Source organism: Onychomys torridus, chromosome 2 (genome assembly GCF_903995425.1).
Source record: "Onychomys torridus chromosome 2, mOncTor1.1, whole genome shotgun sequence".
NCBI classification, from domain to species: Eukaryota; Metazoa; Chordata; class Mammalia; order Rodentia; family Cricetidae; genus Onychomys; species Onychomys torridus.
The window spans coordinates 133,303,303-133,374,850 of record NC_050444.1 but is presented as its reverse complement, the minus strand read 5'-3'; the positions used below and the strand labels follow the sequence as shown (position 1 = coordinate 133,374,850).

The 71,548-nt window shown below is 43.7% G+C and overlaps 5 protein-coding genes and 1 pseudogene across 6 annotated transcripts in view; 2 read left to right on the top strand and 4 right to left on the bottom strand.

The window, feature by feature from the left end:
* Positions 1-328, top strand: part of LOC118578628 — a 999-nt pseudogene extending 671 nt beyond the window's left edge.
* An 18,762-nt stretch (positions 329-19,090) lies between these two features.
* LOC118578685 (putative olfactory receptor 2B3) lies at positions 19,091-20,038 on the bottom strand. The gene has a single exon (XM_036179836.1). It carries the CDS (start codon positions 20,036-20,038, stop codon positions 19,091-19,093), a length of 948 nt encoding a protein of 315 aa, XP_036035729.1.
* Positions 20,039-30,184: 10,146 nt separating this feature from the next.
* LOC118578662 (olfactory receptor 2A5-like) lies at positions 30,185-34,620 on the bottom strand. Of its 2 annotated transcripts, XM_036179801.1 has the most exons (2): positions 34,610-34,620; positions 30,185-31,112 (listed from the first exon to the last, which is right to left on the bottom strand). In XM_036179801.1, exons 1-2 carry the CDS (start codon positions 34,618-34,620, stop codon positions 30,185-30,187), a joined length of 939 nt encoding a protein of 312 aa, XP_036035694.1. The 2 variants fall into 2 exon arrangements, with proteins under 2 accessions (XP_036035694.1, XP_036035692.1); XM_036179799.1 differs by lacking the exon at positions 34,610-34,620 and having other exon boundaries at positions 30,185-31,132.
* Positions 34,621-44,642: 10,022 nt separating this feature from the next.
* On the bottom strand, positions 44,643-45,077 carry LOC118578768 (ADP-sugar pyrophosphatase-like). The gene has a single exon (XM_036179959.1). It carries the CDS (start codon positions 45,042-45,044, stop codon positions 44,643-44,645), a length of 402 nt encoding a protein of 133 aa, XP_036035852.1. The 5' UTR covers positions 45,045-45,077.
* A 3,797-nt stretch (positions 45,078-48,874) lies between these two features.
* LOC118578800 (olfactory receptor 13-like) lies at positions 48,875-49,813 on the bottom strand. The gene has a single exon (XM_036180016.1). The coding sequence runs from the start codon at positions 49,811-49,813 to the stop codon at positions 48,875-48,877; it is 939 nt and encodes a 312-aa protein (XP_036035909.1).
* Positions 49,814-71,493: 21,680 nt separating this feature from the next.
* LOC118577071 (olfactory receptor 2A12-like) overlaps positions 71,494-71,548 on the top strand; it is a 948-nt gene continuing 893 nt past the window's right edge. Inside the window, exon 1 of the mRNA XM_036177073.1 lies at positions 71,494-71,548. This exon is cut by the window's right edge and continues 893 nt beyond it. Within this exon, the coding sequence (XP_036032966.1) occupies positions 71,494-71,548 (55 nt within the window).

The window sequence follows — 71,548 nt, the reverse complement described above, 5'->3', positions numbered from 1 at the left end:
TTTGTGGTTGTTACTCCCATTTCCCTCATTGTGGTCTCCTACATTCGTATTGCCAAGGCTATTCTCAAGATCAAGTCCACCCCAGGGCCGCTGCAAGGCTTTCTCTACCTGTGCCTCTCACCTGACTGTGGTCACATTCTTCTATGGTCCAGCCTCTTACATCTACATGAGGCCCAACTCCAGCTACTCATCTGAGCGAGACAAGCAGATCTCACTCTTTTACAATGCCTTCACAGCCTTGCTCAATCCTGTGGTCTACAGTCTTCGGAATAAAGACATCAAGAGGGCCTTTCTCAAGGTGATGGGGCATGGTAGGGTGGACTTCTGAACCAGGTTTCAGGAGAAGCTGGAGTAGATTATTCATTATTTAAGAGAGGAACAATGTCTTCATTATATGTAACTCATCTGTGCATTTGAACCAACATAGTACTTGGTAGATAGACAAACCACTGTGAAACTAAGTTGTCTGTTTTGATTAACAGGCTATACTAAGATACAGCACCAAAAACCTCAATAATCTTTGTGGATTATAATTGCAAACATTCATTTTTTTTGCTCATATTGTTTGTTAGCTGTAGGTTAGGATTGACCTTCTGTTCTCTCACATCCACCCTAAAGCATTAGCTGTTATTAGGACTTCACCTTCTATAACAGAAGAAAGGAACATGCACAAAACTCATGATGACTCACTGCTTCTCAAAAGTGACAAATTGTTTACATCCATTCCATTGATTACCACAAGTTGTGTGGTCAACCCCAATGGCAACCACTCAGTAATATTTTCTTCCCACCTAGAAGCAATTGGGATCACATGGAATGGTCTGGTGCATGTAGTCTCTCTACCATGGGCAGCAAAGAACAGAGATAATGGAATTTATGATTTTACCACAGAAACCAGTATCATCCATGACAACAATGAGAAGCATTGACCATGCTCTGTGTAAGTGACATGGTAATGGAAGCTGTTGAGTGTCAAGCAATGTAAACAAAGTAGTATATATAAACAATACACGTTGCAAACACTAAAATTAAGCCCACAGTGTGCCTAACCTATGCCATTTAGAGATGTGACTTTATGCATGAATTCAATATGGTTTGTCAGTAAATTTGGGGAGCTATACATTGTATTATCAAAGACACAAGCCTTGCCATTAGTGGACCTGGGTTCTCCTCTCAACCTTGCTGACTTGGTTAGTACATGAATGACTTTGGTCTTCAATCTCACTTTATTAATCAATAAAATTAACACCTTAACTTTGTTTCCAAAGCATATTTTGTCTCTGGCATTCTCTGTCTCTGTCTCTCTATCCTCTCCCCCATGGGAACACAGTAAGAAGGTAACTATCAATGAGCTAGGAAGAAGAAGAGAATGCTCAGTAGATCCTGCTCATATGGCCACCTGACCTCTGAGGTCATTGGGTTGAGAGACACCTAGAAAATTAGTAAGCACATTTCTCAGTGTGCCTTTGTAGTATTGCTACAGATGTTGGGTATGTGGATCAGTCAACCAAGGAAGAAGATCTTCTTTGCCTATAGGTGTTACTGTCTCATAGGCTGGGAACCCAGATGGAACAAAAAGATGAAAGTCAAGCAGTAGGCAAGCTTGGTTTTTCTTGAGTGGATATGATCTTTGCTTCTGCCATGCCCTGCAGACTCCAGACCTCAGCTGCTTTAGTCTTCAAAGTGGACTTACATGGGCACTTCTCCTTAACCTATTTTACTATAGATCTCTGAGATGACAGATTTATAAAGTAAACCCACAGTTAACATTGTTTCCACCAGCAACAAGAGATAAGCTGGAAACAGACATCAAATTAGTTGTTTAGAAATGAGGATGCAGTTTCTTAAGTGAACAGACAGGGTTCTTTGATGGAGAAAAATGGAGGACAGAAATGTCATTGTGAAGAGTGAACAAGTATGGTCTTGACATTAAAGAAGTGATATTTAGCTGATACTTGTGGATAGAATGAGCCAGCTATGGAAAGAGCAGGAGAAGTGAGGATAAGCTTCAATTTAGAAAATGACTTCCCCTTATTCAAAGAGCTGAGGGCTACTGGGAGTTGTGGTGTGCATCCCAGCATTATGGAGATAAAGACAGGCTGATCTCTAAGACTTTGAGGCCAACCTAGTCTGCATACAGCATTCCAGGCCAGTCAGCCAGGGCTACACACTAAAACACACACCCCATCTCTCTCTCTTTCTCTCTCTCTCTCTCTCTCTCTCTCTCTCTCTCTCTCTCTCTCTCACACACACACACACACACACACACACACACACACACACACACACACACACACACACACATTGGAGGAAAGTCCCTGTAGTCATGTAGAATATGCAGGAGAGGCAGAGATGAATTATAGGATAGGTCAGAGGCCAGGTCCATACAGATACTGAGATGCTGCTTGGAGGAGTGCTGTACACTGAAGGATGATAACCTCCAATATAGGGGTGGCCTTAAGAAGCCGTGATTGGGAAGAGGTGGGGTCAAATGCTGGGACTCCCAGGGCACTCAGGTTGTGAATGTGAATAAAGGCTCTCCCCCCACTTAAAAAGCTGCAATGCATGTGGAGTACCTAAAAAGGACTCAGGTTGAGGATCCTGGGAGGTGTGATCTTTATTGATTATGCTGTTGGAGAGGAAACTAGGGAAGAGGGGAAGTGGGAGTCGAGCAGAGAAGTGTAGAGTGATTGGTGGAAAATATGGTTCTGGGAAACACATGGGTGGAGAGTTTCTGACTAGACTACTTAGAATACACTTCAGTTTACAACTTCCATGTTGTCATGGACACCTGCACTCTGCCCACCCAGCTACCTGCTTGACCCCCTCAAATCCTCTAGTGAAGCTAGCTGCTGGGTGGACTCATTCACAAAGGTCCCCGCATGGTTCCTGAGGTCTGCAAGGTCATACAGAGGCCCACTGTGAATGCCTCTGCTCCTGGTGGCAGCTAGCTTGATGTCATTGCTAACTGTGTGTTCATTTATCCATATTTTGGGAGTGGGTGTAAGTTTGCCTACCACATCCAGAGTGGCCTTGCTTGGCTAATTACCAAATGTCTTTGTCAACCAGAGCCTGAGCCACACAGCTATGAGAACTTTTAATTAATTGGATCATTGCGATAAGAAGAACCTATCTTAAGACTTACCTTAAGTCTAGGCACACCTTCTCTTGGCAGTCTGTAAAAAGGACAAAAATAAAGAAGTTTTTCTTCTTTGTCTGCTTGCCCTCGCTCTTCCCTGGTATTACAGCCTACTTCTTCAGGATTCTGACATACAATGAAGACTAGCTGAGACATCCAGTCTTGTGATTGGAAACAACTACTAGATTCTGAGACTTTCCACTGCGAGTCAGGCATTGGTAGAATAGCTGGACCACAGCTTATACTGCATGCTGGAGAATCCTGCCCCAGTCCTCCAGGCTACTGCCATCCTGGCTATATGGTAACTGTGTCTTCAAAAGGCCATTCCATCATTCTGTCAGACCAGCTGCTTCAGGGTGGTGGGGAATGCTGTTTTTATTATTGTAGACCCATAGATCCAGTACCAAGCTGTTTTTATTATTGTATTATTGTAGCTCTATAGTAGCACTTGAAGTCAGGGATCATGATGCCTCCAGGGGTTGTTTTATTGTACAGGATTCTTTTGGCTATCCTGAGTTTTTTGTTTTTCCATATAAAGTTGAGTATTATTCTTTCCAGGTCTGTGAAGAATTGTGTTGGGATTTTGATGGGGATTGCATTGAATCTGTAGATTGCTTTTGGTAAAGTTACCATTTTTACTATGTTAATCCTACCTATCCATAAGCATGGGAGATCTTTCCATTTTCTGACATCTTCTTCAATTTCTTTTTTCAGGGTCTTAAAGTTCTTGTCATACAGGTCCTTTGCTTGCTTAGTTAGAGACACCCCAAGGTATTTTATATCATTTGTGGCTATTAAAAGGGTGATGTATCTCTGATTTCTTTCTCAGCCAGTTTGTCATTTGTATATAGGCGGGGTACGGTCCCAGCTGGATCAGGAGCAAAGTGGGAGAACAAGGAAAGAGACACCATGATAAGTGAAGACCCCATGAGAATAGGAAGAAGCAGAGTGCTAGAGAGGTCCCCAGAAATTCACAAAGATACCTCCATGATAGACTACTGGCAATGGCCTAGAGAAAGCCTGAACTGACCTACTCTGGTGATCGGTTGGCCAAACATCCTAACTGTCATGATAGAACTCTCATTCAGTGACTGATGGAAGTAGATGCAGAGATCCACAGCCAGGCCCCAGGTGGAGCTCCAAGAGTCCAATTGGCAAGAGAGAGAAGGAATTATATGAGCAAGAGATATTGAGAGCATGATTGGAAAAAGCACAGGAACAAATAGCCAAACTAGTGGAAACACATGAACTATGAACCAACAGCTGAAGAACCCCCATGAAACTTGATCAGGCCCTCTGGATAAGTGACATACGTGATTAGCTTGAACTATTTAGGAGGCCCCCAGGCAGCAGGACCAGGACCTGTCCTTGGTGCATGAACTGGCTTTTTGGAACCTAGGGCCTATGCTGAGACATTTTGCTCAGCTTTGGTGTAGGGAGGAGGGGACTGAACCTGCCTCAACTGAATCTACCAGGCTGAGCTGAATCCCCAGGGAAGACCTTGCCTTGGAGGAGATGGGAATGGGGAGTGGATTGGGGGGAAAGGCTGAGGGTTGAGGAGGACAAGGGGATCCATGGATGATATGTAAAATTATATATATATATATATATATATATATATATATATATATATATATATATATATATAGAGAGAGAGAGAGAGAGAGAGAGAGAGAGAGAGAGAGAGAGAGAGAGAGAGAGAGAGCGCCATAGATCCCATGAGTATGGGTCCACTGTTGTACTTATCTGGCTGTTAAGTGGTTTTTTTTTTATTTGAATCAATGCTGTGTGGAATACCATGATGGCGGACAAGGCATTCTGTAAGTTCACAGATGGTGGTTTTGGCAGAAGCATTATGTGTTGGAAAGGCAAATCCATAATCAGAATAAGTATTTCAGTAAGGACAAAGCGTTTTCCTATCCATGAAAGAAGTGAACCAATGTAGACAACCTGCCACCAGGTAACTGGATTGTCATCCTAGAGAATAGTACCATATTGTAACAAGCCCCCACTTGTTAGCACAACTAACTCCATGATGGAAGTGCCATTCAGTCTGTAAAACTCAGCACTTAGCCCCACCAGCCAAAAATGAAAGCAAAGACCTAATCTATCAAATTCCATAGTTCTGAGAAAGTCTCTATATGTACTAATCTTGTCTTTTGGCTTCTATACTTCCACTTCTGGATAACCATAATCATTCTTGATAACTGGAGTATGTCAAATCAAAATATGTTTTTTGTACTTAAAAGCTTACCCTGAGAAAGGCTTGGTGCTACACGGGGATCCTGGCTACTAAAAACTTTCTATTGGCTTAAACCCATGTCCAAGGTGTTCTCTGGTGGATGCTCCACAATAATATCTGGGGCTCAGGTTGATCTGTGCTGTTGACACTCATCAGCAACTGTATCCAGGTCAGCTTTGGTGAGCAGAAGTCCACATTGTTGTACCCTCCCCTTTGTCTTTCCTTCTACTTCCAGGTCCTCAGATATCATTTATAATAAATAATTAATTTGTTCAAGGCTGGCCTTGAATCCTTGAGACCTCCTGCCTCTATCTCCCATGTTTTGGGATTATAAGCATGCACCATTGACCCGTCCAGCAGATCAGGTTATTCGAGGGTCTCAAGGAGGGAACCACCTGAAAGCCAATGGGGGTGAGAGGAGAAGGAGACCAGGCGCATAAAGAAAGACAGAGTCAGTCTGCGTCACATCAAGGTCTCCTTTATTGGCAGGATGTTGCAGCTTATAAGCAGGATTTCAGGCAGGGAGGGGGAGCAGGGAGAGGAGAGTGGAAAATTTTGAGAAAAAGTCAGGGTGGTCAGGGTGGGGTGTTTTTGGTCCCAGGCTCTTGCAGCTGGCTGATTACAGTTTATTCCAGGTGGCCTATCTAAACGTACATTTTGTGGTTAGGCCAAGGATGCCCTGTTTTTGCAAGACTCCATGAAGCAGAAAAACTCAAGACATAACAGTCCTGGGTCAAACAGTCCTGGGTCAGTCTCCAACAAATTCCCCCTCTTTTCTTTAAAATGGACCACGTTTGTGGTCGAGCTTTAAGAGGTCTGGGGGTCTGAAGGAATGGCTTCTGGAGGATTACAGGGGCCCTGTCCCTCTATGCTATGAGAAAAGAGGTCCAGGAGACAATGTCTCCCCAGATTCAAACACTACAGGAGTCCCCGTGGTGCGGGAATCAGCGGACTGTGCGGTTTTTGGAGGGAATGGAAATTGCTAAGCGCTGAGCGTTAGGCTGCTACCACACAACCATTATGCAATGGGGAATGTAATCCAGGCTCTCGGGATAATAGGGCACCCATGTCCCCAGCCTGTGCAGTCACAGCTGCACTCCAATCATGCCTGGAGCGTTCTCTCACACAGGGGCGGCCTCGCCCGAGTCGAGGGGTCTGTGTGGGGCATCTTCATCATGGTCCTAATGAAACCAAGGGATGTTAGGACTCGAGGACACTGAACCTGAGTCTTTGAGGGGGCTCCTGGCCGCTCTCCTCTGTGTCTAGTCTATGATAGTGAATCGAAATATGCTGTGGTAAGGCCGAATCAATCTGACTTTTGATAAATCGAGTCAACCGCTGAAAAGCCCAGGGGCCAAAGTGATGAGGAGAAGAAAAATAATCAAAGGAGCTAAAATGGTGGGTAACAGGGTGGGGAGCCAGGGGATCCTTGCAGCCAATCTTCAAATCATCCATGCTGATTTTCAAATTCCCTCTTTCTCTGAGCTAGCCTTTCCCTCAATTTTTCCATGGATTCTCTGACAATACCAGTATGGTCTGCATAAAAGCAACATTCTTCCTTTAGGGCGGCACATAAACCTCCCTCCTTCAGGAACAACAGATCTAGACCCCTTCTGTTTTGTAGTACTACTTCTGAAACTGAAGTGAGTGACTTTTCAAGGGCTGAGATGGACCTTTCTATAGCCTCTAGATCGGTGGTCATGGCCATTTGTAACTGCATCAGGTGGTTGTTTTGTACGAGAGCGGTGGTTCCTGTACCAACTCCAGCAGCAATGCCTCTGATGCCTAACAAGAGGGCAATAGTCATAGATACAGGCTCTCGGGTGTATCTGCCCCTCTGTTCAAAGAATTCTGTCATTGAGCTTTCCTCATGATACGTGACACGAGGCCACAGCTGAACAAGTACACAGAATTCATGGGAGTTATTAAATATCTGAGCAGACACACAGGGGGTTAATCTGGTGTTGCAGGCCCAGTAGGACCCATTGGGTGCCTCAAGATAGTAGCTTCCCTTGGTGAGTGTTATTGTCTGGTTGCAGAGATGTTGGTGAGTCGATGGTACCGTACCCAAACAGAATCCCTGCCCCGAGATTTCAGAGAGCGTCAATCTATGAGGGTTAGCTTGGCACCTCCTGCTAGGGGAGGAGAGGTTGCTGGCAGCAGACTGAAAGGCGATTCCCTCATAATAAGGGGGGCTGGAGGTAAGGCAAAGCCAGCAATTCAAGGTCTTATCTGGGCCTGTAGTATTTAAGGCCATATATGCTCCTTGTATTAAGCTAAACAGTCTATTATCTGTGGTCTGTGGGGTAAAGGAGGAGGCATTTGGTAGAGAGGAGGAGAGGGTGCCTACCGGAGTAGGTGCTGGGGTAGCCGCTGCTTTGGCTGGGGCTGGGAGCTTGCCCAGAGTTTTGGGGAGGACTGGATTTGGTCCAATGGGGACAGAGTTAAGATTTTCTATTTGTAATTTTATTTTGAACGTAACTCCTGGGTCTGAGCCCGACTGATACCATCGCAGGCCCCAGGTGCGGCCTGTAGCCCAACCTGAAAATGATCTTCCTTTCTCAGTAAAAGAGATGTTGAGGGGAAGGGACAGTCCCCACATAAAGGATTTTGGTATATTGTTCCAGTAGCATCCACTGGCCCCTGCATAGATCTTGTTATAATTTCGCTTAACAGTTATCGGGGCCCAGGAGGATGAAGGGCGCCAATAGACACTTCCAGTTGTTCCGCATCCCCATGAGGCACAGAAATATTTTTCGAATCCTCCACATTTATATGCCTGGGCAGGATTTCTACCATCTCTGGGACAGACATAAAAGTCAGACTGGGCAAGTCGACAGCATGCGGTGGGACTGCTGCATCCAGTTTAGGCGCGCTGACTATGAGGGGAGCTACCACGACTTGTATTTAACTCGTTGATACCTTTATCTGGGATGTCCCAAGTGTCTAATCCCACAGCCAATTGACAAAAATCAGGGGTCAGTTCCATCCACCATGACAAAGGGGCGTGATTGGCAGACTCTGCCAGACCGTTTCCCCAGTTTGAGAGGTGACCTGCCAAGTGAGTCTTTTAAAAGCATAGGGACTGGCCTGGGCCATAGAGATGGCGGTCAAAATCAAAAGAAAAGGAGAAGCATAGAGGCGGGTTTTCCTGGTCTTGAGGCATGCTGGGAGAGCGATGAGAGCACTCATGGTCCTTCTCCTTCCTTGAGTCACAGGTGTACCTGCAAAAGAAAGATTCATGTCTCAGGGCTAATTCCTGGACCCAAGATTATTATTTATTTTTAGGGGACCCTTTTTACAGAGTAGGGTTTAATTAATCTTGCGAGCAACCAGCAGGCCCCATTTTCCTTGGTGTCATAGATGCATGCGGACCCTTTTCCCCAGATTAATACTGGGTCCGGGCCGCCCCATTTCCCAGTGATGGGATCTTTCCAGAGTACCTGGGTGTATCCTGGGCTGGTCTCTGGGTGCCAGTGCCGTTCGGCTGCAGATTTTCCCAAGCCATCCAAAGTCAAGAAATTTCACACAAAGAGGGCATGTGCAAGCAACATCCTTTGGTTCCCCTTGATAGGGAACAGGGTTTCCTGTGAGCTGAGTTTACTAATAGTATTCTTTAGGGTTTGGTGAGCCCATTCCACAATGCCTTGTCCCTGCGGGTTATAGCGTATTCCAGTGACATGCTTTATCCCCAATTGCAAGCAGAATTGCTTAAATCTATTGCTAGTGTACCCCCGGCCATTGTCAGTTTTATGCATTTTGGCTGTCCCAGCACAGTGAAAACATGTAGCATATGATTGATGACATCCTTAGTGGCCTCCCCACTGTGAGCGGAGGCACTAACAAACCCGCTGAAGGTATCGATGGTAACGTGTACATATTTTAGTTTTCTAAAGGAAGCGACATGAGTGACATCCATCTGCCAAATCTGTCCTGGAACAAGCCCCCTGGGATTTACCCCATAATGGGGCTCGGGCAAAAACACTAGGCATTTTTCACAGCTTTGACAATTTCTCTAGCCTGCTCTCTAGTGAGTGAGTACCTTTGTCTCAAGGTCTGGGCATTAAGGTGGTGTAATTGGTGGGCTTTGCGGGCAGCTGCGATCTGGTCTTGTTCTATAAGCAGAACTAGGGGCGAGCATGTAGCAGCGTCTGCAAGTTCGTTCCCTAGTGCTAGAGGCCCAGGCAGTCCAGTGTGAGCACGAATGTGCCCAATAAAAAAGGGCTTTGACCTTTGGCGGATCAATCTCTGAATCTTTGAAAACATCTCAAAAGTTTGGGTGTTTGGCTGAATTACTGGCACCATGTCCAGGACCTGCAGGGCTCCCCCCACATATCTACTGTCTGAATACAGGTTAAGGGGACGTGCCTCAAATGCTTCGAACACCGCTAGAGCGGCGTAAAGCTCCACCAATTGGGCGGACTTAAAAGGTGTTTTTATAACTCTTTGTTGCTGGTTGTAAACATATGCAGCTTGACCATTCTTTGATCCATCTATAAATACTGTGCAAGCATTGGGAACTGGCTTTAGCTTTGTATTTTTAAGAATGAGAAAGGGGGTGAAAGAAAAATACTGTAACAACTTATCACTAGGCATCTGGGTATCGACTTTTCCCACATAGGAACAAACAAGTGTAGCCCATTCCGGGTGATGTGCAGCTAGCCATTCTAGGTTTTCTTTATCATACGGGATAGTAGTAATGTCAGGTTCCTTCCCGAAATATCTAGTGGAGGTTCTTATTCCCAATATTACTAATTGGCACACTAACAGGGGATACAAAGGAAGAACTTTTCTTTTAGCAACCGGGATGTGTACCCAAAGTAAGGACACAGACTCTTGCCATAACAAGCCAGTGGGGGCAAACTCAGTAGAAAAGACTATTAAATGCACGGGGAAGGCAGGAGAGAAAAACCCGACATGTTGCTGGGTGATGGCCAACTCAACTTTACTGAGTACCTTTTCCGCCTCCACAATGAGGTGTCGGGGAGAGAGGGGATCAGAATCTCCTTTGAGGATATCTTCAAGAGGACGTATGTCCCCCTTTGTCATTTTTAGGTAAGGCCACAGCCATTGGATATCTCCCAGTAGTTTTTGAAAATCATTGAGGCAGAGTAAAGTATCCCTCCTGATCTGAATCTTTTGAGTATAGAGAAGCTCAGGGTGTAATTCGTACCCCAGGAACAGAAAAGGAAATTGTGTCTGAATTTTTTCCGGGGCGATGTGGAACCCTCTGTCTTGTAAGGCCCGTACCAAGCTCTGTGATACTAGATGTGTCCTTTCCGTTGTCTCAGGGTGATCAACAAGTCATCCATATAGTGGATAATATAAGCCTCAGGAAACTGTATTCTAATTGGATCAATGGACTGGGCCACATATTTCTGACAAAGAGTGGGTGAACTGGCCATTACTTGGGGCAGGACCTTCCATTGAAAGCATGGATTTGGTCCAATCTGATTAGTAATGGGAATAGAAAAGGCAAATCTTTTATAATCAGCAGTATGAAGGGGAATAGAGAAAAAGCAAGCTTTAATATCAATAACTATTTTGGCATGTCCTCTGGGGATGGCTACAGGCGAGGGTAGCCCTGGTTGCAACCCCCCCATTGGCATCATAGTTTTGTTAACTTCTCTAAGATCCTGTAATAACCTCCATTTTCCAGTCCTTTTTTTGATGACAAAAAATAGGAGTATTCCATGGGGAGGTAGAAGGTTCGAGGTGCCCTTGGTCTAACTGTTCCTGCACTAACTGAAGGGCAGCCTGGACCTTCTCTTGAGGCAAGGACCACTGGTCTATCCACACCGGGTCATCTGACTTCCATGTTATTTTGTCGGCGTGGCGTGCAGGGAGAGCAGTGTCCTTTAGGAAAAAAGGTCCATAGAACCCGTACCCAATCCTTTTCTGTCTAATTTTGGCTTGGCCATAATAGGTTGTGTGGGCCCTTGTTCATGCCTCCCCAGACCTTTTCCTGATAAGAAGCCCGTTTTTAACATCATTTGGGTCACTTTGTCATTAGGGCTCATCATGATGACTCCCATCTGAGTCATAATGTCACGGCCCCACAGACTGACTGGCAATCCCTCAACTATAAAAGGTTTTACGGTCCCTGTGTTCCCCTCAGGATCCTTCCATTGTAATATTTTTGAACTCTGAAGGGTATTTTGTGTCTGCCCTATCCCTTTTAAATGGGTGGCTGTGGGCTCCAAAGGCCATGCGGCGGGCCAGTGTCTTCTCGAGATAACGGTAGCATCAGCACCAGTATCCAGAAGGCCAAGGAAGGGTTTCCCGTCTAACAGAAGTTTTATAGTGGGTCGGCTTTCAGTCAGTTGCTGTACCCAGAATATGTCAGATGAACCGGGATGAGAGGAACCACGGGAGGGATTTTTATGTTGAAATTTCCCAGTTAATGGGAGTGGTAGGGCCTGAGCTATTCGTTGACCCATGGGGATAGTGACTGGGCCTCGAGAGGCTGAAGCCAGAAATTTTATTTCTCCATGGTAGTTGCCATCAACTATGGATGGGGTGATTGTTAGCCCCTGTATCGAACTGGAAGCTCGGCCGATGACAAGGAAGAACATGCCGGGTGGGGGAGGACCGAAACCCCCCGTTTCTATCACTACGATTCCTTCTTCTGGAGTTACAATTCGGGTGGCGGAGGAACAGAGGTCCAATCCTGCGCTGCTTGGGGTGGCTCTAGATAAGCTTGAGCAAGGTGGGTTAGATTGCCCTGAGGACATGTTGCTGAGGGTGGGCAAAAGGGTTGTTGGTTCCTGACTGGAGAGGGGATGGTTGCTGCGGAGGGGGGCCCCCGGAGCGGGGCCCTCAGCCCGTTTCCCTGAACCGCAGTCAGGGGTTGGCCTGCACTGTCATACGTGGAGCGGCAATCACTAGCCCAATGCCGTCCCCACCTACATTGGGGGCATACCTCGGGGGCTGGACCGCGAGGGTCAGAGTTGGGGGAAGAAGTCCCGGGATTGGGGTTGGTGGGCCTGGGGTTGGTGGGACAGTGGCGAGCGAAGTGGCCTGGGGCTCCGCATCTAAAACAATTTTTTGCTCCTCCTGACTTCCCAGCCATGGGCTGAAGGACAGCACCTATGGCTAGACTGATGGATTTTGAAATTTTGTGTTCAAAAGAGTCTACTTCACTGCACAGCTTAATCATGCCATTAAGGTCCATTGTTTGAGTTTTGCCCCTCAAGGTGGCTCTACAGGCTGCATTGGCATTCTCTAAAGCCAGTTGTTTAACCATGGTGTTTTCAGCACCATCCTCTCCCAAGATCCGCTCAGCGGCTTCCAATAGTCTAGCTACAAATTGAGCATAAGGCTCATTAGCTCCCTGTATTATCTTGGACAGTGAAGTGCTGGCCAACCCCATGGAGGGGACAGCCCGCCATGCCGCTAGAGCTGCTTGGGAGGTTTGTGCCAAGAGTCCTACCGGCAAGTCTCTCTGTTTATTTTCCGTGGTGAAATTGCCTCGCCCTGTCAGCTTGTCTATGGACCAGAAGTGTTTCAGCCCTATCTATAAATTCGGCCTTCCAAGTCAAATATTGGCTATGAGTCAAGACTGATTGGACAATCTTATTCCACTCATGGGGAAGGAGACTACCTCCCTGTCCAAGTCCTTCCAGGACTGAGATGGTAAACGGGGCATTAATGGCATAATTTTTAACAGCTGAATGTAAATCCTTCAGATGTTTAAGTTTTAGTTTCTTAAAAATATGGGAGCCCTGAGAGCCGCGACCATTAGGTTCTCCTGGCTCTCCCCTGTCATCTGCCGGTTCAGCTTCAGCTTCCTCCTTGGAGCCCGAAGCCGCATTATCAGTCTCCCCATCATTTCTCTCTATGTCCCCTCCTTCCTGGTCATTGGACGAGTCTGGGTGTTCTGTTGGTTCCTCTGTTTCCCCTGACTGTCCCGCCTCCCCAGTACTTTGAGGCTGACCAGTCGAGCGAGTTATTACTGGGAAGGAGAGGGATACTGCAGGCGCCCGCCTCTGAGTACTATGTCCTTTTGTGCTTACTTTAGGAGGTGAGGCCATTTTGGTGAGGTCAGTCTGTAGAGTTTGAATCTGGTAGGTGAGGTCCTTAAGCTCCCTTTTTAATGAAAGGACCTCCTTTAGACTACAGACTTGACCTAAAAGAGATTCCTTGGTGGCAAGCAGGCTCTGGACCCCAGGTAACGATGAGGGGGGATCTAAGGGGGCAGAAGGGACAAATTCAGGCAGAGGAGGGGGAGGCCATTGTAAGACATTTGACCCTCCGGTAACCGGAAGGCACCTCTTGAGGGCCGTTAGAGTCTGAGACCTAAGTGGATCGTATCTCTCCCTCCCATAGCAGGCTGCCTCCTCCTCTAAGCTGGTCTCCGAGGTGGGATCTAGCCAATGATCACCCTTGTCTTTGTGGATAACAGGATACAGAGACTTAACGGGAGGGGGAGGTCTGATTAAAGGGGGGTCCAAGTCCTTTTCCAGTACGGGCTCATCTATTAGAGAAGGAGCACGAGAGCCAGTCTCCCCTGTTGCCTTGTTGATGAGGCTGCTTTTGTTTTCGCTTTTACCATCAGTTCTGTCCCGTCTGTCTGTGTTGGCTGTGGCGTTAACCCTCTCATTTTTCTGACCTGCCTTATCTGAAGCTATTTCACCCTTTTTTTCTTTTGGATAGGATACATCATTTAATAGGTCCTCTGCGAGTGCCAGTAAACGTGACACTCTACCATCCTTTTCTGAGTCTTTTAGGATATCTCTTATTACTCCATAGAAGCTGAAAAATGCATCGGGGATATTTTCCCTTTCTTTGAGCATATTATTGATATCTTTTCCTACTTTATTCCAAATCAGAGGGTGAATGCCCGGGCCGTTGATAACCAGCCAGGGACATTTTTCCTCCACAAAACAGAAAAATTCTATCAAGTCTTTCTTTTTTACTCTTATTCCCCTCTCCCTGAGATTATCCTTCATCTCCTTTATGAAGAGAGCTTCTTTAGACAGAACTTTGCCCATGGCTTATGGGACGACAAGTCTTACCTCAAGGTAGCCCACCTCGCACGAGTGATGCTGTCCGGGCGCCTCTACCAAAATGTGTGTGTGTGTGTCCGGCCGGACCTTCTTTTCGTCTGTCGTCTGGTAAGTCACCGTGCCTCGAGCCCCACGTTGGGCGCCACTTGACCCATCCAGCAGATCAGGTTATTTGAGGGTCTCAAGGAGGGAACCACCTGAAAGCCAATGGGGGTGAGAGGAGAAGGAGACCAGGCGCATAAAGAAAGACAGAGTCAGTCTGAGTCACATCAAGGTCTCCTTTATTGGCAGGATGTTGCAGCTTATAAGCAGGATTTCAGGCAGGGAGGGGGAGCAGGGAGGGGAGAGTGGAAAATTTTGAGAAAAAGTCAGGGTGGTCAGGGTGGGGTGTTTTTGGTCCCAGGCTCTTGCAGCTGGGTGATTACAGTTTATTCCAGGTGGCCTATCTAAACATACATTTTGTGGGTTAGGCCAAGGACACCCTGTTTTTGCAAGACTCCATGAAGCAGAAAAACTCAAGACATAACAGTCCTGGGTCAAACAGTCCTGGGTCAGTCTCCAACACACCACCAACGATCTATCCATCTATCTATCTATGTATCTATGTATCCATGTATCTATCTATCTATCTATCTATCTGTCTGTCTGTCTGTCTGTCTGCCTGCCTGTCTGTATCTATCTATCTATCTATCTATCTATCTATCCATCCATCCATCCATCCATCATCTATCTATCTATCTATTTATCTATTTATCTATCTCAATGGACTGGACAGTCTCTTCCTCCTGATTGGCACAGAAATATAATTTCTCTAACATTTGGAAACAAAACCTTCATTTCACTGAAGGGGAACTTGAAGCTTATTAAACTAGTTTTCAGAGAGGCTAGGGGCCTCTAGACAAAGCCCTACAACTGGTACGCAAAGGAGATGGGATTTGAACTCTGTATACACCATTTCTTACATTACCATCCAAAATGTTCACCACCATAGCATCCATCACCCCATGTATTCACTCTCAGGCTGACCTTAGTCTTGGTCTAAACTCTACTTCTCAAAGCTTCTATTTGAAATCTGTTTCCCTAAAATTAAGGTCAACTCCAAATGTCTTCATTTCACTTTGCTGGAGGAAAAACCTATACAAACTTTAACCTCACCAACTAGGCTGACCAAAATTATTAATTTTGGAGACCACACAGCTGAGCATTACATTGTTAGCTTCACACTAATTTTGCAGTAAGTGACATCTCTGCTGTGTGGGTTAAGATAACAGCTGCCTTGGCTGATTTGCAAGGTCATGGAAGCTACTGCTGTTGGCCTGCTGATGTGCAATGGGTAGCTGAAATGAGATAAAAATGTTGGGCATATTTGTCTTTACATTGTGCCTATCTCCTTCTTGTGAGACCCTACTCAGCTCTGTGTGTGCACATGTTGAATATTTGGGAACTATTCTGTCCTGAACCAAACTAGAGGATTGCCTTTGTCTAGATGTATCTTGTTCACCCACCCACCCACCTCTCCACCCCCATTTAAAGGCTAAGAACTCTTACAAGTTGCCATTTACTCAAAGCCCAGACCAGGAAAGCAGTTTTAAAAGTGAAACTCAAGCTCCTGGAAGATGTCTAGCTAGTCCTTGACAAAGGCCATTCCTGCTTCCTTCACTCAGCTTTCCTGTGTATCTGTAACTCCGAGTGGACAAGCTCATTTGTGAGCAAATAGCCCATTTGTCTCTTTTTAGTACTATGGACCAGACTGAGCGCCTTATGCATGCTGGGCAAGCGCTTTGCCACTGAGCTGCATCTCAGGACTCCTTCTCCATCCTTCATCCAGCAAATAAAGTCTTTGTTTTTGAATTCTTAGCGCTCATCTCTTGGGCATTGGTGTTTTTCTTTGCTTTGTTTTGAAACAGGGTCCAGTAAAAAAAAGAAATGCTCCGTGATCTCTTTACCAAAGCACTTTTTGGTGGGTACTTTTGTAAGTAGGACATTTCCCTCCCTGAGATCTGAATTTCCTCTCTCCCACTCTCTTCCAGCAATCCCCTGGTTCTGCCCCATCCTTACTCTGAATACCTCTGTCCTCTGAATGAATTAAACACCTTGGCTCTCTCAGTGTGTCATCCTTATCTGGGCAACACAATCAACTCCTCTAATATTTCTCCATCCTTTCAATTTGTGTGCACTGGGCAGGGTGGAGGGGTGTCTTTCTATGTGGTTCCTGTTTTCCAAAACATACCCAGCAAGTGCTGTCCTGTCACTGTCCTTCCTGAATTCAAACCGTCTTCACCAAAGTCTGGTTGGATGGAATCAGTATTACCTTTACTGAAGTCTTCACTATTTTATGTAATAATGTTGGTTGATGGAGACTCAATGATTCTTACTTGATAGTGTCTCACTGAGGCATTTCTTGGAATAACCTGCTGTGCTTTGATACTTTGGTATCTCAAAAGCCACAGCAGAATTTGGGGCAGGAAAAGTCTGGGTGCTTGTATGGACTATTAGATGCCAAGGATTATCAAATGCTGAGAATGCCTTCCTCCTGCCCCCTGCTGGTGGAAAGACTTGAAGGGAAAATGTAGATCTTGTAAAGATGGGTAAAGTCTGCTTGTGGTGGTGGTGCACACCTTTAATCCCAACACTCGGGAGGCAGAGGCAGGTGGATCTCACAGTTAGAGGTCAGCCTGGTCTATAGAGTGAGTTCTAGGACAGCCAGGACTACACAGAAAAACCCTGTCTCAAAAAAAAAATGAAACAAAACAAAACAAAAAGATAGGTAAAGTCACCTGAAAACCTTCTTCAAATCCAGACTGTCTCCCTGAGTGTGACAGACTCTGGGAAGTCAACAGAGTTTCCCAAGACTCTATAGAACAAACTTGTCTATGCCTCTTTTAAGGTGCCAGGGATTTTACGGGGCCATAAGCTGGGCTTTTGTACTGTTAGAAAATATATCCAGCAATCTTCCTGCCCCAGTTTCCTCAGTGCTGGGATTACAGGCATGCACCACCATTCCTGCTGCCTTGGCAACTTCTAAAATCAAATACTTTAATAACACCACTGCAATTCAGTCCAGACTTGAGCAAAGGTTTATTAAAAGTTCTATCACGTGGGATATTAATGACAAAACCTTGGAACAGTGCTAGTTGGCTGTCACTAGGGTGTCTTCAGGCAACATCTTGAGGGACTGTCATGTTTTCTTCAGTGTTTTATTGACTTGAGTTGGTGAGTTTCTAACTAAATCCACAGCAGACTGGAACACAAACAAACACTAAGCTTTGTTATTGGCTAGTCCTTTCTTAAGAGCAGAATGGCTGCTCTCCCTGGGCTGAGATAGTCTCAGATGTTGCTTGACAACTGGGATGTTAGGAACAGATATGGAATAGAATAAAACAGTGATGTTTTTATGGGGATTCAACGTGCCAACCGTCATGCAGAGAACTTTACCTATTTTGACCTCTCATAACAGTCCCATAAGGTGGTTGTTTGCTATAATCATTACCATCATCCCAATCTTATAGACAAGGCATCAGTCTACAAGGTGCAAGCTTGTAATCCTGATTATTTAAGTCAGATAATGTGTCAACTGTGAACTGAGAGGGTGCCTGCTGAAGGATCTGGTGTATCATATATCCTGAGGCCCAGGAGAGTGATGCATTGATGATGAACAATCCCTATATCCTATTCCTTTTTTAAAAAAATTATTTATTTTTATTTTATGTGCATCAGTGTTTTGCCATGGTTGTTGGGTCCCCTGGAATTGGAATTACAGACAATTGTGAGCTGCTATGTGCTTGCTGGGACTTGAACCCAGGTCCTCTGGAAGAGTAGCCAGTGCTCTTGACCACTGAGCCATATCCCCAGTCCCCCTATATCTTATTCCTAATGTGATGTTGAATATTGTCAACTTGATGGGATCTGGAATCACCTAGGAGACAACCTTTGAGGGTGCTGTGAGGGTTTATCTGGATTAGGTTAGCCTCTGGTTATGCCTGTGAGGGCTTATCTAGGTTAGGTTAGCTGAGGTGGGAAGACCCACCTTAACTGTAGTTAGCACCACTCTGTAGACCAAGGTCTTGCACTGAATAAAAAGAAGGTATCAGGCTGAGCATGAGCACTCACTTTCCTCTGCTTCCTGACGATGCCTGCAACACGAGCAGCTGCCTCGGGCTCCTCAGTTGCCATCATTTCCCCACCACGACATATTCTAGAACTGCATGCCAATATGAACTTTTCCTTCCTTTAGCTGTTCCTGTTAGGGCGTTCTACCACCATGAATGGAGACATGAGGTCACTTTCCCTCTTCTGAAGACTATTCTGGCTCCTGGTTGAGGTGACATGAAGTTATTGATTTGGGGTCCTTTGGATTGCCTTGTATTGGCGTCCTGCATTGATTTAATAGGCCCCATTATCAGGCACTGTCACTCAACAGCCCATGTTAACGATTCTTCCCTTGTGTCACAGCCTCTGCTGGCCCTGGAAACAGAAGTGAAGCAGACACTTGGCCCTCTGTCTCCAGGCAGATCCCTTGATGCTTGAGAATAGCCCACCTTCTAGAATATGAGCAGGTCATACAGGAATCCACATTTGCACATCATCTCCCTTACCCATCAGTGATTCTTGCCCATCCCCTGTGTGATAAGGAGCAATAGGGATTGAGGGCTGCAGACTGTTTTGGGGGGTCCAGTTGTAGCCTTTTGTGTTCTGGTGGCCTTACTCAGTGGCTCCTCCCCAGCCTGTTACTTTGAGGAAAGCCCTCTTCACATCTTTGTTTCTAAGGCTGTAGATAATAGGGTTGAGAAAGGCAGAGATGACATTGTAGAACAGGGCCAGTTTCTTGTCCCTCTCTGGGGAGGCGTTGGCCCCAGGGTTCATGTACATAAACATAGCAGGACCACAGAACATGGTGACCACAGTGATGTGGGAGGCACAGGTGGAAAAGGCCTTCAGCCGACCTTGGGCTGAGCGGATCCTCAGAATGGTAGCAAAGATGCAGACATACGAGGCCAGGATGAAAGAAAGAGGTACCAGGAGAAGGATGAAACCCAGGATAAAATCAACTTGGTCGTTGAGGGATGTGTCTGCACAGGCAAGCTTCAGAACAGCAGGGACCTCACAGAAGAAGTGATTGATCTCATTGGGGCCACAGTAGGGCAGCCTCATAGTGAAGACAGTGTAGACTAGTGAACAGCTGACACCCCATAGTCCACAGAAGACCACCATTGCTCCACACAGCCAAGGCCTCATGATAACCTTGTATCTGAGTGGGTGGCAAATGGCTACATATCTGTCATAGGCCATGACAGAGAACAACCAACCTTCAGTGATGCCTAACACCAGAAAGATGTACATCTGGGCCACACACCCAGAATAGGAGATAGTTTTCTTCTGGCAGACAAGGTGCACCAGCATCTGGGGCACTGTGGTGGTGACATAGCTCATATCCAGCATGGACAGGACACTGAGGAAGAAATACATGGGTGTGTGGAGGCGGGAGTCCAGGTGGATCAAGGTGACAATGAGTCCATTGCCCACGAGTGTAGAGAGGTAGAGGAAAAAGAAGACATTGAAGAGGATTACATTAACTTGGAAATCCCTGGAGAAGCCCAGAAGGATGAACTCTGACACAGAGCTGTGATTCTCCCAGGAGAAGCCTTGCATTCTTCTTCCACTGCAGAAAGAAATGGGCCAAGCACTACAGCTTAGAATGCGCATCCAGGTGCTTTGCCCATTCTAAGACCTTAATCATCCATGGGATTGATGCCAGTTCAGAGACTGAAGTCTAAATTTGGAATACTTAGCTTCTCAGGCCAGAGCCCCCAGCACATCGTTTCCTTTCCTTTCCTACCATCGTCTCCCCAAATGCCACCTGCTTTCCTCTCTCTTGGGACCCCACCCTTACACACTACACTGCTTCTCATCTCCCTGGTGCAGGCTACAGAGTAGGGATGAGGATGAAACACTCCCCCTCCTGTCAAAAGGCCTGTCTCCTGTCCAGAGGCCTGTCTTTTGGTGATTCAAACATCTGAGAGAGTCAGAGATGTGGGAAGGATACACAACTTCATAAACAAGGGAAGAGTTTAGTAAATTTTACCGTAACAGTGTTTATCGATCCTCTAGAAGCTTTTGACACTTTCTTTAAGACGAGTTACTCAACAGTTCTGCATCTTCCTCTCCTTACTCACCCCCAAAGCAAGAGTCTTCCTGCTGGACTCTATAAAGTTGACTTTGACTTAAGACAGAGCAGTAGCTACCTCCCATGCTTTGAGGAGGAAGTCAGAGCTCACTGGGTTCTGACGGGGGGAGGACTAGGCTGCAAATGAGTGAGATGAGATGTCAGGATCAAGACCTGAGGTTGGGGGAGCTTAGCAAAGGTGGAAAAAGAGGTCAGAGCATGTGTACACCAAAAGATGAGATAACAAAATGAAAGAGAAGTGAAATAGCAAGAACTATGAGGAAAAACAAGCTTCATAAGTGGCAGGTCCAGCAGGACAGGAATGAAGGGACAGAGGTAAGGTTGATGTGGACACAGATGCATGAGACTGTGGTTGTCAGAGAGCTCAAGTCTACATTCCCATAGACCAGACTCAGCGACTCTTTCTTCGTGGCAGCTTGTGTACAAAGTGAAGAAGATCTGACCCAGGGGTTGAAAATCAGATGCCTTGCCTCATCTAGATAAAACCACTGGTTGATGCCAACAAAAAAGATGTTACAGAACAAGTGTAAAACCTTCCTGCCTCATTTGACTAAAACTTCCAACCATAATGGCACACACCTCTGAACACCCAGAAGCCTGAGACAAGAAGATATTGAGTTCCAGGCTAACCTGGGTCACACAGAGAATTCAAGGGCTACATAGTGAGCCCCTGTGTAAAAGAAAAGAACAATCCAAGTATAGAAAGCCCAGGTGAGATGGCAGGTTATTGGGAAATACCAGATCAGCATGAGGCTACATCATTGAGAAAGGATCCTGGTAAATCAGAACTGGTGACACAGTCTGTGTCTGCCATAGCCTGTATGCTGAACAGCATTCTCGTGCCTGGACCATACCTTAAGGGGGCTGTGGACAAATAAAAACAGGCCAGAAGGAAGGATCTGGAGGTAATATTGTGTGGGAAGGGTTGAAACAAAGAGGGACATTTCTCCTATAGAACTGAAAAGTTAAGAGCATTCCAGAACCAGAGAACAGAGTTCTCACTCTGTAAGTCTACAACTTACAAGTCATGTGGAGACACAGACAAACTTTTTTATGTGGGCTCAGATAAGTCTTACCCTTAGAGGTTCCAAGAGATGAAGTTGGGAGTCATCAAGAAGGAAGGTTTTAGTGTAATGACATGTTACTGGGAGCAGCTCTAAGATGTGCTCAGCTGTCCTGGGATTCTGGACTCCATTAAAGAATCAACAAAAACTGAACAGCCACCTGCATGAATGCACTGTGGCCAGTCCTGATCATTCATGATGGGGTTGTAGAGTCTCCAGCATGCTCCAGAGGGAAGGAAAGAGGACTTTGCCACATTTGTCTCTTCTCTTGTTCTCCAGCTTCCCCTAAACCCGGCGCCCAAGCTACTGCAGAAACTCCTAATAGGCATCTCATTGTCAGTCCCTGATTAAAAAAAAAAACTGACCAGACTCTGATGCAGAATGGAGAAAATGGGAAGGATGGTACAGAATGGAGATCAGTAACAGAACCAGGGATAGGTGAAGGAGTCAGCCCAATTACGATCACCCTGGAGGGAATGGTTAGTATGCCAGGCTCCACTCTGCTACTTCTCTGTCCTCCAACAAGACTGCGAGCATCTTCCTAGTTCCAGGGTCTGCCTCCAGCTTCCTGACTCTCATAAAGCCCCAAATAAGCTATTTTAAAGCCGTTACTGTAAGTTCTAATCTCCACCTTTACCTTCACTACCTGTCAGTCCCCTTGCCCTGTTTCTCAACCTAAGGACCCAAATCCTGGAATGCTGAGGGGAAACCACTGCTTCGTTTCCACAGACACAGCCTCCTCCTCCTCCTCCTGCTTTTCTCTGTTGCAACTGAATAACATAACAACAAATAAAGAGATGCAAAGAAACAGAGAGAGCCACACAGAGACATCAGTGACCAGAGCAGCAGAGAGATCAGTGAGAACAGAAGCCAGGGCTGAAATTCTTGGTGTGAGCAGAAGGGAGTTGGAAGCAGGCAGCTGTGGTGCAAACAGATGGTTTTGGGGTTGGGGATGGGAGATGGGGTGGGGCTGATGGGGACAGATGGAACACATCGGGTAGGACTGTGTGACTGTGTATCTCAGGCAACTACCTCTGCCTCTCCCTTCCTTACCTGTCCCGGACTCTGTGTAAAGGTTGAGCCAGGAGCAGGCTAGGTTTTCCTTTAACATTCTGCTCCCAGTTCTCAGAGAAGACAAGCTTCTTAATGAGCCTTCAGGGCCTTCGGGTCCTCTGGGTCTCACTGAAGCCCTCCCAGACCCAGAGCACACATTTCACCATTTCCCTTGGCACAGAAGGCCCCATAGCGAAGTCCTTGATCCTCCCAAGTCCTCTGTTCCTGAGTCCTTTCCTTTTTTGCTGTCCAGTGGAGATGGATGTGTGAAAATGAAGCGGAGTAAATACAAGGCCAGGGTCTATGGAGGGGGCTTAGCTGGTAAATAACTTATTGCCCACACATGAGGAGCTGAGTTTAAAGCCTAGAACCCATCCATGTAAAAGTCAGACATGGTGATGTGTACTTGCATTCACACAGATGAGGAAGCAGAGACTGTGGGATCTTTAGGGTTTGCTCTCCAGCTACCTTAGCCTCATAGGTGAGCTCCAGGCCAACAAGAGACTCTGTCTCTAAATAAGGTGGATAGCACCTGGGTAGCAAACTAAGGTTGATATTCAGACCTATGTGCACATGCACCTGCATATACATGTGAACATGCACACATACACAGGGAAGACTTGGAAGGATGAAGGCTGGACATACATGTTGGGGAAGCTTTCCATGGGTCATAAAAATGAATGTGTTTCTCGGGGCCTGTGGGGGTCAAGCACCGGAGCTCTTGCCCTTGGCCTCCAAAGTGTCTCATTCTCTATCATGCTCCGCTGGGCACTGGGCTACGTTGTGTCCTGAAATTTTGTAGTCCTGAAATACTTTGTCTTTCTGGGGGAAAAGGAACATGACTTAAGCAACAGAGGGATTCTTCATGAAGCCTGGGCCAAGATGAGGCAATGGATAAATACTCTACTTGAGAGCAAAAATCCAAGAATTCCGGCAATCAAATCCTGGTTATACCACTTAATAATACAGTAATAGTTGACAAGACACCAACCCTCTGTACCTCGGTTTCCACAACACCAAACTGAAACAATAATAGTATAGGGTAGTTATAGGGTTAACTATGAGCACATGTGAAGTAAATGTGATAAAATATGCATATAATTTAGGCTGGATGTGATGTTCCAATTGACTTATTCCAACCAATGCTCATAAATCTGTCCCCACTGGATTTCAAGATAGAATATGAAGAGGTCATGGGTTCCAAAGGACCTTGGATTGGGAAAGTCAAGGGTCTTGAGTGTGAGGACCTTGGGTGCCAGGGTAAGGTGATGAAAGATGTGCTCAGGGCTTAGAAAGGCTGTGATAGAACCTGGAATAGCCCATGGCACAGAAGGTATATAAAACCTGAGAATAGGGGCTGGGGAGATGGCTTAGTTGTTGAAGTGTCTGCTGAGCAAGCATAAGGATCTGAGTTTGGATTCCAGGAATCCAGGTAAAATCTGGGTACTATATCTGTAACCCTAATTCTTAGTGGTTAGGGGCAAAGACAAACAGATCCTTGGCCACTCAGCCTAGCTAACTGGTGAGTTTCAAGTTCAGTGAGAGATCCTATTAAAAAAATAAGATAGGAAGCCCTATCATTGAGTTATTGGGAGTGAAGCTTCCCTACCAATTGTGAGACACAATCACATAGCAATTTTCTAGTCCTCTGGTTCTTACAGTCTTTCTACCCCCTCTCCCAAGATGTTCCGTTGAGCCTTAGGTGTGGAGTTTGTGTTGTAGATGTATTAACTTGGGCTGGACAACCCAAAATCAGTTGCTCTATGCATTTTGACTAGTTGTGATTTTCTGTAATGGTCTCTGTCTGCTGCAAAGAGGAGCTTCTTAGATGAGGAGGTGAAACCACAGTTATCTGTGGATAAATCATAAGTGCTGTGATTTAAGTCTGACTAATGACCTTGGAGCAGTTTTCTTGACAATATTTATTACATTATTAGATAAAATTATTTTACATGTTCTTGAGAGCTTTTAGTCAATATTTACGAGAGATGTCAATTTATAGTTGTCTTTTCTCCTGATGTCTTGGCTTTGGTGAAGGATGTGTTGGAATTTCTACTTTCTCTTTTGTCTGTTTTAAAGTTTGGAAGGATTGGTGTTGAGCTTCATGGGCAGAGTTGTCAGTGAACCACCTGGTCCTTGAGCTCTTCTTTGAGAAGTGGATAAATTACTAATTAAATCAGCTAATGTGCTGTATTTTAACTTTCTACTCCGTTTTTAAACAGTTCTACTACTTTCTATCTTCCTAAATTTGACAAGCCTTAAGGCTACTTGACTTGCTGGAGTACATTATTAGTAGTACTTCCCTATAATCTTTGTGGGAGCCCCTTAGTAAGGTTCCCTCTTTCACTGCAGGTTTTAATAACTGATCTCCTCTCTGCTTTTCCTTTGGCCAATCTCACTTTTGTCAATTCATTGATCTTTTGAAGAAACCATTCTTTATTCCATTCATTTCTCTGATGTTTTTCTACCTCCCGTTTTACTTATGCTTGAATCTTTGCTTTCCCGATAGTTTGCTTCCTGCTTGTTCTCTTTTGCATTTGATTGATGAAATAAGATCTCCTACTCTATCCTGGATCAGCCTCAGACTGTCAGCAATCCTGCGTCAGGATCCTAAGTGCTGAAGTCTCAGGCATGAACCATCACACCATGGTGGTTTTCTTTTATATAGTCACTTTCTTAAGTTAGTGAGTTGAGATCCTCCTCCTCCTCCTCCTCCTCCTCCTCAATACAGAATTTTATAACTTAGAATTTCCCCATAAGCATCATTTTTGCTGAAATGGCTATTATTTGTGCCTGCAACATTTTGCCAAACTTGTTAGTTCTAGAAGATCTTTTTCTTTAATCTAAAAAAAAATGTGTATTTTATGTAAATGGGTGTTTTGTCTACATGTACATCTGAAACCAAAAGAGGACATTGGATTCCCTGGGACTATAACAATAGACAGGGGTAATATGCCACAGGGTGCTGGGAACTGAAGAACAGTCAGTGCTCCTAACCACTGAGCTATTTCTCCAGCTCCTTTCTTTTTTCTTTTCATTTCTTTGTTTTTCTAGATGGGGTCTCTCTACATAGGCTCTGACTATCCTGGAACTCACTATGTAGACCACACTGGGACTAAAGGCATGCTCCACAATGTTGGGTGAGGTTTTTTTATATGTTTGTTTGTGTGTGTGTGTATTTGGACGGTTGATTTGGATTAAAAATGTGTGTGTGTGGTGTGTGTGTGTGTATGTGTGTGTGTGTAAATGTCTGCATATATATGTGAACTGCTTGTGTGACTGATGCCCATGGAGGGTAGAAGGTGTCAGATGCCCTAGAGCTGAAGTTATAGGTTTCTGTGAGCCACATGGCATGGGTGCTAGGAACCAAACTCCCATCCTCTGCAAGAGCAGCAAGCTCTCATCTCTCCAGCCCCCTGTTTTAGACACAAAGTCTTATGTACCTCAGCATCTTTGTGTGTGAAGTTACATGGGGGTTTTTGTAGATGTCTTTTATTGGAGCAAGGAAGTCCCTTTCTAGTCTCAATTTTGAGTGGGTTATGACTTTTTAAGAAATAATTTTGCTTTGTTGATATTACTTTGTTTTATTTTGTTTTACCATGAACTAGAGAAAAGACATCCAAGCTATTTGCATTTGAGATAACTTTATGGAAATGTATTTGATACATCTTAACAGATCTTTCTGTTCAAAGTATTCAAGGCCAAGATGCAGGCTGTACTCTGTAAGATTTCTTCCATTCTTCCTTTTAAAATAATTTATTGGAAATAGATTCTTCTCTCATACAATACATCCCAACCACAGTTTCCCTTCTCTCCACTCCTCCCAGCCTCCAAATCCCAGCTTCCTCTCCCCCAGATTCACTCCCCCTCCATTTCCTCTTCAGAAAAGAGCAGGCCTCCAGGAGACAGCAGCCAAACAGGACCAAACAAGATACAATAAGACAAGGCAAAGCCCTCATATCGAGGCTGGACAAGCCAACCCAATAGGAGGAAGAGTCCCAAGAGCAGGCAAAAAGAGGCAGAGGTACACCAGCTCCCACTGTTAGGAGATCCCACAAAAACGCCATGCTAACAATCATAACATTTACACAGAGTATCTGCTGCAGATCCACACAGGTCCCATGCTTGGTGAGTCCATGTGAACCCTGCTCAGTTGATTCTGTGGGACATATTCTCCTGTCCTCCATCTCCTCTGACTCCTACAATTCTTCCTCCCCCATTCTGCAGGGTTCTCTGAGCTCTGTGGGAAGGGACCCAATGGAGAACTCCAATTTAGACTCTTTCTCCCTATGTCTGTCTGTGGGTCTCTGCACCTGCTGCCATCTGCTGCTAGAGAAAGCCTCTCTGATGATGACTGGACAAGGCGCTGATGTATGAGTATAGAAGAACATCATTAGGAATCACTTCATTGACTTTTTTTTTGCCAGTCATGTTTGGTTCTACCCCAAACAAGACTCCATTGTACAGGTTGATGTCCTCTTTGCCTCTAAGGCCAGAGTTGAATGCTTAGTCCATGGTATTAAGAATTCTTAAACTTTTAAGATCTGAAAATAAATAGGAAATTTCCTGAAGAAACACACAAGGCATTTTTATAAACAGGTGAAAAGACATTAGGAAAGTGTGGGGTATGGGTATCTATTGGACCTGCCTATGCAGACGCCTGAGAGGTCGGTGGTAGCCCAAGCACAGCAGTCGTGTTGGGAGGTAGAGAAACTGGGTGGGCCTGCTGTGGGTTTCAGTTCTCTGAGAACTCCAAGAAGAAAGCCCCTTTTGACTCCACAGATGCCCCTCACATGCCCCCTCTAATGACCCCAGAGCATTTTTCTTAATAAGTCCCCAAGAAACACAATGAGCATGCATTGCTGACAACTCTGTTTCTATCTGTAGAAAACCCAGGGCTGTCCCCCTTGGAGGCTGAGTCCTTCAGGCACTAAGCCCACCCTGGAGACTCCCTCTGCAGTCCCACATCACCCCAGAGCTGTGTTCTTTCGTGCTTGGGGGCTATTAGCAGAAGTGTAAGCCACAATTGCTTTCTATTCTGGAGGAAACAGCTAACGAGCAAAGCACACTGTTAGCATTTATTGGTCTTTTGTAACATTTCAGCCATTCTTGGCCTACAGACAATTTTTTTAATTTTTTCTTATTTTTTTAATTATTTTAAAAAACTATACAATCTATTCTGATCCTATTCTTTCACCGCATCCAACTCCTACCCATTCCATTTCATGTTACTTCTCTCTCAAAAAAGTCAAAACAAACAAATAAAATCAAATAAGACAGAACAAAAACCAAAAACAATAAAAAGCACACCAAAAAAAAAAAAAAAAACCAAAACTTATTTCAAAGCAGTTAAAAGCAGCAGGGATGTTTTTAATTTGATCTTGTGTTTATGTGAAGAATGCTTAATTTAAAAGATTTGCTTGTATTACTTTTTGCTAAGCATTTTAATAATTTGCCTTAAACTAGAATGATAAAAAATCCAATACAGAAAAGGTTTATTAATTTTATTTTGTCTGTGTGAATGTTTTGCTCTCATGCATGTTTGTTCTCTTGGTGCCTACTTGGTGTCCTCAGTGGCCAAGAGAGGGCATCAGATCCCCTGAAACTGGAGTTACAGATAGTCGTGAGCCACCATGTGGGTACTGGAAATTGAACCTGGATCCTCTGCAAAAGCAGCAAGTGTTCTAAACCACTGAGCCATTTCTCCAGCTATTGATAGAAATTTTAATTGATTTGAAACATCAGTAGTGGTTTGGTTCCTAAATAATGTGGCAGCTGATGTTACGAGTGTGCCCCATTAAAATCATCCCCCCCCCCTCTCTCTAGCATGACTGTATGTGCAATTGCTACCATGACTGTCCCCATAACACCTGGCTGGACAATGAATCTGTTCTTCACATCCGAGGTTGAGAAACCCAAGCTTTTGTTGATAGTTGAATGCTCTGGAGTGGTCACGCACATCATTACTTAAATGCAAAGCCCTCTTCCTATCCAAGGTCTAAAACAATTTTCTAGTACAGCCAATGGAACATGTCACCATCCCCATTTGAGTCAGAAGAGGACTGGATTCTAGAGAGTGTGGTTCATTTTTCTTTAGATCTCAATAAATTGAGCCAAGGTCAAAGCCCAGGGTCCTTCCACTGTCTCTGGCAGCAGAGAAAATTGAAGGGAAAATCAGTTGTTGAATCCAAATACTTCCTTTGTAAGCAAAAGTCTGTGTGCCTGGAAGCCACAACTGGAGCAGACACAATGAAATGGGAAAGAGGCCCATAAAAGGGAAGGTCTGAGAGCAGAGCTGATCAACTCAAAACAGAAGGATGGACCAAGGAGGAACACCTCCTACCAAGAAACATGGACTGAGACATCGCTGTTTCACTGCATAACCTATTAGCTTGGGCTGCAGAACTCTGGCGAGGAAGGGCTGGTTTCTCAGTGTAGCACTAGACTCCAGGGATCTGGCCCTGGTGTTATTACCTGAGGATAAGAATCTTTTTCTTTTTTTGAGACAAGGTCTCATCATATAATTCTGGCTGTACTTGAACTCTCTGTGTAGACCAGGCTGGCCTCAAATGCACAGAGATCCACCTACCTCTGCCTCCAGAGTGCTGGGATTAAAGGTGTGCACCGCCATGCCCAGCTAGAGTAATACTCTTAAGTCTTTTTATCTTGCCTCAGTCATAGCCATTCATTGTCTCAGCTAAGCCTCAGATTTTCTCTTGGATGTTTCAGAGTTACATCGTGTAATACATAAGAACCTGGGCCTTGGAACTAGTCCCTGAGTTCAAACTCCAGCTATGTCACTTTCTAGCTTGATTATTTATTAGTCAATTATTACTGATTAATATTTCCAGAAAATTATTTAGTGTTTTAGTGTCTTTATTTGTACAAAGGAGATATAACACACCTCTAGAGTTAACAAGTGAATTAAAATAATAATTACTTATCAGTCAGGCATGGTGAACACATCTGTATTTCCAGATATCCAGGAATCTAATTACTTAATCACATGAATTCAAAACCAGCCTAGGCAATGTAGTGAGACCCCACTCAAGAAAAAGAGGATGAAGAGGGGAAGGAGGAGGAGGAGGAGAAGGGGGAGAAGGAAAAGGAGAAGGAGGATATGAAAACCACCACAAAAAGAAAGAAAAAATAAAGCATTGATTGACTGTTACACAAATGTAATGTTAGTATCATTTGGACATAATGCATATTACCAAACACAATTGACAACTGAAAATTAAATCCCAAAGAAATTAGGTGACTGTTCCAAACCCATGTGACTTTTCCAAAGCCATAGAAGGTCAATGAAATGGCTAGATCTTGGGCACGATTCTTTGAGTCTTTTCCTATTCATTAGCAAATTGATGTGAAAAGTTTTTTCTTGTGTTTCCCTCATCCTGAGAATCCTCTCTCATTTACTCCAAGAACTTCAGCAAAACTGTGGGTGGCAAACACAAGGGACCAGAGGTGCTGCAGACAGCCTTGCTCCATGGCCTACTGAGTGTCCTCACCCCTTCCAATTAACTTGAGAAAAGCCCTCTTCACATCCTTGTTCCGGAGGCTGTAAATAATAGGGTTAAGAAAGGCAGAAATGACATTATAGAACAAGGCCAACTTCTTGTCATCTTCTGGGGAGGCTTCTGAACCAGGTCGCATGTACATGATCATGCATGGAATACAGAACATGGTAACCACAGTGATGTGTGAAGCACAGGTGGAGAAGGCCTTCAGCTGCCCTTGAGTGGAACGGATCCTCAGAATGGCTATGAAGATACGAACGTATGAGGCTAGGATGAGGGATAATGGTATCAAAAGCAAGATGAAACCCAGGATGAAGTCCACTTGGTCATTGAGGGATGTGTCTGCACAGGCCAACTTCAAGACAGCGGGGATTTCACAAAAGAAGTGGTTGATCTCATTGGGGCCACAGTAGGGAAGATTCATTGCAAAGACTGTGTAGACAAGGGCACAGATGAGACCACAAAGGGCAGAGCTGGCCACCAGCATTATGCACAGGGTTTGGCTCATCTTGACTCCATAATGGAGTGGATAACATATAGCAACATATCTGTCATAGGCCATAGCTGCAAAAATCCAGGTCTCAGTGATGCCTAGTGTCAAGAAAATGTACATCTGGATTACACACCCAGTGTAAGAGATGGTCTTATTCTTGCTTACTAGAATTGCCAACATCTGGGGCACTGTTGTGGTAGCATAGCTGAGGTCCAGCAGGGAGAGGACACTGAGGAAGAAGTACATGGGTGTGTGTAGACGAGCATCTATCCTAATCAGGGTAACAATGAGCCCATTGCCCAGGACTGTAAATAAGTAGAGGAAGAGGAAGAGGAAGAAAAGGATCCAATTGGTTCTGGGGTTTCTGGAGAAGCCCAAAAGGATAAACTCAGTTACAGAGCTGTGATTTCTCCAGCCTCGATTGTGCATGACCTTCCTTCTGAGGAGAGAAGAGGACATATAACTGAGTGTTTGCAATCTCCATGGTAGAATGCTATGTGAAATCCACACATGGAGATTTGAAAGTAAAATGCCCACCTTCTCATGTCCTGAGAGTAGTCTATCCAAATTGGCCTTGCCTAGCTCTAGTTACTTAGTAGAAATTTCATTAAGGACTTTTTAGGTTGTCCAATTAACTATCTCTGATAAAAACCAAGGTTCTGTGAGAAGCTGTATGGAACAGAAATATTACTTAGAAGAAAACACACACACACACACACACACACACACACACACACACACACACACACACACTATAAAGCAATCAAACTGAGGAGGCTAGACATGCCTGCTGTTCCATAATGCCATTATTTCAAGACTACAAGAGGCAATGTTTTTAAACAAGTTTTTTTTAAAGCCTAGGAAAGTAAGAAAAAGGAAAAATCATGACTACAGCACCCAGCTTATCCCTCTCCCTTCTTCCTCTCTGATTTTGTACAGAACCCACATGTCACACACTTTCAGGAAAAAACACTGTGGCCTTCCTTGAGTACCCTTGAGTGTGGCCCTCTGTCAAGAGTGGCATTGTATTTATTTCTGATCTGCATTCCTTGTCAATTTGCTTTTGAATAAAGTTTCCCTGATACTTTACAAATGAAACAAAACAAAGCAAACAATCCCCACTTTTATTCCTTTAGAAGCTTTGCCCCCTCATCCTACCTTCCCAAGCCTTCCTGCCAGGTACAACTGTCCAGAATAAATTAACACACAATGATAACCACTGGGACTCTAATTATGAAAGCCAGAGAAGAGTTCTGTCTTCTAACATTTCCCAAAAAGACAAAAGACACGGACTTGGGAATGGAATTGCTGTGAGTCTGGACACTGTTCTTAATCAGCAGTGAGGAGTTTCACATCTCTGTCTCTCACAGGAGAGGTGAGGGGTGAGTGCAGATGGATCTTCACTTTAACATGGACTCAATTCTCAATCTGAGTTTGGCAGCCTAGCGACAGAGGATATTCCTGACCAGTCTTTCGATCTGTGTCCCTTTGCTGGTTCTTAAATGCCTGCTACAAAATGCCACTACCTGGGGATTCCGAATACTTTTCTAGGTCCTGAAAAGGGAAATGGCCATTTATCAAGAATTACTGTGAAAATAAAGGCTTCACTTGATGTTAAATCTGATTTCCACCACAACCTACTGAGGTCAGAACCGCTTTTTTCCTTTACAAAGAATGAGAGAGTTAAAACCTGGGATGTGGTAGAGCCAGGAACCAAACTCCAAGTCCTATGTTTTCACCATGTGAAGTTCAAGGTTGTCCCCCATATCATCCATTTTCACAAAGAGTTTAGCAAAGGTGCCAAATACAATGCATACTTACTTTAGATGTCATTGTGTGGGAAACATAACCTGCCTAGTCAGTGATAGAGGACAGAAAGCATGTATTTCACATTGGAAAATGAAGGGGTTTTTTTTTCTCATATAAAATTCTCAAACTTTGGATCAGGATTACAGTATCTGAGATTCTGCACAGAAAGTAAAGAGCAGATTATTTTCAACTTAGGTTAAAATCACATCCCATAAAACCATGGGCAGAATTCAGCCTAAAATGAAGATGGAGATGATTGTAGTGTTTGTGTTAGAGGCCAGATGTTATAGAACAGGGGGCAATGGGATCTGGATTCGAATCCACACTCAACTGCTAACAACTCAGACTTTTGATGCTGATCAAGCTGAAATGTAGATTCATCTAGATCCATTGATCCAGCTGATTTCTTACTATCAACTCCCCTGGGATGTGCAGTGAGCAAGTTGTATCTGACATTTTCTAACCCAGACTCCCAGTGCCCTCTGCAGAACTGTTCTTACCATCTTTTTCCACTTGGTAAGTGGTGATTTCATCCCTGGAGGGGACTAAAGTGAAAAAAGAGACCCAAGATCTTTCAAACATTCTCTTTCTTGCACAATTCACATGCAATACATCAGAAAATATTGTTAGTTGCCTTTCAAATATGAGAAAGAAAAGATCACTTCTCACCATATCCACCATGTTTACCATATCCACCATTACCTAAATTGTTATCTTTTCCTTCCAGGAGTTTTGCAGCATCTCCTAAATACTCCCATGTTTCCTCTTCTTTCCCCACAGTCCTCTCTCCATCCAGTTATTTAGAATGAGCATTTTAAAAAGGTCATCATGTAAATCCTCTATTAAAATACTCCAGTGAAGCTGGTTGGGGTGACACACACCTGCAGTCCCAGCACTTGGGAGGCAGAGGCAGGCATGATTCAGAACCAACCTGAGCTGTAGAATGAGATGCTGACTTAAAGTAACAGCCACCACCTCTATAGTGGCTTCTTTTAAAAAATATTACTCACTCTGTCTGTCTCTGTCTCTGTCTCTCTGTCTCTCTGTCTCCCTGTCTCTCTGACTCCCTGTCTCTCTGTCTCTGTCTGTCTCTGTCTCTGTCTCTGTCTCTGTGTGTGTGTGTGTGTGTGTGTGTGTGTGTGTGTGTGTGTGCACATTTATGTGTGGTCACATATACACCACAGTATACCTGTGAAGATCAGTAGAAAATGTACAGGAGTTAGCTTTCACTTTCCACAAAGTGGGCCAGGGGGTCAAACTTGAGTGGGCAGCTTAGCAGCAAGCTCTAAGCTATCTTGCTAGCCCTGTAGTGGCTTCTTGAGTCACTAGGAAAGGCCAAAGTCCTTTGAAGGCTTCAAGATCACTCAACACTTCCTTGTCCTCTCTTCCTACCTCTCACGACTCTGTATACTCCAGCCACATACCCTTTTGCTGTTCCTCACTCAAAGAATACTTCTGTTTCTGCACTTTTTTTAGAATTCTGTGTCCTCTGCTAGTGGTTATCTTTCTGTGGCTCACACTCTCACTTCCTACAAGTGTTTGCTCAAGTGTGGTCTTCTCAGAGAATGTCTAATTCCTTCCTGACCACCCTTTTCAAAACGGGAGCATCTCATCCTCTCCATCCCTACCTCCTATTTGCCTCTCTTCATAGTGCTTTCTAATGTAATACATAATTTTAAGTACTTTTTCAATTTCCCTTGCACGAATACAGGAGCTTTTCTTCTCTTGATGTGTCGTGTATCACATTGAATAGTAGCAGATTCTAGGACAATGCCTGGCACATAGAAGGAGTTTGTATGTTGAATAGGCTGCTTTGTGGGGCTTGGCAGTGCTGTCCTTGGTTCTGAAGTTCAATTCCTATGGGGTGAGATGGAAGGCTGACCTTCAGGGGCTTCCTCTTGCATTTCTACAGCTTTGGGGGGGGGGGTGGGGTCCAAGTGGAGTCTGGCTCTAACCACTTAGTCCATTCTCCATAATCACCCCCACTAAATCACCAAGTCTTGTAGCATGAATCTTAAAGAGTCTTATTAATAAAATCAAACCTGAGGCCAGTTATTGGGGTGAATGCTGGAAGATCAGAGAAGCAGAACAAGCCACAGCTTCCTCATCTCGACAGTTCCTCAGCTGATCTCGTTTTCTCAGACTGGAAGCCTCTGAGTCCTCATCCAAATGGACCTCAGCTGAACTGCTGCTCAAAAGCCTGAATGCTTAACCAGCCAAATGCTTAACCAGCCAAATGCTTAACCAGCCAAATGCTGCTAGTTTCTGGTCTTCACACCTTATATATCTTTCTACTTTCTACCATTACTCCCTGGGATTAAAGGCTCACTTCTTGGGATTAAAGGCATGTGTCATCATGCCTGGCTGTTTCTAATGTGGCCTTGAACTCAGAGATCCAGAGGGAATTCTGCCTCTGGAATGCTAGGATTAAAGGTGTGAGTGCCACCATTTTCTGACCTCTATGTCTGTCTAGTGGCTGTTCCATTCTCTGATCCCAGATAAATTTATCCGGGTGAACAATGTTTTGGGGAACACAATATCACCACAAAGTCTACCTACCAAAACTAAGTAAACAGGTCCATCAGTTAAGCAGTACCCACTGGTTTCCCAAAACAATCTCCAATTCATGCACCTGCAATTTAACACAGGGAAGGTTTTCTGCTGCCACTCAAGAGAGACCTTCTCATTTCATGAGACCATTCTCAACTGGGCCTACTTCACAAAGCTGTAGTACAGTATATATCAAGAAGGCAGTAGAGGCTCTGAGGTAAAAGAAAATTATATTTGAGTTAAAGTCTACTATTTATCAACAGCACAAACTAGAGAAAGTCATTAGCCCCTGTCTCAGCACTCACAAAACTAGGATAATAGTACATACTTTGAAGGTCTCATGAATACTGACCGAGTTTTTGGGTTTTTGTGACACTATAGCATTGAACATCAGTTATTGTTACTGCTATTGTTTGGTTACTCATCATGTTGAATGAGTAACTCTTCCCTGTTTCTTTCTCTTGGTAAAATTCTAATTATGGAAGTCTTTCATGATTCCCACGCTGTTTCTTCCTCTGTCCTCTGGTTGGATCTTTGAAGGCACTTCCGTTACTGCTCATAGCCATGCTGACACACCTTGACCTGACCTGTAGAGTTCCTTAAATGTGAAAATTCTCATCTCTCTCATCTGTCTCTAATTCTTAGCATGTAGCATGGACATGGATAATAATTCTTAGACAGATGACTATGTAATTATGCCCATGCTAAAATAGTGAGTTATCTACAATGATGGACATCTTGTCCAGTGGTTGCCTCATCAGCTGGAGGATCTTTACCAGGTTGTCAGCTATCAACACAACCAGAGTTCTCGCCCTGGCTATTGGAGAAATTTATCATGAACATGATGATAGTTTTTATCTTTTCCAGATGAGCTTCTCCTTCAATATTAGTGAGATGGAATTAAGGTGGTGGATAGACAAGGACAGAAGCAACATTTCCTCAAGCATGACCTGGTTACCTTATATCAAAACCAGGATATCATTAAGAGCATGGGCAGTAGAACAAGCTTGGGTGCAGTGCTGATTGACAATTAGCAGATTGGCCTGGGACAAAGTATCTAAATTCCTTGTGTTTCCCTCCTCATCTAGAAGTCAGAACTCATCTCAAAGGGTGTTGATAATAATTAACTAAAGCATTACATGGAAACTGGCTTAATGTGGCGACTGCAACAGAGTGTCTAAAATAGTATTTATCACTATTATGTTAGTTTATCATTACAAGTTCTTTTTATTCTGAAGGTCTAGAAAAGGGGAATGAGGCAGAGAGTAACTTGCCTGATGGTGCACAGCTACTGAGAGACAAAATCCACCTCTGCCATCTCCAAAGACCTTTGTTTAATGGACTCTGCTATTCCAGTGCCATCCTGATGCATCACAGTGTTGGAGCAATGGCTTGTAGTGAACTGGTGGGAGTTGCCTTCTCAGGGGCTTATCTTATCCCTCAAGCTCCTTACCTATCTTCCCTTCCTGATTCCAGGTGCAGTGTACACCCCTGCTTCATATCCATGTCTTGCAACTACCTTAGACAGTTCCAGAATCCAAGTATTAGGCTGGAAGAGGGCCCTACTTCAGCCACTCTCCAAAGCTACTGAGTCTCAGCAGCTCCCTTGAAGATACCTGACTGTTGTATTAATGAGGCTCATGGGTATCAGGAATCAAAGAGGCCCTATGGCTGCAGCCAAGTTGGATCCCAGTATTATCTCAAGGGCCTTCCAGTCCTGAGGGATCCCATTACTCAGAAGAAGATTCCAAATAGGTACAATCATCATACAGAGAAAGGATAAATGCATCCCAAAGGAAACGCAAGGAGGATGTAGGAACTGGTCCTTGTACTCAAGTCTCCATTTTGGCACCTGGAGGAAAGGACTGCAAGGGAGCTAACACCAGGACCCAATTTTTAGTTACTCTTCTGGCATATTTAGGCCCTCCACAGAAAAAGAATGCTGGAACTAAATATTGATTCCCCAAATCATACCTTAGAGGTGGGGAAACTGAGGGTCAGATTCCCGAAATAATTACAGAAGCAGAATGCAAGCAGAATGAGACATAGGAATCATGCATCCTGATACTATGATGTAACTTTTCTCACTTCTCTCCTTATTGATATGCCTTACTGTGGGCTGAGATGGTTTCAAGCTTTCCTCTGTCTCTTCCCATTTACATATGTTAATTTGGGGGTGTAGTAGGAATCTTAAAAGTTCTTATTAATAAAACTCAAACCTGAGGCCAGTTATTGGGGTGAATGCTGGAAGATCAGAGAAGCAGAACAAGCCACAGCTATCTCACCTTGCTAGTTCCTCAGGTGATCCTGTTTCCTCAGGCTGGAAGCTTCTGAGTCCTCCTCCACATGAATCTGAGCTGAACTGTGTTGCTCCAAAGCTTAACTAACTACATGCTTTTTCTTCCTAGTTCCTGGTCCTCACGCTTTATATACCTTTTTCTTTCTGCCCCCACTCCCTGGGATTAAAGGCGTGGGTCACCATGCTTAGCTGTTTCTAAAGTGGCCTTGAACTCAGAGATCTGGCTAGCTCTGCCTCTCAAGTGCTGGGATTAAAGGTGTGTACCACCACCACCCAACTTCTGTTATGGTTTACTCTTCCCATTTTCTAGCCACCATTTCTGGCTCTGTTCTAGTGGCTGTCTGTTCTCTGCCCCCAGATATGTTTATTTCGGGGAACACACAATATTTCAGGGAACACAATACCCATCACATGGGGGTGTTAGCTTTTTTTATTTTCTGACACTTTGGGATGTATTATTAGGCTGTTCATTTGAAATCTGTTTGCTTGAAATAGGTGCTTATTGCCATAAACTTTCTTAATACTGCTCTTGTTGTGACACAAAAGTTTTGTATGCTGTGTTTTCATTTTCATTTATAACAAGGAATTTTTTAGAAAATCCCTTCTGACTTCCACAATGCCCACTGTTCATCCAAAAGTATGTTGTACAATCTCCATGAATTATATAATTTCTAGAGTATATCTTACAACCATGGACTTCTGATTTCATTCTACTGTGATTATAAAATAGAGAGAAGAGTATTTATTTATTTAGTTAGTTCATTTTTAAGACTTGCTTTGTGGTCTAGGATTTTATCTATTTTGGAAAAAGTTCAATGTGCATTTTACAGCCTTTGGAAAGACAATTTTGTCAATGTTCTTTAAGTCCATTTGATCTACAGTGTCGTTTAACTCTGTTACCTTGTTATTTTTTTTCATTCAGGTGATGTATTCACTTACAAGAATAGAAAACTGAAATCTTCTACTGTTAGGTTACCATAACATACCTCTATTTTTAGCTATGATTTTATTTGTTTTATAAAATTAAGTGTTCAAAACTTAGATTTATTCTTCTAGATGAACTCATCTCTTGGTCATTATATAAACTGTTATAAAATGAATATTAAATGTCTCCCATAGATTCATGTGCTGAATGTTTGCTTCCTAGATGGTGGTACTGTTTTAAGAGGTTATGGGAACTTTAGAAGGTGAGGCCTAGAAGGAGGCAGTAAACCACAGGGGAAATGTCTTAAAGGCTACACCTATTCTGGATTCCTACTTCTTTCCCTGCTTCCTGTCTTCTGCAAAGTGAAGATCCTTTCCTGCTACACACTCCCACTGCTACAATGTTCTGCCCATGCTCATGGGACCAAACAAGCCTGACCACACCCTCTAAAAACAGGGGACAAAATAAATCTTTTTTTTTTCCAATTGTTGTCTCAGGCATTTGGTCATAGCTTTGCAAAAGGCAGTTAAAGCTAACTTTTTGAGGTCAAGCTGGGCATGGTGGCACATGCCTTCTATCCTAGGCAAAGATAGGTGGGTCTCTGTGAGTTCAAGGCCAGCCTGGTTTACATAGTGAGTTCCAGGACAGCCAAGGCTATATGAAGACTCTGCTAAAAAAAAAAAAATGAGGTCTCATTTCTGTGACCAAACTGACTTGTAGTTTGCATGTCCTTAAAACCAGTTTATGATGGAACTTGGAAGCTTATTCTCTAAAGAAATACTACAATGGTGAAGAAAACCTTGTAAGTGTTTCTGGCAATATTTCAGAGGACCAGAATTTCAACAGGAATGGGGACAGTGAAGCAAGGGTCACAAAGGTTCAGATGGGAAAAACTATGTTGAAAATTTAATTAGGGCCCATGAATACATTCTGGCAATAAAATTGTCTATGTTTTGTCTCTTTCCTGAGCTTTTGTACAAAGCTGAACTTAAAAGTAACAAGCAGTCTGGTAAAGATAATATTGAAGGCAGCTTAGCAGCCATCTGTGGTATGGCTGTTGCTAGTACCTTTTAGCTAGATTTACAGTGAGAATTTGGAGCAAAAAGCAGAACAGACAAACTTGAAAACTTACCATAGGCTTTAAAAAGTTTGGGCTAAAAAAGGTATGCTTTCTGCCATTAAAAATTATCCAAATACTTCCTGCTATAACAGAGCCCCTGCTGGCCACCATAAGTCTGCATAGGTCACTCACCTTGGGACCTTCAAGACTCCCTTGATGCCCACCCACATTATCCCCAATCCCCTACCCACCTCATCACCATATCCCAGCCCCCAACTGGGGCAGAGACTCCTGCTTTAACAGAGACCATGCCTGTCACCAGAAATCCATCCCTCAACTAGGGTGGAGACCCCTTGCTCAACCAAAGCCACACCATCCAGAAGACCAGAAAGGAAACGGAAACCAAGGAAAACCCAGAAATCAACACCTGGATCTATAATCACAACAAACCCAGATGCCTACATGCCAGCATAAAAACACCACCAACATCAGCCAGGGCAATATGCCCCCACCAGAGCCCAGCTATCCTACAACATCAAACCCTGAATATTCCAACACAGCTGAAGCATGAGAAAAGGACCTTAATACCAACTTTATGAAGATGATAGAGGTCCTTGAACAGAAAGTACATAAATCCCTTTTTAAAATTAAGGAAAAGGTGAACAAAAAAGAGAAAATGAATAAATCTCTTAAAGAAAGCTAATGAAAAACAAATAGTTAAAGCAAATGAATGAAAGTTTCCAAGACCTGAAAATGGAAACAGAAGCAATAAAAAAAAAAACTGAAGGAATTTTGGAAGTGGAAAAATCTAGGTAATTAAACAGGAACTACACATATAAGCAGGAGATGGAAGAGAGGATCTCAATCATTGAAGATACAATAGAAAAAATAGATATAGCAATTAAAGAAAATGGTAAATTTAAAAAATTCCTGAAACAAAAGATCTAGGAAATCTGGGACACTATGAAAGGACCAAACCTAAGAATAATAAGAATAAAAGAAATGGAAGAATCCTAGCTCAAAGCCCAGAAAACATTTTCAACAACATCAGAAGAAAAATTTTCTAACCTAAAGAAGTAGATGCCTATCTATGTACAAGAAGCTTTGAGTACACCAAATAGTTTAGTCCAGAAAAGGAAATCTGCTCACCACATAATAATCAAAACACTAAACCTACAGAACAAAGAAAGAATATTAAAAGATGCAAGGGAAAAAGAGAAAGTAACCCATAAAGGCAGACCTAATAGAATTACACCCAACTTCTTAATGGAGATTCTACAAGCCAGAAGGGCCTGGACAGATGCTGCAGATTCTCAGAAACCACAGATGCCAGCCCAGACTACTATACCCAGCAAAATTTTCAATCATTATAGAAGGGGAAAAAAAGCTATTCCATGATAAAGTCAGTTCAAGCAATATCTGTCCACAAATCCAGTCCTACAGAAGATACTAGAAGAAAAACTCCAGCCCAAAGAGGTTAACTATACCCATAAAAACACAGAAAACAAGTACTTTCAATCCAGTATTAACAATCATTGGTCATGGATATCTCTCAATATCAATGGATTCAATTCCCAAATAAAAAGACACAGACTAACAGAATGGATGTGAAAACAGGATCCATCCTGCTGAATGTAAGAAACACACCTCAACATCAAAGACAGAATAAAGGGCTGGAAAAGGATTTTCCAAATAAATAGAGCTAATAACAAGCTGCTGTAGTCATTCTAATATCTAACAAAGTAGACTTTGAACAGAAATTAATCAAAGGAGATGGGGAAGGACACTTCATACTCATCTAAGGAAAAATCCACCAACATGACTTCTCAATTCTTCACATATGCCCCAAACACAAGGGCATCCACATTTGTAACAGAAACATTACTAAAGCTTAAATCACACATTGATAATAAGAGACTTCAATACCCCACAGGTCATCTACACAAAAACTAAACAGAGAAATACTGGAGCTAACAGACATTATAACCAAATGAACCCAACAAATTTCTACAAAACATTTAATCCAAACACAAAAGAATAGATCGTCTTCTCAGCACCTCATAGAACTTTCTCTGAAATTGACCACATACTCAGTCACAAATCAAGTCTCAACAGATACAAGACAATTGAAATAACCACCCCGCCCTGGCTCCCCCCCCTGCCACGCCCCCTCCCCATCTTATCAGACCACCATGGATTAAAGCTTGACTTCAACAACAGAAATAACAGAAACCTACAGATTCATGAAAACTAACAACTCTCTACTGAAGGACTACTGCGGTCAAGACAGAAATAAAGAAAACAATTAAAGACTTCCTAAAATTTAATGAAAATGAATGCACAACATATCCAGACTTGTGGGACACAGTGAAAGCTGTGCTGAGAGGAAAGTTCATAACACTAAGTGCTTACACAAAAAATGGAGAGATCTTGTACTAGCAACTTAACAGCACACCTGAAAGCTTGAGAACAAAAAGAAGTAAGCATACCCAAGAGAAGTAAATGTCAGGAATAATCAAAACAAGAGTTAAAATCAATAAAATAAAAACACAGAGACTAATACAAAGAATTAATAAAACAAAAGTTGTTTTTTTTAATGAAATTCAACAAGATAGACAAAATCTTATCCAAACTAATTAAAAGACAGAGAGATAATATACAAATTAACAAAATCAGAAAAAAAGAAGGGGATATAACAGACACTAAGGAAATCTGAAGAATCATTAGGTCAGACTTCAAACACCTATGCTCCACAAAATTGGAAAATCTAAAAGAACTGGATAATTTTCTGGATAAACACCACTTACAAAGTTAAATAAAGATCAGATAAACAATTTAAGTAGACCTATAATCCCTAAGGAAATAAAAGCAATCATTAAAAGTCTTCCAACAAATAAATGAATAAACAAATAAATAAATAGCTCAGGGCCAGGTTTCAATGAAAAATTATACCAGACTTTAAAAGAAGAGCTAAGGCCAATCCTACTCAAATTATTCCACAAGAAAGAAACAGAAAGAACATTGTCAAATTCATTTTAGAAGGCTACAACCTGATACCCAAACCACACAATAATTCAGTAAAGAAAGATAATTACAGACCAATTTCTCCTCATGAACATAGGTGCAAAAATACTCAATAAAACATTTGGGATTTTCAAGAAAATCCATGAAAAATATTGTCCACCAAGATCATATAGGCTTCATTCCTGAGATATAGGAATGGTTCAACATATGAAAATCTGTCAATATAATTCACCATATAAACAAATTGAAAGTAGAAACCGTATGATCATCTCATAGATGCTGAAAAGGCCTTTGACAAAATCTAAAACCCCTTCGTGATATAACTCTTGGAGAGTCAGAGATACAAGGGCCATACCTAAACATAACAAAGGAAATTTACTGCAAGCCTATAGCCAACACCAAATTAAATAGAGAGAAACTCAAAGCAACTTCACTAAAATCAGGAATTTTTTGACCTCAGTAGTCATTCAGTAGAGAGTTGTTAGGCTGTCTACTCTCTCCATATCTATTCAGTGCAGTACTTGAAGTTCTAGCTAGAGCAATAAGACAACCAAAGGAGATCATGGGGATACAAATAAGGAAGAAGTCAAAGCATATTTATTTGCAGATGACATGATAGTATACATCAGGGACCCCAAAAATTCTACCAGGGACCTCCTGCAGCTGATAAACAACTTCAGCAAAGTGGCTAGATATAAAATTAACTAAAAAAAGCAGTAGCCCCCATACATAAATGACAAATGGATTGAGAAAGAAAAAAGAGAAACAACACCACAGGCAATATAAATATCTTGCTCTAACTCTAACCAAGCAAGCAAAATACTTGTATGATAAGAACTTTGTCTTTGAATGAAGAAATTGAAGAAGATACCAGAAGATGGGAAGATCTCCCATGCTCATGGATCAGTAGGATCAGCATAGTAAAAATGGCTATCCTACCAAAAGCAATCTACAGTTTCAACATGATCCCCATCAAAATTTCAACACAATTCTTTACAGACATTAAAAGAACAATACTCAACGTCATATGGAAAAGACAAAAAACCCAGGATAGCTAAAACAATCCTGTATAATAAAATAACTTCCAGAGGTATCACCGTCCCCGGTTTCAAGCTGTACTACAGAGCTATAGTAATTTTTAAAAAGCTGTATGGTATTGGCATAAACACAGACACATTGATCAATGGAATTGAACTGCAGAACCAGACAAATTCACATACCTATGGACACCTGATTTTTTAAAAAGAAGGCATAAAGACACAATGGAGGAGAAAGCTTCTTCAACAAATGATGCTGGTCTAACCTGATGTCTGCATGTAGAAGAATACAAACCGTTCCATATTTATCCTCCTGCACAAAACTCAAGTTCAAGTGCATCAAAGACCTCTCAAAATTAAACCAGATACACTGAACCATATAGAAGGGAGACTGGGGAATAGCCTTGAATGCGTTGGCACAGGAAACAACTTCTGAAACAGAACACTGATAGTACAGGTACTAAGATGGATAATTAATAAATGGGACCCGTAGACCTAAAAGCTTCTGTAGTGCTAAGATCAATAATACAAATGACAGCTCATACTGGTAAGGATGTGGAGCAAGGGGAACTCTCCTCCATTGCTGGTGGGAGTGTAAACTTGTACAGCCCCTATGGAAATCAATATGGTGGTTTCTTGGATAATTGGGACTTGACCTACATCAACACCCAGCTATACCACTCTTAGATATATACCCAAAGGATACTCCGTCCTATCACAAGGACACTTGCTCAACTCTGTTCATGTGGCTTTTTGTTGTTGTTGTTGTTGTTGTTGTTTGTTTTGTTTTGTTTTGTTTTTCGAGACAGGGTTTCTCTGTGTAGCTTTGTGCCTTTCCTGGAACTCACTTTGGAGACCAGGCTGGCCTCGAACTCACAAAGATCCACCTGCCTCTGCCTCCCGAGTGCTGGGATTAAAGGCATGTGCCACCAATGCCTGGCTATCATGTGGCTTTATTCATACTAGCCAGAAACTGGAAACCATCTAGATGTCCCTCAACCTGAAGAATGGATAAACAAAATATGGTACATTCACATAATGGAGTATTACTCAGCTGTCTATTTTCCTTCTAAGTGTTTGTGTTTGGAATTACTTTCTTTTTTTTTTTGCAGTCTGTGCTGCTTTTATTTTATGAAAAAACTGATTTCCGATCTACTTTAAACTTAATTGAATACATTGAATAGTGAAGGCCTTATGGTCTCATTTACAAAACATGGCCAGTGTCCTCCTTGGCCTTAAAATTTGAGGAAGGGTACTTCAAACGGCTTCGAGTTGGCGTGTTTCAGTGCCAGAGCATAGGCATAGACCCTGGCATCCACTGTAAGATGTTCTTCTGCTACCAAAGTATCAAGTCTAGTCAGTAGGTCATTCTTTGGTAAACAAATCACTTCCACAAATTCTCCATCCCCTGGTTTGGGCTTCAGCCTTACATTTTCCGTATCATCTCCATTGATGGTTACTGTTACAACATGTGTGGTACAGTTGGACAAGCCTGGATCCATATACACAGCTGGAGAACACTCAGCGACATCACCTTTGTAGCCAGTTTCTTCCTCTAGCTCATGGAGAGCGGCTGCTTCTGGGCTCTCATCATCATTGATGAGCCCTGCTGGAAACTCCAGGCAGTAGCCACCCATTGGGGGTCAGAACTGCTTCACCAGAACAATACACTCATAACGAAGAGTTCTTTGCAGCACTGTGATGATGGACACGGCATCAGCAGATTTCCCCTTCCTGGTTGTAAGTTTCAGTTTCCCAAGTTATCGTTTTCCCAGTAGGATCCATGTAAGTTGTTTTTTCAAATTTGACCCATTTTCCTTCTGGAATCAACTCCTCTGAAATAATGTGCTGTCTGGTGTTCTGAGAAGGGTCTGTTGATTCTTGGTTCTCCATTCCAATCTAGTTGGTCTCCACAGTCCTCAGGTGGAAAGTTCTGCTTTTGCCTCTGGGCTTCTACTTTTCTCTTGTCTAAATCTTAATCCACTCTTACTCTGTGGTTGACTGTGTTGCTGGGTGGCTGACGCCTGATGTCTTCCTCTGCTTGCTTTTTAGAATTACTTTCTTAATAGCAGAATGTGTATGTTCATGTATCTGTTTAAGAATATACGCACATGTTTATATGTGCCCAACGAGTCTCCAGAAGAGGGTGTCAGATCCCTTGAAGCTGGATTTACAGGTGTTTGTGAGCTCCCTAATGAAGGTGCTGGGTTCTAACCCAGGTCCTCACAATTAAACCACAAGTGCCTTTAGTCGCTGGGCCATTTTCCCAGTCCTTTTGTGTGTTTATATGCCATTGTTTTTCTTGGTTCAAAAGATGTGTCATTAGAGTCACCATCATCTGGAATGACACCCCATAGCACACTCAACCCTCAGTTGGTACTACAGTCCTGAGGAAAAGCTGAACATCACGGCAGAGAGCACACAGTAGAACAAAGGCCCCCACTTCCTCATAGCAGGGAAACAGAGAAAATGAAGAAGGGCCCACTCCCTTCACTGTCCCCCACCTCCTGAGTGCCTAACACCACCCATAGCCCATAAAATTATGAACCATCAATGGATTAATCCACCAATTAAGTCAGAATCCAATCACTTCCCGAAGGTCCATCACCCAGCAACCAAGAGCATGGCCTTTGAGAGGACATTGTAGATCCAAACTGAGACTTCCCATCTTTTTATGCACTCGTCACTATTTATTTACAACAAATATTTTCAATCAATGTTTATTTCCCTTTATTATAAAACCAACATGTGATGACTGCAAAATTTTTTGATAGTAAAATATGACTGACTGAAAATCATTTTAATCTTTACTACTCTGCTCACTGATATCTAGTATGTGTATGTGTGTGTATATGTGTGTGTGTGTATGTGTGTGTGTGTATGTATGTGTGTGTGTGTGTGTGTATATGTGTGTGTGTGTGTGAATATGAGTGTATGTGTGTGTCTCTCTTTCAGTGATGTGTGTGTGTGTTAAAACATGTATGTATGTGTTCTAGTATGTGTTCCCTTGCTATATCAACTACCCAAGGAAAGCAAAAAGATGAGGGAGAGTTGATCTTGGCTCACAGTTTCAAAGGTTTTAGTCAGTGGTCACTTGGTCCTCAGGTGAGGCTGAACATCATGACAGACAGCGTGTGGTGGAGCAAAACTCACCTCATGGCAGCCAGGAAACAGGAAAGTGTCAGGACAAAATGTACTCTTCAAAGACACACCCCAGCACCCATGTCCTCCAAGCAGTCTCCACCTTCTACAGTCTCCACCACCTCCAAATAGTCTTATGAATTTTTTAATTCAGACCCTTCATGATCCAGGGGGCAACCAATTCTAACACATAGGCTTTCAGGAGACGTTCCTTATCCAAATCATAATAACATATTTGGCAATACATAGGTTAATTTTATGTGAATTTTAATTTCTACCTAATAAAATTAAGAATTCTTAAATTTCTGCTACTATCATACAAAATTTCCAGTAATAGTTTAAAAAAAAACATTTATTTATTTACATGTATGACTTTTTAGCCTGTATGTATGGAAGGGCATTGCTTGTGTGCCTAGTGTCCATGAATACCAGAAGAGGGCTCAAATCTCCTGGAACTGGACTGTTATGAGCCACCATGTGGGTGCTGGGAAGTGAACCTAGGTCCTCTGTAAGAGCAGCAAATGCTCTCACCTGCTGAGCCACCTCTTCAGACCCACTTTCCAGTGATGTTTGATACTTCCTCAGACATAGTACACAATACTGTTTGCATAATGTTTCACGAGGTTGGGAAGTCATACTGATGGTTATTCCTAATAATAATGTAATGACTATCTTATATGCAAAACTTAGTCTGCACTTATGATTATCCCCACAGAACAGAGTCCTGAGGTGAAATTTCAAAACCCAAGTTATTAACATTGTAAAGTTTCATAATAAATATTTTGTTTTCCATTGATCTATAGTTTATTAAATTAGTATATATCACAATCTTTTTAAGTACTGATGATTCCCAAATTTTGTTACCTCTAATTCATCAACTTTTCACAATGTAGTATTCATTCTAGGACCCACAACACCTCCACTGAAGGTGAAAAGTGTAAAGTATGATGCTGGACCCTAAGGATGCAGCAGTAATCCAGATTGCCATGATCCCTGCTTCACGGAACTTGATTTCCAGCTGAGAGCTAATATGTTGGACTATTTGCCATTTTTTTATTGTTACTGCTGCTGCTGCTTGTTTTTGGAGACAGGGTTTCTCTGTGCAGCCATGACTATCCTAGAACTTGCCCTGTAAACAGGCTGGCCTTGAACTCAGAGATCTTTCTGCCTCTGCCTCCCAAGTCCTGGGATTAAAGGCACGCACCACCATGCCAGTCTTTCTCATGGGAGAAAAGTACAGGATGGTGGTAAGGCTTGTGCTCAGCTGTTTGGGGCTCATGGAAAGTCTGGGAATCTTAGTATAAACAACAACCTGATGGAGAGTAGGAGTAAGCAAGAGTTGGGTTAAGGTAAAGAAAGAGAATGCATATCACTCAGGGTTTTCTGTGTGAGTTAGCTTTATGTTTCTGTGACCAAATACCTAAGAAAAGCAACTTAAGGAAGCAACAGTAGATTCTGCTCATGGTTTCAGAGAATCCAGTTCACTGTGGCAGGGAGGGCATGATGAAGCATCTCTGTTCAACTCATTACAGGCAGGGATCAGAAAAATGAGATTACAGAAAGAGGCCAGGGCATGATGTAGCCCCCAAGGACATGTCCCCATGACCTACTTTCACCTCCTAGATCCTACCTCTACATTTCTCACCTCCCAACAACACCATCATATTATGAATCCATCAAGGAGTCAATCCATTGATCAGCTCAAAGGCCCAAAGCCTATCCATTGTACATGAACCTCTGGGGGAATGGGCATTTCATAGTCAATTCATAACAAAGTCAATGGCAGGGTCAAATTTGTGTGACATGAAGGAGGAGAGAAGGTGGCCTGAATTGAGTCTGAGGAGGTCTGTGGGATCAGATTGCATTGGCCTCAAGTCATCCCTATTGTCTCCAGATTGCAGAGAATGAGTTTCAGCTCATTTTTCCTCTTGGGCCAGGAATTCCTCAAGTCCATGTCCCTGACCTGTATCCAGTTCACATTATATATGTATATGGTTTCCACAAGGCAGTGAGCCTTTATCAAGACACAGTCATGAGACACACTCCCAAGCCCATTCCCTTTATTTTAGTTAAAGGTTTTAATGTCTCAGACATCTCCTTTTTTATGAAGCATGTAGAACAAAGGGGAAGGAGAGAACTGATGTGCCTGGGAGACATTTCACAGTGCCCTGTTCCACCAGCAAAGAAGGGGGTGCTCTCCTAAGGACCTGTACAGAGCTGAAATAAGAGGCAGAAGGGGGAGTGTGCATGGGTCCTGCTATCACGTGACAGCAATTCTTAAACAATGATGATACAGTGTGAGTAGCTTCCATGTCCTTCTAGAGACTCATTCTGGGGGTCTACCCCAGCCTGTTACCTTAAGGAAAGCCCTCTTCACATCCTTGTTTCGGAGGCTATAGATGACAGGGTTGAGAAAAGCAGAGATGACATTGTAGAACAGGGCAAGCTTCTTGTCCTCTTCTGGCGAAGCCTTAGAACCAGGCTTCATGTACATGACCATGGCTGGCACACAGAACATGGTGACTACCGTTATATGGGAAGCACAGGTGGAGAATGCTTTCAGTCGCCCCTGTGCTGAACGGATCTTCAAGATGGAAGTAAAGATGTTAACATAGATGACAAGGATAAGGGATAGGGGGATTAGTATGACGCTAAATCCAAGAATGAAATCTACTTGGTCATTGACTGAAGTGTCTGCACAAGCCAGCTTTAAGACCGCAGGGACTTCACAGAAGAAGTGGTTGATCTTGTTGGGTCCACAGTAGGGGAGGCGCATGGCAAATATGGTGTAGATAAGAGCGGAGGTGACACCACAAAGTCCACAGAAAATGGCCATTATCCCACATACACATGGGCTCATGATGACCCTGTACCTGAGTGGGTGGCAGATGGCTACGTACCTGTCTATGGACATGATGGCAAAGAGCCAAGACTCTGTGACACCTAGCACCAAAAAAATGTACATTTGAGCCACACAACTGGAATAAGAGATCGTCTTCTTCTGGCTGACCAGATGTGCCAACATCTGGGGCACAGTTGTGGTGGTATAGCCTAAGTCCAACATGGAAAGGATGCCGATGAAGAAATACATGGGGGTATGGAGGTGTGAGTCCAAGCAGATGAGGATGAAGATCAAGCCATTGCCCAGAATGATCATCAGGTAAACCATCAGAAAGGCTGAAAAGAGCAGGGGTGTTGTCCTGGGGCTCAGGGAGAAGCCCAGAAGAATGAATTCTGTCACAAAGGTCTGGTTGGGACCTTGCATTACACTCTATTCTTAATGAAAAAGAAGGCATGAATTCACACAGGGGATTAGCTAAGCATGCACCAGAGTTGGGGACAGTGTTCAGATAGATAGTGGTCAGTATTCAAATTTTATGAAACTTATATCTATTATATCCCTCTTAACAGGACTGTCCATTTTACCTGTTGCTGTCCTCTGGAACCACTCCCAGGAAGTTTACAAAGACAGGGATTCATGGACAGTACTGGCTCTGTGTCTAAACCAACAGGAGCTCTCCTTCTCAGCCTCGGTTTCCTCTGCTATGAAATATAAGTATTGGGAAAGCTGTACCTAATTCTCCTTACCAGGGTCCTCCTCCTATTAAGGCATTTAATCTTCCTTCAGACAGTCAGGTGGTTAGAGATCAATATTGGTGTAAAAACTCCATGCAGGAGGATATGGCTTAACAGTTACAAGCACCCAATGCTCTTTCAGAGGACCTAGGTTGGATTCCCAACACTCACATGATGTCTCATAACCATCTGTAATTCCAGTTCCAGGGGATCTAATGCCCTCTCCTGGCCTCTGTGAGCACATGGTGTACATGCATACATGTCGCCAAAACACTAATACCTAAAAAGTAGAAATAATTTTTTTAATCTCTGAATGGTTGTTGGTGCACAAACTGGGACACAGGTCCAAGCTACACAGGTATCCTAAGAAGTCACTCTGTCACCCAGGATGCCCACAGGCAGCTGCCACTCTCCCAAATGTCTACTCCCTGTTTCTTCTCTTTACAAAAGCCACCTTATTGACTCAGCTGTTTCTGATCCTAACACACACCCCTGAGCCTCAGTTTCCCTATGTGAGCAGGGAAAGGACATCTGAGGGGTGTCATCAGCATGAATGATACCTGAGAACAGTACAGACTGATGTCATCATTGTCATCCCTGGGTCCAAGCGATGGCCTGCTTGCTCTTAGGCCACCCTAGCTGAGTCTTCACAAGACTCTTGTGTCTACATCCAGTCTCCTAGATGATTTCTTAACTTTGACACAAGATCTCACATGCCTCAGCCTTCTTACAGGCCAGGCACCTTTCCAGGACTTCCACAGACTTCATCCAATACTGTCAGGTAACTGGAAATCAGTCATTAATTAAATCCTCACTTTTCATTCACAAAAGATAGTGGTGCTTACTTCAGCCACATAGGCCTTAAAGGGAAAAACCATGTGGCGGAGTAGGAAAGGTGTGTCACAGACCACTGGTTTGCTTGAATCCTGGTGCTATGTGATGTTGACTATTAGTTAATCTACCCTGGGCTCAGTTTTCCCAGCTGTAAAATAGGGATAAAGTTATCTTGTTTGCAACCAACATTCTTCCCATGGGGCAGTAGGCCAAAGATGTCAGAATACTCTACCTTGGGGCCTAGAGGGGAACAACATGCTGTCATTTCCCATTTTCCACTTTTTTACACAAAAGCCAGTGGTTAAGATTGCCTCAAGGAGCTGGTGTTTGGGAGTGCTATACCTGGTTGACCTGTTAGAACAGGCTGTGAGTGGAGACAGCTGTCTATATACCAACAACACAAGAAAGGGTCTGTTGTACATCCAAGACTTAGGGCCAGAGACTCAGGCTTCTGAGGCTGCAGCTACTTACCCACAGCTTTCTTGAGAGTGAGCAACTTAGGAAAATCTCCCTGACTCTCAGGACTTAGGAAGTAGACACCACCATGTGAAGGGTGACAAAGAACAGCATCAGTGTCTATCACAAGAAGCCAAGGCTACAGAATTCAGTTCTGGAGCTCTGCCTTGCAAAATGCCTTGGCATCCTACTCTTAAACCTTATGCTGACTTTGTGAGATATATAGAGTAGTATTGTTACCTCCATCTTATGGATGAAGAAACTGAGACTCAGGGCCAGGAGGCGTATGGGAGAAAAAGAATTTCACTTCCTATCCACAGCAAAGCCATGGCTCACTAGAACTCATCCAGAACGAGTCCTCAGCTTACTGAGATGCTTTCTGTCCTTGCTATTTAGGGAGGAAAGGCAAATCACGAAGGCAAAGAAATTTCTGTTGATTTTAGTTTAATTATCTGTGCATATGCACACACATATATGTGTACATATAGATATACAGATACATATGTGTAGATATTGACACATGTGCATATCTGTGAGAAAAGTCCAATGAGACAATTCAGGAACTCAGAGAAACCCCTCAGCTGCAGCTTCATCCCCTGCATCCCATTGGTCCCCAGGGGTTCATTGCCACTACCCCCAGAATGCCTCATTCACCCATCTGTCCCTCTTCCACAGCCATGCCAATGTCCACCTCAGACATTCAGTGATTTTCTTCCCCATTCTCTCTCCTCCTCCACCCCCTTCTTCTCTCATCTCAATCATTCATTACTCAGGTGCACTAGCCTTCAGAGCACACTTCCTGAAATAAAACTGACTGGGCCACTTCTGGTTCCCTCGCCTACAGGGAAAAGACCTGTGGGAACATCCTGGCTTCACTGCTTCCCTTGTTTTTGGTCCTATTTTCCCAGGCAGGCTTGTGGGTTCTTTCCCTTAGAGAAATGGTGGGAAGCTATGAGGGTTTGCACAGAAATCTCCTTGCAAGTCCAGGGAGCTGTAAGAGAGGAGCCATGGGGATCAACTTGTGGTTGGAGACCCACTTGAGCATGGTGGGGTTTGGAGCAGAGCTGAGACAAGGAGTCGGGTCTTCTGCTGCCAGGAGGGCCACTCTTGGGACCTATCTTAGCTCAGAGCAAGCTTGGTCAGCTTGGAAATCCTACAGGCCAGAGTCCCCCCATGAGAAGCTTTGCCTCCTGTGTGTGACTTGATTTTCCTCTGTCTCCTGACTGAATACAGAGTCTGGAATGTCAAAGACCAGTAGAAGCTTACGCTGTGATCTATGTACTGGAAGACGCTGGGAAGCCAGAACAAAGACAAAGGAATGTTCACATTTGCTTTCATTGCATACTTTCCTCTCCTATTCCCCAGCAGTTAAGCAAAAACACAACAATGGTAAACCAACAAAGCCCCCCCCCCCAAAAAAAAACCCTACTTGTGCTGGGGTCATGAACCTCTGAGAAGAAACCTGTTCACAAGTCCATGGAAAGAGGGTTGGAGAAATGGATGCTAACATCATGGCCCTTTCTACGTTTATTTCAACTCCTATCCAAGCCAGTGAATAATAATTCTGACAATGGCAGCTGTCCACGTGTCAAGTACCGCAACATCTGCTTTCTATTCACAACTCTATTTCAAATAGTTGAAAATAATAGAAGAAAAATCTAATGATTAACACGGGCGCCTCCAATCAGAACCATCACCTACCGCACAAAGCAGACAAAGATGTCCCGGCGTGCCTGCAAGCGTGTGAGGCTGACACTATGGCTGTGTCCACTCAATACATTGGAAAAAGAGATGGCACCTCTTCCCTACAGCCACAGGTGTAGCCTAGCCAGAGCCTTTGCTCCCAACAATGAAGCAGCATCCGTGGAAAGACCATATGGCTTACCTGCTTAGAAATGGGTCCCCTCCCCTGCCCCCCCCCCCCCGCTTCTCTTCCTTGCTCACTGGCTGGGTCATCCTTGCCTCTTCCAAAGAGGAAGCTGAATGCAAGTGGCCAGCAGCGGCAGAAGTTGTGTCCCCAAAGTGCGACTGGTCAGGTTGGAGCAGAAACAGGTCAGGGCGAATGTGAGTGAGAGGGTGATGCCAGACTTGTTCACAAGCTCCTGGGACTGTCAGGGCACAGAGGTGGGTAGCCACAGGTTGATCGTCCTGTATGCTATAGTCTCCTTCCTGCCAGTCAGCTCATGAGGAAGAGGCCGCTTGTCAGGGTTGGTCTTTCCCTGAATGTTCTCTCTGTCACCTCCAAATACGAGTCCACAGTATCATCTGGGAGGAGGAAAGTGACCTGGGCTCAGGGGTGTGACGGTAAACAAGGGGCATCCATTAAGGGACTCGGGTGTGCAGTATCAGTGGAGAGATGGGATGGAATCCTGGTGTTATGTGGAGGATCTGAGATAACAATAAATCAAAAGGAACTAATGGAGAGATCAAGGACCCTCACCTCAAGGCAGCAAGAACTGGCCAGGGTACAGGTCAAAGATTCAGACCGGATAGAACAGAGATGCAGAGGCCAAGTTCAGCAAGCACCATTGTCCATTGAGAGACAGTAAACAAGAACTGAAGCACCACAAGCAGGGAAGGGGCTCTCTCCATGGACTAAAAAGAGCTGGAAACTAGAGACAGAGGCCAGCAATCAGGAGGAGCCAAGGGCCATAGATGATCCTGTGTGACCCAAGTGGCTGGCTGCAGTAGCTGCCACAAATGGCCCCTTCCTTAGGAGCACTCCTTGCCTGGCTACTCAAAAAGCCATAGCCTGTCTAAATGCCACAAGCAGAAGCTACTTTCAGAGTGAAACGCAGCCACAGCCCCCAGCTCTGGTCTTGCTATGAAAGGCAGCTCCAGCCCTCCACAGAACTCTGTATGGAAAGGAGTCTGGTCTGAGTTGTCCAGGGCAGAGCAGGAGTCCAGGGCAAGAAGATTCTCAGTGTTCCTCTCCAGCTGCAGTCCCCTCTCCAAGCTCCCAATGATACCCACACAGATCTGCTCTGAACAGCCTCAGACTCACTAGACTTCAGAGCTGAAGGTGACTTGGACATCCAGCCCTTATGAGAGCATCTATATTCTCTGACATCTCACTACCAAAAGATGCTCCCAGACCCCCAGAGACAGAAGTCTACTCTTTCTTGAAGTAGCTAGGTGACTATGATTGTCCTTCAATAAACTTCTTGTACTGAACTGAGAGCGGGCACTGGCTCCCTCTGACATCAATAATGAGTTCTCTTTATCTTGATTCTCCTATTCTTCCTTCCCACCCTCCAACCCCACCCTTCTATCTCCTCCAGGATGCCCCTCTACAACATGGTGACTCTTACCTGCCTTTACCTTTCTTTAGGATGCTGTGTGGTACCATCTGAATCTCCTCTTGAGAAGCTTTTCTTGTCTTGATCCTGCCCAGAATTCCCAAGCTGGGTCTTGGCCTCCACCCAACAGTTCTAATGCCAGAGAGCAACCCCAACAGACTTTTCCTGGCAACCATAGGGATCGCTCCTCCCTTCTGCATGGCTAGAGGCTCCCAGGAGCAGTCTCTGGGGGAAATGACTGCTGTAACAGATGAGCCCAAGGTTGGTAGCCACACAGACTTGGTCACTGTGCTTCATATGGTCACTGTGTAAGTCATATAGCTTCCCAGAGTCCCAGTTTCCTCCATAAATTAGAGTTATGTTTTCATTCTATGGTCACACTTGTGGTCCAATATCTGACATATCCTGAGTCTCTGCAGTATGGCCATCCCCACATTACAGGCATGGAAACAGAATCTTGGAGCCTAAAGTGGCCCATGGGGAGCCAAGAATTTTGTCAGAAGTTTTATGTGACCACAAAGGCTGTGTTCCCAACCAGTACTCAATGCAAGATCATGATCCAGCACAAGTTAAATCAGGGACAGGAAGCCACGGGGACTCTTAGTTCACACAGGACAGAATCACATATAGAAGTATGTAAGACTGGAGGCAGTTGACTAGTGGACTCTAGAGTCAAAAGTAGCAATTGGTGGGGGGAGAGGCAGGGGCTTCTGGGGCTTCTGTTAAATACATACCTTCCTAGGAACCAAAAGGAAAAGAGAAGTATAGCCAATATTCTATAGAGGTGGGGCATTGATGATCAGAGAGCTAAGAGGACTCATTCAAGGTCAAGCATCTGAGGTCATTGAACTGCTGTCCAGATATGGCTGTCAGGTGCCTCCCAAGTGCTCTGTGAAGTGGAAAGATAAGCCAAGCCCATCAGAGTCTCTAGCCTGGTCAGGTGGTCTGCTCTCAACCTTTCTGATGTCTAGCTCAACTGCAGGATAGCTTCCCCGAGCCAGATGTCAACCTTCTGAAGAATCTTGAGGTATTTTCAAAGTCTCAACCCCAGTCACAAGTGTTACAGACCAATTAGGAAGCAGAGATTCTCAGTCCTGAGATCATTCCATCATGATTCCATCATGGCCAGGTTGATCCCTGCTAGAGTCTTCCCTGTTCTGGAATTCCAGGTGTGATCCACTCATCAAGGAAATTAACAAACACAGAAAGGCAAGACCAAAGCATTGCTCCTCAGTTCCATACAGCAAGGAAAGGTTCCATTTTGACTATGGATGTGCTCTGATTTTTCTCTGACTGAATGACAGCGGGTCTTCTTACTTGGCTCGTAGTGCATTTCACATTCAATGTTGTTGTAACTGACTCTAGTAGAGGACTATCCACTTAGCTTTTCTTTGCCAAAAGCAGCATATATTTGCTGACATTGAGGGGGGCAGTCAACACATCACTAACAGTCCAAGCCAAAGTGACAACCCTGTTTCCTCCTCCTCAAGAATCTCTTATAGGATGGCAGATAAGGTACTTGGTCTGGTCCCATGAAACTTAATGGGTAATTCCACCAATAAACTTCAATTTTTTTTAAAGGAAAAATACTCCAGAGGGTCAAGAGTCTTACAAGTGATTAACTTCATTGCATTTCAGAAATAAACAAAGATTAAAGAATTTTTTTATTATTTATGAAAAATCCATTTTTTTCTATTTATTTTATTATTATTATGTGTTTTAATTTTATACATCAGCCATGGGTTCCCCTTCCTCCCCCCTCCCACACCCACACCCACCTTCCCTCCAGTCCCCCCCACACACTCCCATCTCCTCCAGGGCCAAGACTCCCCTGGGGATTCATTTAAACCTGGTGGATTCAGTACAGGCAGGTCCTGTCCCCTCCTTCCAGACTGAGCAAAGTGTCCCTGTGTAAGCCCAAGGTTCCAAACAGCCAGCTCATGCACTAAGGACAGGTCCTGGTCCCACTGCCTGGGTGCCTCCCAAACAGTTCAAGCTATTCAATTGTCTCAGAAACATATGTGGACTAGGAAGATGACATCAGCTGCCAGCACCTGTAGCCTTATAGGAAGATGCTTTTAAAAGTGGTTTCACGGAATTGGAAAAAAAGATGGCAGAATGGTGTGAGTGCCACCCACTAACTAGGCTGGTGCCACCACTGGGCGCACATGCCTGGGCCTGAGGAATGGAGCCACAGCTGCTGCTCCTCGCCTTACAGTGGGGAGGAGAGCACAGAGCCACAGTGCTGTGGTGGGCTGCAAGCACAATGGCCATGCCCAGGATACCAGCAGGGCAGCCAGTGCCAAGGGCACAGTGGTGTACAGCAACCTGGAGCCCCAACATGTCCTACACCTGGACATGCTGCCCAACCCCATGATCACCCAGACTCTGAGAAACAACAAGATATTAGAGAGAAAGAATGGTTCATTTTCTGGATTAAGTCTCTTCAAAAGATTCCCATGGTCCATGTTGCTGCTGAAAGCCATGTTGGGGCCATGTTGAGGTCTGTGATCTATGCTGCTACCAAAAGCCATGTGAAAACCCATGATCTGAGCTGCCTCCAGCTGCAATGGGCAAGGAAGCTTCTTTTGCAGTAGTATTGATGACCATAGATTCATAACTGATAATGAGAGACATTGGAGGTGTGGTGGTTTTAATAGGAATGGCCCTCATAAACTCATGTGTTTAAATGTTTGACCTATAGAAAGTGACACATTAGGAGGTGTGGCCTTGATGGAGGAAGTATATCTTTGTGGGGGCAGGCTTTGAGGTCTCATGTGCTCAAGCTATACCCAGTATGGCACATAGTCTCCTTCTGCTGCCTGTGGATCAAAATGTAGAACTCTCAGCTCCTTCTCCAGCACCATGTCTGCCTGCACACCTTCATATCCCACCATGATGATAATGGATTAAACCTCTGAACTGTAAGCTGCCACCTCAATTAAATGTTTTCTTTTGTAAGAGTTGCTGTGATCCTGGTGACTCTTCACAGCAATGGAAACCCTAACTAAGATACTTACACAACTGAATTAAGGTAATAAAATTCAAATGTTTGACATCCAGTACAAAATTACCCAGAACAGATCAAGATGATACAATCTATAATGAGAACAATCACTCAGCTGGAATGACTGAAAAAGTAGACAGATGATGGGGTGAGTGTACAGAGACAGCACAGAGAAATTGTGTCCACACCCTGTATGTTTAAGAAGCAGCAGGAAAGACTGAGCACATTAGAGGTAAGTGTGAGCAGCATCCATATCAGTTGGGGTTTCTATAGCTGTGATAAAACATTATAATCAGAGAAAGTTATGAAAAGAAGTGCTTAACTGGGCTTATGGTTTCAGAGGGCTGGAGTCTATGATGATAGAACAAAGACAAGGTTGCAGGAATAGCTGAGAGCTCACATCTTGATCCATAAGCAGGCAGCAGAGAGAGAACATTGGTAATGGCTTAAGCCTTTTGAAACCTCAAAGCCCAACCCCAGTGACACACCTCCTCCAATAAGGGCATACCTCCTAATCCCTCCCAAACAGTTCCACCAACTGAGGACCAAGCATTCAAACATATAAGTCTTTGGAGGCCTATAGTGATATTTTATTTGTACTGAAATGTGATTTTATTTGTATATTAATAAAGTTGCCTTGGGGTCAGAGCAAGCCATAGCAGAAGCTGGGTGGTGGTGGTGGTGCACGCCTTTAATCCCAGCACTTGGGAGGCAGAGCTAGGCAGATCTCTGTGTGTTCAAGGATACAGCCAGCATGGCGACACATGCCTTTAATTTCAATACCAACTATAGAAGATCTGGAGGTCTGTACAGACAGGCAGTGATGAGGAGGTCATGTGGCTGGGTTTCCAACCAATGAGAAGGCAGAACAGAAAGTCTATATAAAAGACAGGACACAGGAAGTAGGTCTCTTGCAGAGAGGAAAGACAGAGCAGCAGTGAAGGGTAAGGTTTTCAGCTCTCAGCTATTGCTCTGACCTCTTGGCTTTTAACTCTGCAATTGGCTCTGTGTTTCTTACTTAACAAGACGGTTACATCTATATTTGGCACCCAACATGGCAAGAATTCATTTAAAAAACCGCTTGTCTTGGCAGTGGGTCTGGCTTCCAAATTAGGCGGGCCTGACTCCCTAGCTTGGGCCTAGCTCGGGCCTAGCTCGGGTCTAGCTCAGGCCTCGCTCTACTTAGGACTCAGGCCCAATCTACCTTAGCTACAAGTGGTTACCGCCACAGCTGAAGTTCCTTGCTTAAAAAAACGGTGCTATGAACAACTCAGGCCTGAGGGAGCTACCGCTAATTGCAGTAGCTACACACAACTGCAGATAGGCTGCTTTTGGCTGAAATGCCAGCGTACGTGGTCAGTCGGAGCTTAAGGAAGCCAGAGACCAGGCTTGACTCGGCTCAAGCCAGAACACATGGTTGGATTCAAGCTTTTAGCCAGAACGTGGCTATGCTATCTTGCTCTCTCTCTCTCTGCCTTTGCCTTCCACTTCCCAGAATTCTCTTCTATCCTTGTCCCGCCTATACTTCCTGCCTGGCTACTGGCCAATCAGCATTTTATGTATATATATCAATATCCACAGCACTTCCCCTTTTCTTTTTTTTTAAAGGAAGGTTTTAACTTTTACATAGTAAAATTATATATAACAAAACAATTATTGAGCAAGAATTACAATTACAATATTAAGGAAGATATTCTATCTATCTTATATTTGTGAGTCTAAGGTTTTTATATCTAACTTATCTTTCATCATAACTGAGGAAATTATAACTATCTAGTCTTCAACCACATCAAAGACCTCAGAAGGATATAATATTACCTGAGAACCGGGAGAAGGATGCAAGCAACCAGGAGTCTTGTAGGGTAGACAGAGACAGCTGGCAGCCTGGACAGTCACCTAATGTTCCTTTGTAAAGTTGGGGCATTTGTCTTTAGCCCACAGGGCTAGAGTCTCTTGGTCACTTTTTTCAGTGTCCTGTAGAATGTCTGGCAGTTTTCTCTGCAAAGCAGGAACCTGAAGGACCATTTTGTCAAGCAAAGTTCAGTGGTCACCTTTCTATGGGTCCTGCATGTCCAGTTGATCAAGCAGTCCAAGCAAGAACAGTTTCTTGCTCAAATGGCTATTTTTGCCAAGGTGAAGATAAAATCCATATGAAGTGTCTTCAATGCTCATCTCCCTCTGAAGTAAATTGGTGCTGCCAGGAGTAGACATGTCTCACTGTCCAGAAAGTCTAAATTTTAAAAATATTTTAAATGCCATATTCTGTAGACCTTTGAAGTGTTGAAATATATCTATGTATACCTAGAAAACTTAACATGACTATAAGTTTGACTATCATAGAAGACTAATTGATCTGTATTTCTTAATTGTCCATTACAATCTAAATGAGTTGCATAAACATAATATCTCAAATGAGAGTAGAAATATATATACACTATAACAAAATTAACTTTAAGTTTGTATCAATAGACTAAAATCTATACCAATGTAAGACATTTTAAACAAGTTGTTATTCTTTAAAAGTAAGTTCATTAATCTACCCTTTCATCCTATTATATCTATATCATATGCCCTTTTTTTCTTTAGAAAGAGATCATATTTATAATCAACCTGATTTAAATAAAAATATTGGTTTTTCTCTGTCCCACACCAGAGGGCTCTTCTGATTTGAGACACAAGAATCTCTTAACGTTTTCTTTTAGCAACATGTCTGGGTTTAGAGAAGGAGTGAGCCAATTCCATCTCCAAAGCCAGCTTGATAATTTTGGGAATTTGGGCGTAGTTTCTCTTACTACTTCCTGCTGTGGGGGGGCACTGTATCTTATGAGGACACAAAGAAAATTTTAGGATTATGGAGTAGTCCGTGAGTGTGTATTGTATGAGTCAGTTGCCTTGAAACCATTCTGGATGTTGGATCATCTGGGCCATGGTGTCATCAGAGACCTTTCAGGTGGTCTTGGCTGATCAAACCTGATGTATCTTAATCTGGAACAATTCCATAGCCTCTGGCTTTCTGTGGAAACAAAAATAAATATAGATATGAAGTAGATCATAGAATCTACCCTGAGAAAAAAGATGAAGAAATAATAGGATAAATGGGTAGATGATTGAATCTACTGTAAAAAGAAAAAGGAGAAGATATAAAAAATGACAAAAGGTAGGCTACTGAATCTACATTTAAAAAGGAACTACTTGTTTTAAATAGGATAAGTACTTATAGTAGGAATCTTAAAGAGTCTTATTAATAGAATCAAACCTGAGGCCAGTTATTGGGGTGAATGCTGGAAGATCAGAGAATCAGAACAAGCCACAGCTACCTCACCTCGCCAGTTCCTCAGCTGGTCTTGTTTTCTCAGACTGGATGCCTCTGAGTCCTCATCCCAATGGCTCTCATCTGAACTGTGTTGCTCCAAAGCCTGAATGCTAACCAACCAAATGCTTAACTAACTACATACTTTTCTCTCTCTTAATTCCTGGTCCTCACGCCTTATATACTTTTCTCTTTCTGCCCCCACTCCTTGGGATTAAAGGCTGGGTTTCTGGGATTAAAGGCGTGGGTCACCTTGCTTAGCTGTTTCTAAAGTGGCCTTGAACTCAGAGATCCACCTGGCTCTGCCTCCCAAGTGCTGGGATTAAAGGTGTGTACCACCACCACCACCACCACCACCACCACTGAACTTCTGTTAGGGCTTACTCTTCCCATTTTCTAGCCACCATTTTTGGCTTTGTTCTAGTGGCTGTCTGTTCTCTGACCCCAGATATGTTTATTTTGGGGAACACACAATATTTCAGGGAACACAATACCAACCACAAGTACTGAAAAATTTTTTGCCTGAATTTATCACATGTTACTGAACTGGACATTGTTATATATTAATGGGGTTTTTCATCTGAATCTTTCAAATGTTAATGAACTAGACATTGTTAATGTAATCTTGACTGTGTATATTGTATATACTTATTGGATATGATTTTTCTTGTATTAGTTATAAGCTTTTTTAAATTTTAGACAAAAACAGGGGAAATGTGGTATTGTGTTCCCAAGAATATTGTGCATGCTGATAAACTTATCTAGGGTCAGAGAACAGGACGGCCACAATATTAAACATGAGGATAGGCAGTGGTAGCACACGCCTTTAATCCTAGCATTCCAGAGACAGAAATACCTCTGGATCTCTGAGTTCAAGGCCACATTAGAAACATCCAGGAATGGTGACACACGCCTTTAATCCCAGAAATCCAGCCTTTAATCCCAGGGAGTGACGGCAGAAAGAAGAAAGATATATAAGGCGTGAAGACCAGAAACTAGAAGCATTTGACTGGTTAAGCTTTTAGGCTTTGGAGCAGCACAGTTCAGCTGAGATTCATTTGGATGAGGACTCAGAGACATCCAGTCTGAGGAAACAGGATCACCTGTGGAACTGGCAAGGTGAGGTAGCTGTGGTTTCTTCTGTTTCTCTGACCTTCCAGCATTTACCCCAATAACTGGCCTCAGGTTTGATTTTATTAATAAGATTCTTTAAAATTCATGCTACAGAGGCCATTCTCATTCAAACTACCATAGCATCTAAGACTTACATGTTTGTAGGTGAAAAATACAGTGTGTTAGATGGAAAATTCACTGAGATGAAGGATAGATGACTTAACAGGAAAAAAAATTATGCTATGTTTGGTGGATATCCCCAAGAGGCCTGCTCTTTTCTGAAGGGAAATAGAGGAGGAGTGGATCTTGGGGGAAAGGAATAGAGGGGGTAACTGGGAGGAGTGGTGGGAGGAGAAACTGTAGTCAGGATGTATGAAAAGAGTAGATAAGTAGGTAGATAGATAGGTAGATAGATAGATACATAGATACATAGATAGATACATAGATAGGTAGGTAGGTAGATAGATAGATAGATAGATAGATAGATAGATAGATAGATAGATAGATAGATACACAGATAGACAGACAGATAGATGATAGGCTTTATGGCCTGATAACTAAAAGATGAAAACCCTTAACAATGACTAGAGCACCAGTAAACTGTGGAACAATATTAAGTGGCTTAACATGGGTCTAATATGTCTTCAAAGAGGAAAAGTACTTGAGAAAATGCCACCCAAAAATCTGATTGAAATTATAGCCTCATGGATCCCAATAAAGCTCAATGGGAAATTTACATGATTGTTTTGGCTAGCCTGGTTTTTTTGTGTTTCCATATAAAGTTTAAGATTATGTAATTGCACTGGAATTTTGATGGGGCTATTATTAAATTTTAATCTGCTTTGTGTAGGATGGCCATTTTCATAGTTCTAATCCTACCTCTCCATGAACAAGGAAGGTATTTTCATCTTCTGGTGTCTTCTTCAATTTCTTTCTTCAGTGTCTTAGAATTTTCATTGTATAAATCTTTCATTTCTTTGGTTATATTTATGTGTAATGTGCTCCAGTGGATAGCCACACACCTAAGAGAACATAGGCAGCAGTAATGGGACTCAGTGGGCTTTTAAAAAATGACACACAAAGTTTGGTGAGTAGGAAATGGGGGGGGGTAGGTCTGGGAGGAGATGGAGGAGGGATTATTAAGATCAAAATACAATGTATGAAATTCTCAAAGAATTAATAAAAACATAAGAAAGAAAAAATATACATGGAGAAAAGCATGAGAAGATCTACCGCAAGCAAATTGCTTAAAGCCAGTGATCATCTTAAAATAACTGAGAGGGGAGAGGGAGAGAGATTGATTACTTTCAGAGGACAAAAGGTAAGTGACAAGTGATTTTTCCTCCATAACAGAAGACCATTAATCAGTGTTTCTAAGGCTCTGAACAGTAGAGGGAAAAAGAAACAATGTCATACCAGAATCTTTCAAAATGAAAGTTCATGGATGTGAGGGTGTGTGTGTGTGCATATTTGTGTGTGAACGCATGTGGAGGCCAGACAACTTCAGGAGTCACCCTTAAGAACACTATCTGCTTCCTTTGAGACAGGGCCTCTCACTGGCCAGGAGCCTACCACTTAGGCTAGGGGGATATTCTGTTCTCCACCTCTCCAGAACTGGGATTATAAGCATGGGTCATCACATCCACCATTTTTACATAGGATCTAGGGATTGAACTCCTGATTGTAAGACAAGAGCTTTACTAAACAAGTAGATTTCTCCCCTCAAAGCTTTTATACTAGAGTCTTATATTTCTATGGAATATAGTTCAAAACTGAAGCAAATAATAAATTTTGAAGACATTCAAAAACTGAAAGACATTGGCATAAACATGGTATGTTCATTTGAATAAGAATAAGCCCCATGGGATCATATATTTAAATGCCTGGTCCCCAGTTGGTGGAACTGTTTGGGAAGGATTAGGAGGTGTGGTCTTGAGGGAGCAGGTGTGGCCTTGTTGGAGGTCGTATGTGACTGGCTTTATTAGTCAGGGTTCTCTACAGGAATACACACACACACACACACACACACACACACACACACACACACACATGGAAAGGGGATTTATTAAAGCAGTTTACAGTCTATGGTCCTGCCAGACCAACAAAGACTGTCTACCAATAGAAGGTGCAAGAATCCTATGGCTGTTCAATCCGGAAGGATGGGTGTCTCAGGCAGTCTTCAGTACATGCCAGAATCCAGAAAATGTAGGGTTTAATGTCAGTGAAGGAATGGACTTGCTAGGCAGAGGAAGAGCAAGGAGGCAAACAGAGTTTTCTTCTTCCACATCCTCCTTTACATAGGCTGCCAGCAGAAGGTGTGGCCCAGGTTAAAGGTGGATCATCCCATCTCAAAAGATCCGAATTAAAAGCGGGTCTTCCCACTTCAAGTGATTTAATTAAGAAAACATCCTTCACTGGTATACCCAGACACTTAGGTTTTAGGTAACTCTACATGTAGTCAAATTGACAACCAAGAATAGCCACCACACTGGAAGTGGACTTGAAGTTTCAAAAGTCCATGCCAAGCCCAGTGTCTTATTCTGTTTGCTGCCTGTGAATCAGATGTGCCTGCCTGCATGCTTCATGCTCCCCACCATGATGATAATGAATTGAGCCTCTCCAGTATATACCTGTCTGCTTCCCACCATGATGGTCATGGACTCATCCACTAAAACTGTAAGAAAGCCTCCAATCAGATGCTTTCTTCTATAAATTTTTGGTCATGGTGTCTCCTCACAGTAATAGAACAATAACTCAGACATATACCTTGGCAGTAACTAAGATACATACTTTGCTCCGATTATCTGGAAGCCAAAGCCACATAACTGGAAAAAATATAAAGCCCTATGAATCAGGAAAATTAGCATTTGTAACAAGTGAAAATGAAAATATATAAAAAATTGATCATGTGTTTCCGCTAGTTTGGCTATTTGTCCCTGTGCTTTTTCCAATCATGGTCTCAACAATTCTCGCTCATACAATCCCTCCTCTTTCTCGCCAATTGGACTGCTGGGGCCTGGCTGTGGATCTCTGCATCCACTTCCCTTAGTAATTGGATGAGAGTTCTAGCACAACAGTTAGTGTGTTTGGCCATCCTATCACCAGAGTAGGTCAGTTCAGGCTTTCTCTCGACCATTGCCAGTAGTCTATTGTGGAGGTATCTTTGTGGATTCTGGGGACCTCTCTAGCACTTTGCTTCTTCCTGTTCTCATGTGGTCTTCATTTATCATGGTCTCTTTTTCCTTGTTCTCCCTCTGTTCTTGATCCAGCTGGGATCTCCTGCTCCCCTAAGTTCTCTTTCCCTCAACCCTTGCCCTTCATTACCCCCACTCACATCCAGTTTGCTCATGTAGATCTCATCCATTTCTCTGTCATTGGACGATCCCTGTGTCTTTCTTAGGGCCCTGTTTTCTAGGTAGCATCCCTGGAATTGTGAGTAGCAGTCTAGTCATCCTTTGTTTTGTATCTAGCATCCTCCTATGAGTGGGTACATACCATGTTTGTCTTTCTGAGGAGCCCCCAACTAGATCAGGCCCTCTGGATAAGTGAGACAGTTGATTAGCTTGAACTGTTTGGGAGGCATCCAGGCAGTGGGACCGGGACCTGTCCTTAGTGCATGAGCTGGCTGTTTGGAACCTGGGGCCTATGCAGGGACACTTTGCTCAGCCTGGGTTAAGGGAAGAGGGGACTGGACCTGCCTTGACTGAATCTACCAGGCTGAGCTGAATCCCCAGGGGAGTCCTTGCCCTGGAGGAAATGGGAATGGGGGATGGTCTGGGGAGGGGGGGGGGCGGGAGGAGGGAAGGCAGGGGAATCCATGGCTGATGTGTAAAATTAAATCAAATCACAAAAAAAAAGAAAATATATGAAAAACTGAGTGCTCTGGTGAAAAGCAGTCTTTAGTTAAAAAGATTCATAGCACTAAAATACTTACATTAGAAAAGAAAAAAGGTCTCCTGTTAATTACCCCTGCTCTTGCCTGAAGAACTAGGTAAAGATGAATAAGTTAAATACAAAGAAAAGGAAAAAATATTAAAGCTGAGAAAATCACTGAGATGGAACAGGAACAAACAATGATAGTAAAAGCTGATATTGACTTTTCACTGTTTTTCAATTTTATTTTATGACCATGGGTCTATCGCCTGCATGTATGTGTCTGTACACCATTTGCATTCCTAGTGTCCACAGAGGCCAAAAGAGGGTGTCAGGTCTCCTGGAGCTGGAGGTGTAGACAGCTGTGAGCTGCCATGTGGGCGCTGGGAATTCAACCCGGGTCCTCTGGAAGAGCAGCTGGTACTCTGAACCACTGAGCCATCTCTCTAGCACCTTGTGTTTTTATTTGAGGAGACAGATAATATTGACAACCCCCTAGCTGGACAGATAAGGAATAAAGGTAGAAGATGCTAACTCCCAGTCTCAGGAATATGAAGGATGACACCACTGTAGAGTCTACAGATACAAAAAGGAGAATGCTATGAGCAACCTTAATCTCATAAATTAAGGCTTAGATAAAGAGGACAGACTCACTGCAAGACACTCAGTGCTGAAGTTTATTTGCAAACATTAGGTCATCTGAGTAGTCACAAACACTTTCTGTTTCATTCTTTCTTTGTTTTGGGACAGTCTCTCTAGGTAGCCCTGGCTGGCCTGGAGCTCACCATGTAGACCCTGTTGACCTCCAACTCACAGAGATCCACCTGCCTCTACCTCTTGAGTCCTGGAATTAATGGCCTGTGCCACCACACCATAATAGCATAAATTTTTACAATTTGAGTGCATGGTTAAAACACTTCCACAGCCCGAACTCTGGAGCTGTAAGGTTAGCTCGTGAACTCTACAAATCAAATAAGAAAGAAACACTGCAAGGTATGCAGAAGCTCTCCTAGAAAACTTCAGAACACATAGTTCTCAATTCGGTCTGTCAGCTTAGCACCGGTCTACAAAACCAAGAAACTACATTATAGATAGTCAAGAGAGTTGCAGGTTCATATCCCTTGTAAACACACTGAGAAATTCTTAGCAGAATTTTCACATATGGAATCATAGTGCATACGTAGAAGTTAGCCCACCGTGACTAAGCAGTAGACAAAGAGAAACTATGTTGGGAGACAAACAAGTGTGACAGAGTAGATGGAAGTGGGCTTCAGAGAGGTGTGATTCGAGGCTCCCACCTCTGGGTGACCTCAGAGGAATGGGGAGCAGGAGTAGGAAGAGGGAAGAGGAAAAGGAAAGAGAGGATGAAGAGGAGGGGGAAGAAGAGGAGAAGAGGGGAGGTCAGGAGGGGGAGGGAAAGTAAGAGAGAAGGGAAGAATGGGAAAGGGAGGGGAGAGCAGAGTTTCCTCCATTTCCCAAACACACTATGTTCAGGGTGTTAATCTCATCTCGGTTCATAGTTTCTGATTTTCACCGAGTCTTAGGAATCCTTACCAGATAATTAGCTGAGACCAGCCTGTTAGATGGGACTGCAGCTTGCTGTTGGCGCATGCCTCTCCTCCACAAGGCAGGCTCCTTGGTGGTAATCATTATTCTGCAACAGTTAATGAGGCCAGCCAACTGCTATTCTCTCTCGGAATTGCAGTAGGACTCAAGGGGGCATTCGGGAGTCTTCAAACTGAGTCAGAGGAGGAATGTCTATCCGCCCAGCCTTTTGACCACTTGGTTCCCATGGCCATCCTTGCAGACATTCTGAAGTCTCAAAGGAAAGACATTTCAGTCCCTAGTGGAAACTTCCAAAGGATGCCCAGCTCCCCGTTCCAGGAGCCAAGCCTGAAATGTCTTAGGGGCATTAGACTTCCTGGCTGCATCTTTCATCCAACCCAGAGGCCCTGTGCTGTGTTTGCTGGCATGGGCAAGTAATCCCTAGGGCTTCTCAGGGGCTGGAACTTCACTCTCCAATCTCATCTGACAAGAGAGCACTCCTGGGTCTGCCCACTGGAGCCCTGCCCTGCACACTTAGGAACGGTGGACCTCTCCTGTAGAGTGTCGGTGCAAGCAGAGCAGGATGGACTGCTTCCTCTTGTGACCCACAGAACCCATAGAAAAGAGGCAGCTGCTGTCACAGAGGCGAAGGAAACTTCTCAGACAGAGCAGGCTGGTCACTGAAGGTGATTGAAGGCAAGGGTGGCTTGGAAGGGAGGGAGTGCTGGATGAAGATCCTTTCCTCTCTACCAGAAACTCAGAGCCTGGGAAGGAGCAGGGGACACCAGCAGGTGTGGGGGTTGGAGAGTGAATGTGAGCAGGGTGCTTTCCTGGTGAGAGGGCTTAAGGTTATTGCCCGTTCATCACCTTTGCAAGAGACAAAAAAGCACAGTGGTTGAGCCACCTATGCTGTTCAAGACCCAGGGGTTAGTCCCAGCCCTGGCACTTGGTAGAAGGCAGAGCAGAACTCAGTTAACACAGAAAAACCTAATGCCTAGATAGGTCTGTCTGACTCACTGCCATTGCCTAGGAGAGGACTAACTTCTATATATCTTTCCCTAAGTGAACACAGTCTTGAACCCACGATCTCCCCAAGCCCTTAACAGGTGCCTCATTTTTGCTAGATGCTGTGGAACAATCTAAAAGAAACATAGTGTCAACCCACAGCCTGGTTGGAAAGGCAATACACACATGAAATAAACAAGGCCAAACCAGTCAGGTAAGGTTCAGGAGACACCAAGGAGGCTGTGCAGGGCACAAGATCTGGGGAAACACAAAAATCCATGGGAAGTGCCAGCAGAGCCACTGTGGGAAAGGATGAAAAGGAAAAGAACTAAGACAACCAACTGTCGGAAGTCCCAAATCTCTAGCTGTCCAGACAGGATCCTGGTGCTGGTCATCTTGTTAACAACTTGACTCAGGGGTCTTCCTTGGCTGTTGGAGAGTCATATAAACTTTAGAACACTCAGAGCCACTGAGCAAGGTCCTGACTTCCATCAGAGAGACACAAGAAAGGGTATGCTAAGCCAAGTGATAATGCACTTGCTGGGGTGTGGAAGAGGCCAGTGGGAGGTCTCTGTGGTGGTTCAGGTCTGGACTGTGGCTCAGCTGGAAGGGGACTCAGGCATCTTCACATTCCCTGCCCTCCCGTGGATGTCAGGGTGGTCATTTGCTCTGACTCAACCAATTCTTGTTTCCTGAAAGTCTCCCCTCTCATGGCCCAAGGCTTTGAGCTAGGCTAGGCCACCTCTCACTTTCACACATTTTCCCTGCCTGGGACATTTTTTTCCTTTATCCAACTCCTCACACTCCTTGAAGCTCAGAACACGTGTCTCATGTATCTTCTTTAGCGTGTTTAGTTGTCTACAACTGTCTGCTCCACCTCCACCATCATCCCGTGGCCACCAGTCCTCACCATTGTGCATGCAGACCTGCCCTTCCAAGACTTAGATATGCAGGCATGCCTCTGTAGCTCCTCTTCCTGCTCCTCCATCTACCCAACGTCATGTTATCTAAGTTGTCATGATTTATTGATCACCTTCTGTAAATCAGATATATGTCATGAAGTTTCCACTAAGGAAGAGATAATAGCATTTAATAGATGAAAAGCAAAGGATCTGAGTAGCTCCGTGAGTCAGAAAGTGATAAAGAGACTGTCATGTCTGCAGAGGTCTTGCTGGCACAGTGGTTAGAATGGCTACCTTCCCAGAGGCTACCAGATCAAGTGTGTTGATCCCAAGTCCACTTGGTAGGTATCCACCAATGCTCTGGATTCACTTCTCAAACTCCTAGAACAAACCCCTGCCCACACAGCCCTGCCCATCTCAGCCCTTCCCTGGTGCTCAGGGCACTGGTATGTCTCCGGGTCTCTAGCTTGATATCAAAGACAATCAAGCTGAAGGGAGTATCATATTTAATACCTTCAGTTTAAATAGTGGTTCTGTGAGGCTCAGAGGGGGGTGTGGAGTCACCTAAGATCACACAGCACAGGGGGCAAAGCCAGGAGCAGCCACTGCATTTCTGATTTCTGAGCGCCATTTCTCTTATACTAACTCCTTTTATTGTCTCACTTTATATTCTACAAAATGTCTCAACACCATATCCCTCATGCACCTTGCTAAAATCTGTGCCGCAAAGGCTTCATCTCTGTTTACCAGTTGTGGAGACTGAGACCAACGGAGGGATTTGTCCAAGGTCACATTGCTGGGTAAGTGGGTACCACTGGGCCACTCAGGAGAATCTGATTAAATGCTTGGTCATGGAAAGGCAACAGAAAACCTCACTTATCCAAGTTAGGAAACAAAGCCTGGATGGGCCTCAGGGAAGCTGGGAGCAGGAAGCCAGAACCCAGGATCACCACCTCAGATGCACAGGCTGTGAGGTCCCTGCCTTATGTTAGCCAAATATGTCTTGTCTTTTCCATTTTAGGCCATAATACTTATTAGGCAAATACAATGTTGCCATACCAAGATCATAATATAATGGCTTTAGTTAAAAACATTTATTTTATTTTTTGAGACAGGTTCTCATGTAGTCCAGGCTGGTCTTCAATTCACTATGTAGCTGAGGATGACCTTGAACTTCTGATCCTTCCATCTGCATCTCTTGATTCTGGGATTACAGGTATGTTCCACCATGCCAGATTTATGGGTGCTATTGAGCCTAGTGCATGTTAGAGAAGCACTCTCCCAACTGAACTACATACCCAGCCCCAAATATATTTCTAATATGCTATAAAACATTTACATTATCAAACACAACTGTAGTAATTTTGTCTTGAGTTCATTTGCCTAATATTTTCAATCTATTGATAAGATCACCTATAACCTTGTCAATAAATATATGAGTTTCTAAATTAATATATTTTACCTGGATTTGGCTATAACCTAAAGCCAGTAGTAAACTTTTATTTGTTACCCTGTCTGTTTTTATCAGCTTTTTAAGATCTCCACTTGTCTCCTCCACAGCTTTAGTTCCGTTGTGACCTCAGTGGCTACCACAGAGTTTTGGCTTGGTAGTACCCCAAGCACTCATAGCCTGCTAATCCAGACAGTCAGACATAATTTTAACCATCTGCTAGCAGAAGGATCTGCCTACCCACTGGGACAAGTGTGCATCCCTGGTAGACTGAACTGGCAGTGGTCATGGTTCAACTGAGCTCCCTACTGCAAAAATAGCCACTTAACTCCTTGTCTTCCGTGGATGAAGACGGCTCCAGGGGCGATCCTGTGAGCAGTCAGATCTCTCAACTCCTTGCCCAGTGTCACAGCATCCCTAGCTTTGATACTCTTTCCATCCAACTCAGCATAGGTTTGACTGCATCATTGGAAGCAACTTGTGTATGCTGTTGTGTGGCTCTGTTTTGGTCTTCCTTCCCTCGGGCCACAGACAGAAGAGCAAAGCGCTCCTCTCTCTGGAACAGCCAGATCACCATGCAGGTCCTTAGGAAGGAAAACTACAGCTCAGTGTCCGAGTTTATCCTCCTTG

What these genes read in the sequence shown, in the direction of transcription:
- LOC118578662 (XM_036179799.1), bottom strand. Translation starts at nt 31,132, where the DNA reads ATGCACAATCGAGGCTGGAGAAATCACAGCTCTGTAACTGAGTTTATC.
- LOC118578685 (XM_036179836.1), bottom strand. Translation starts at nt 20,038, where the DNA reads ATGCAAGGCTTCTCCTGGGAGAATCACAGCTCTGTGTCAGAGTTCATC.
- LOC118578800 (XM_036180016.1), bottom strand. Translation starts at nt 49,813, where the DNA reads ATGCAAGGTCCCAACCAGACCTTTGTGACAGAATTCATTCTTCTGGGC.
- LOC118578768 (XM_036179959.1), bottom strand. Translation starts at nt 45,044, where the DNA reads ATGGGTGGCTACTGCCTGGAGTTTCCAGCAGGGCTCATCAATGATGAT.